General features: G+C 39.2%; 1 pseudogene across 1 annotated transcript; it reads right to left on the bottom strand.

Annotated features, from left to right (window-relative positions):
• Positions 1–41,680: 41,680 nt before the first annotated feature.
• Positions 41,681–68,934, bottom strand: LOC311170345 (proteasome subunit alpha type-2-like; annotated as a pseudogene). Its single transcript has 2 exons — positions 68,866–68,934; positions 41,681–42,476 (listed from the first exon to the last, which is right to left on the bottom strand). The product of its transcript is annotated as a proteasome subunit alpha type-2-like (transcript).
• Between the last annotated feature and the right edge of the window lie 3,155 nt (positions 68,935–72,089).

Genomic DNA, 72,089 nt, shown 5'->3' with positions numbered 1-72,089 from the left:
TTAGAAACATGATATCTTTAAAAAGGTCAAGGCTTACTTTTTAATTACTAGATACAAAATTACCCTGTCAGATTGCTGTAGAAGTTCCTAAAGACTCACTCTCAAGATCAACAGCTATGGCTCATCAGTGATAGTCACATCACACACCAGCACTGGTCCCTAGACCACACTTTATGGCCTCTGGTCCTTACAATTCTGAAGAAGAACTGGAGTCTGAGTGATGAGCCTATGCAAAATTGAGATGAGTTCGACTGGGCTGCCACAAAGAATGATGCAGCCTGTCTATTTACCAATTACTATTTTAATCTCTAGTGCAAGTGTTCTTTGCACTTTTCCCTCTAGAGCACAGGAGAGCTCACTGTCTCGTCTGCACCAAAAGGACCCCTTAAAGACTGTTCTGCATAAAGAAGGAACCCATAAGTCCTGCCAGTATAGTTAGTGGCCATCCTGAATTTCAGACCCTAGGTTATTGGACACATCCCATACATGGATTGGCAGTTGGACAGTCTTCTTGGTTCAAGATTTCTGCCTGCCAAGGGAAAGGTAAGACTCTTTGCTTGCTCATTCTATCCCTCTGCAAGGAAAAAAAAAAAAAAAAATCACACTGCTTGCTGTATTAGTGCTGGAGGGAAAGACCTAATATGCACTTACACAATCCAACTCATACTTGCATAATCTACTGAAGGAAACAGCAGAGTGACATTTGCACCTAATCCTTCCATGAAGCTGTGACTAAGACTGCAAACAGCAAGGGAAAGCACATAGTTGCCTGGTACGTGGGGGAAAATGGGAGTTATTTGAAGGGTAAGGGGCATTTGCAAGAAGAGAAACACTTTTTTTTTAAAGGACCTTTTACCTCTATAATCCTCAAATAAAAACACAATAAAATACCCAATTGGTGACAGAGCTGGGATACAGGGAATAGGGCCAGGGATCTAGGGGAGATTAGGATGATGACAGGAGGAAGTAGTCAGGGAGCAGAAAGTCACAAGGGCTCCAAGGCCATGAGGACCTGGCAGAAAAGGGCTGTGCTTGTTTTACACAAGTGACGCTGAGGCTCCTCCCCTGGCATCCTGTCACATCATATATGTGGTATTTCCTTGTTCCTTATTCCGCTGAGAAAGGAAGAGGGCGGGGACCTGAGTGAAACTGCTCTCAACTCTGAAAAGCAGATGAGAGGCAAGAGCCCAACAACTTACACACGGTGTCCTTGCTCTGCCTTTGGCCATTTTAATTCTGAATTGTTACCTTCTTTTTGCCATTCTCTTGAATGTTGATGTGTTTTGATCATTGAATTGTGGCATTCTGGGGGCAAACATTAAGATTTTAATGTGCCGTCAGCATCTGGTTGTATTCTAGTATTTTTTTAAAATTTTTTAACGATTTATTTATTTATACATACAAGAGCTTGGGTACAGGCCAGAGATGTGGGGGGTGAGAGGATTCACCAGAGACAGAGTGGGGAACAGAACAGGCAGACTGACTGAAATACACTGCTGAGGGGAGCAGCAGGCGAGACAGGAGAGGTCTGCCTCACTATGTGGGTTTCTCCCTGGCCGGCTGGGGATCAAACTCATGCTGCAGAGGCTGTGGATTGCTTCATAGTGCAGTGCTTAACCCCTTGCGCCACCAGGAGGCCCTGCATTCTAGTATTTGAATGTTTTGTGTCTCCATAAATTAATGGTGGCTCACCAAATATTTTGACCAGAAGAAACCTCTGAGACACTCCCCTGGTTTACTTGTCTGCCTGTACTCCTCAGGCACACCTGAATGCATGGTTCACCTCATTTCCTTGATCCTCCCCAGTGGACTCCTCCAAATGCAAATGCTCTCTCACCACTCCTCCCCAAACCTGACCTCACCTGCCTGGTTATCCAGGACAGAAACTTAGGAGACACCAGGGTCTATTTCCTTTTCTTTCTTTATGTCTCTCTACTCATGTTCAGTTGACCACAATGTCTTATCAGTTTTATCCTTTTGTTTTTTTGAATGATACGGCCTGATTTCTTTCCTTCATTGTCTCTTGCCTGGACTATGACACTTCTTGCCTGTCCTTCTCTCCCGCAGACACCTGTCTCACTTGTCTTGTCCTGCTCACACCCCTATCATCTTCACTGTCATTAAGAAATCCAGCTAAAGCATATCTTTGACCACATTGCTCCAGGTCAAAGACTCTTAAAGTGATCCTTGTAATCAGGAAGGTAAAGCCCCAGTTTTCAAAATGATCAATAAGTTCTTTTGACCTATTCTCTGCTTCCCTTCTTGGTTGCTTCTCTCTTGACCCTGTTCTGATGTCAGTGATGCAGGCGGCTTGGAGCTGCCTGCTATTCCCTGCTCCTTCACCTCTCTGAGCTCCGCCCTGCAGGCTGTCTGTCTGCAGGTGTTCTCCTTCACATTCCCACACTAGGTGTGTGAATCCTGACCCATCTATCATATTTATAAAAAGGATTTGTAGGGCCTCGCTGGTGGCATAAGGGTTAAGACACAACCTATGAAGCAATCCCTAGCCACTGCAGCACAAGTTTGATGCCCAGCCAAGAACATACCCACATGGTGCAGCAGACCTCTCCTGTCTCGCCTGCTGCTCCCTTCAGCAGTGTATTTCAGTCAGTCTGTCTGTTCTGTTCCCCGCTTTGTCTCTGGTGGATCCTCTCACCCCCCCCAACTTCTGGTCTGTACCCCAGTTCTTGTATGCATAAATAAATAAATACATCTTTTTTTATTTGTATATAGGGGTCATCTCCTTTGCTAGGCTGTGAAGTCCTTGAGAGCAGAGATTGTGTTTTCTTCAACTCTGTCCTCATAGCATTGTTTAATACTAAACACCTACAAGGTACTCAATTAGTATTCACCAATGTAAGAGGAATATACATTCTCTGTTTTTCCTCATTTCCCACTTTGGGAACTAAGTAAACCAAGGCTTGTTTTCATATACTAAGAACAATTTGCCTGTAAGAAACAATAGTCAAGAGGGGAAACAGTTGCAGTGAGAGTAATGTGTGTGTTGTATGGTATGTGTGTGTGTAAATGCTCACAGTATATGATTCCAGGAAGTCCATGTCCTTAAATATCTCCAGAATCTTTAATTATTTTCTTTTGTTATTTGTTTTTTCAAAAGATTTATTTATTTATTATTTATTTATTTATACAAGCACTGGGTACAGTCAGAAGTCGGGAGGGTGAGAGAATTCACCAGAGCCAGAGCAGGGAACAGAGCAGGCAGACTGATGAAATACACTGCTGAGGGGAGCAGCGGGTGGCAGGAGAGGTCTGCGTGCCATATGAGACCCTCACCTGGTGGCTGGGGATCAAACCGGCGCTGCAGAGGCTGTGGGCAGCTTCGCAGCCCAGCGCTCAACCTCTGTGCCACCAGGGGAGGCCCTTCTTTTGTTATTTGCAACTTATTAATAACAAGTAACAACTACATAGTATTTAAAATGTATTTTCCTTTTCATTATCTCATTTGAGTTCACAATAGCTATGTAATAATGCTCCTCATTTTAGAGATGAACAAAAAGAAAGATGAAATGAATGGCCCAGCATAATTCAGCTATTGGACCAAGCATGCTATCTCAAGATCTAGCACTTTTACTGTTCTGTGATGCTGAAATCTCTTTATGATTAGGAACCCAAATGATGAGACTTTGCCATATGGCATGTAGAAAAGTCACAGGGAATTGCAGTGAATGAATATCTTTGTCTTGCTGTTTGGACTCAATATGAGGAGATCTTTTAAAAATATTTATTTATTTTGTGGAAGAACTGGGGTGTAGGCCAGAGGTATGGGGGTGAGCAGATTCACCAGAGACAGAGGGGAGCAGAACAGAAGGATTTACTGAAATACACTGCTGAGGAGAGAAGTGGGCAAGATAGGAAAGGTCTGCTGCATCATATGTGGGTAGCTCCCTGGCTGGGGATTGAACTCAGGCTTAATGGTGATAGGTGCTGAGACTTAACCCCTAGGTCACCAGAGAGACCCTTAATAGGAGGAGATCTTGATGGCATGCATTTAGAGCCTATTTAGCACACTATGTCATGTGATACTGCTTCATATGCATTTTAGGATCATCTTGTCTATTTATTTTTATTTTTATTTATTTATTTTTTTTTAGTAGAGGCATGTTATTTATTTATTTATTTAATTTGTTTGTTTTTGTTTATGTATGAACTGGGTACAGTCAGAAGCGCGGGAGGGTGAGAGAATTCACCAGAGCCAGAGCGGGGAGCAGAGCAGGCTGAAGGACCAAAGTACACTGCTGAGGGGAGCAGCGGGCGGCAGGAGAGGTCTGTTCACCATGTGGGATCCTCCTCCAGTGGCTGGGGAGCACCCGGGGATTGAACCGGCGCCGCAGAGGCCGCGGGCAGCTTTGCAACCCAGCGCTCAACCGCTGCGCCACTGGGGAGGCCCCCATCTTGTCTATTTAGCTATGTAAAAATTTGTTGGGATTTTGATGGAAATTGTGTTAAGCTTTTATATCAATTTTGGGACAATCAACATCTTTATGATATTAAATAGCTTCAGTCCATGGACATAGTATGCCTCTTCATTTCTTTAGGTTTTCCTTGATTTGTTTCATCAGTGTTTTGCAGTTTTCACTATACATACTTATACATACTTTTATTCAAATATTTCTTTATTTGGAACAATCATAAATGGTATTGTAGTTTTTATTTTGGTATCCATGTATTTGTTGCTAGTATAAAGAAATGCAACTAATTTTCATGATCTTGCCAAACTCACTTATTAGTTTAGGAAGATTAATTGGCTTGTATTTTTGGATTTTCTATGTATCAATAGACTAATCATGTCATCATCAAGTAGTCACAGTTTCACTATTTCCTTTCTGATTGCTATGCATATTATTTACATATCTTGGCTGTTTGCATTGGCTAAAATTTCTAGCACTGTGTAGAATATGAGTGGTGATGGTGGATATCCCTCTCTTATTCCTTATGTTAGAAAAAAAGCATTTAGAACTTCCCCATTATTATGTTATCAGTAGGTTCCTCTTAGATGTTCTTTATCATGTTGAGAAAATTCCCCTCTAATCCTCTTTTTTTAATATTTATTTATTTATTTATTTATTTATTTATTTATTTATACAAGCACTGGGTTCACCAGAGCCAGAACGGGGAGCGTGCCATGTGGGACCCTCCTCTGGTGGCCAGGGAGCAGCCGGGGATGGAACCACTGCAGAGGCTGTGGGTAGCTTTGCAACCCAGCGCTCAACCGCTGCGCCACCGGGGAGGCCCTGTTCTTGCATTCTTGAAGTAGATATCGGAAGGTTTCACTTATAGCAGGAATACAGGAAAACCAAACAGGACAGCAGTGTAAAAAAATAACAGCAGTACAAAGCACAACAAAGCAAAACCAGACAATTATAAATCAGAGACATACTGCAGGGGAGGAGGAGGGAGAGGGGTCAGAGGGAGGGAGGGAAGAGCACAGGGGAGTGAGGTGATGGTGCACGGGTGCATTGGCGAAGGAAACTCTATGGGGACTACACCTGAGGGGGTGGGGGGAAGCAAATATTGTTTAAAAATGAACAATGATGTAAATTTTTTTAAATTATTAAATAAAAAAATTAATAAATTTTAAAAAATAGGTCTACCATGTGATCCATCAATTCCATTCCCAACTATCTACTTCAAGAATGCAAGAACATTCTTCAAGAATGCAAGAATGCAAGAACATTCTTCAAGAATGCAAGAATGCAAGAACATTCTTCAGGAATGCAAGAATGCAAGAACATTCTTCACGAATGCAAGAATGCAAGAACATTCTTCAATAATGCAAGAATGCAAGAACATTCTTGAAGTAGATAGTTGGGAATGGAATTGATGGATCACATGGTAGACCTATTTTTTAAAATTTATTAATTTTTTAATTTAATAATTTAAAAAAAATTACATCATTGTTCATTTTTAAACAATATTTGCTTCCCCCCACCCCCTCAGGTGTAGTCCCCATAGAGTTTCCTTCGCCAATGCACCCGTGCACCATCACCTCACTCCCCTGTGCTCTTCCCTCCCTCCCTCTGACCCCTCTCCCTCCTCCTCCCCTGCAGTATGTCTCTGATTTATAATTGTCTGGTTTTGCTTTGTTGTGCTTTGTACTGCTGTTATTTTTTTTACACTGCTGTCCTATTTGGTTCTCCCATATTCCTGCTATAAGTGAAACCATCCGATATTTTACTTTTTCCTTCTGGCTTATTTCACTGAGCATAATTCCTTCTAGCTCCACTCACATTGCTGCAAATGGCATGAGTTTATCTTTTTTTGATTGCTGAATAATATTCCATTGCCTATATAGACCACATCTTCTTGATCCAATCATCTATTTTTGGTCATTTGGGTTGTTTCCAGGTTTTACCTATTGTAAATAGTGCTGCAATAAACATTGGCGTACAGGTGTTCTTTTGAATCAATGTGTTTGTGTCCTTTGGGTAGATCCCTAGGAGTGGAATGGCTAGACCTTTTTTTTTAAATAATTTGAGAAAACTCTATATTGTTTTCCATAATGCCTGGGCCAGTCTACATTCCCACCAATAGTATATGAGGGTTCTTTTTATTCCATTTCCTTACCAGCATTTGTTGTTTCTGGATGTTTTGATATGGGCCAATCTCATAGGTGTGAGATGGTATCTCATGTTTATATTTGCATTTCCCTGATGATAAGTGTTGTTGAACATTTTTTTCATATGCCTATTGGCCATCTGCATGCCTTCTTTGGAGCAGTGTCATTTAGCCCTTCTGTACATTCTTTAACTGGGTTATATATTTTCTTGTTATTAAATTATATATATTCTTTGTAGATCTTGAATCTTAGCCCCTTGTTGATGTTTGATATGCACATATTATCTCCCTCTTAGAGCTGTTTCTTTTATTGATAGTTTCTTTCTCTGCAAAGATGATTTTTATTTATTTATTTATTTATTTTTTAATAGAGGCATGCTTTCATTTATTTATTTATTTGTTCATTTGTTTGTTTATACATGCACTGGGTACAGTCAGAAGCGCAGGAGGGTGAGAGAATTCACCAGAGTCAGAGGGGGAGGCAGAGCAGGCAGAAGGACCAAAGTACACTGCTGAGGGGAGCAGTGGGCGGCAGGAGAGGTCTGCGCGCCATGTGGAACCCTCCTCCGCTGGCCCGGGATGCAGCTGGGGATCGAACTGGCGCCGCAGTGGCCGTGGGCAGCTTCTCAACCCAGCGCTCAACCGCTGCGCCACCGGGGAGGCCCCAAAGATGATTTTTAATTTGATATAGTCCCATTTGTTTATTTTTTGCTTTTAGTTTCCTTTTTGTTGGAGTCCCCAAAGACATCCCTGAAGTCAATGTCATGGAGAGTTTTGCCTGTTTTCTATATATTTTATGGATTCAAGTCTTACACCCAATTTTTTTGAAAGACTTATTTATTTATACACATAAGAACTGGGGTACAGACCAGAGGTGTGGGGGTGAGAGGATTCACCAGAGTCAGAGTGGAGAACAGAACAGGTGCATTGCCTGAAATACACTGCTGAGGGGAGCAGCAGACAAGTCAGGAGAGGTGTGCTGTGCCATGTGTGTCAGCTCCCTGGCCAGGGATTGAACTTGTGCTGCAGTGACTGCAGATAGCTTCATAGTGCTGCATCTTAACCCCTTGTGCCACCATGGAGTCCCCCTTGCAACCAAATTTTTAATCCATTTTATGCTAATCTTTGTGTATGGTATAATATACTGGTCTTGTTTCATTCTTTCGCATGTGGCTCTGCAGTTTTTCTAACACCGTTTGTTAAATGCACTTCTTTTTTTCCATGTGTGCTCTTGGCTTCTGTCATAAATTAATCATCTGTGTAAGTGTGGATTAATTTCTGTGCTCTCAATTCTATTCCATTGACCTGTGTGTCTATTATTATTCTAATACCATACTGTTTTGATTACTATTACTTTGTAGTACTGTTGGAAGTCTGGCAATATGATACCTCCATTTTTCTACTTTTTTTTTGTTGTTGTTGGAATTGCTTTGGCTTCTGGGCTTTTGTGGTTCCATATAAATTTTGGTAATATTTGCTCTATTTCTTTGATGAAAGTCATTGAACTTTGATAGATATTGCATTGAATCTATACAATGCTGTCTGAAAGATGGTCATTTTAACAATGTTAATTTTTCTAATCCATGAGTCAGGAATATCTTTTCATTTCCTTGTGTTTTGTTCTATTTCTTTTAACAATGTCTTAAAGTTTACATTGTATAGGTCTGTCACCTCTTTTGTTAAGTTTATACTTAGGCATTCAATTATATTTGATGTGATTGAAAATGGTATTATTTTTTGGACTTCTTTCTCTGCTAGTTTATTGTTTACATATGAGAATGCAAGATTTTTGTATAATATTTTGTAGCTTACTGCTTTACTGCACTGATTTCTGATAGTTTTCACTTGAGTTTTGAGGAATTTCTATGTGCATTATAATGTTGTTTTCAAATAATGATAGTTTTACTTATTTTCCTTTTGGTTTCCTTTTTTATCTTTTTCTTGCCTTATAGCTTTAGCTAGGATTTCCGTTACTAAGTCTATCAACTGATTTTTGAAAATTGAAACTGTTTTATGTGACTGTTACAAACTCTACTTGGTCATAGATTTACTTCTTCTTATATATTGCTGAATTTTATTAATAGTTTGTTAAGGAAATTTGTGTCTATATTCATTAGGGATATTAGTCTGCAAGCTTTTTTTTGGGTACTACCTTTGACTAGTTTTGGTATCAGAGTAAAAGTCATCTCATAAAATAAATTGGAAACTTTCACCTACTCTTCTATTTTCTGGAAGAAAGTGTGCTGAATTTGTGCTTATTCTTTAAATGTTTGGTAGAATTCTCTAGTGAAGTTAACTGAGATTGGTAATTTCTTATTGGGGAGTTTTAAATTATGAATTCAATTTCCTTAATAGGACTAGTTAAGTGATCTACAGTCATATGCCTTTCAACAATGGGCCACATATATGATGAGATACATAAATGATTGAGTTCCTAGTGGGCTATCTCATATAACTTGGGTGTGTAATAGGCTATATGATCCAGATTTGTGTAAGTATAGATTATATACAATGTCTAATTTATCTAGTGACACATTTCTCAGAGAGTACCTCTTAGTTAAATGATGCTTTGGGTGAATACTTCATATTATTTGAGAGCTTGATAAATTTAATTTAACTTGTCAAATTTATTTCCCTAAGAAGAAAATAATAAAGCTCAGAGCAGAAATCATTGTTATTAAAAAACAAAAATAGAGGGCCTCCCCGGTTGCGCAGCAGTTGAACGCTGGGTTGCAAAGCTGCCCGCAGCCTCTGCAGCGCTGGTTTGATCCCCGGCTGCTCCTCGGCCACTGGAGGAGGGTCCCGCATGGCGCGCAGACCTCTCCTTCCGCCCGCTGCTCCCCTCAGCAGTGTACCTTGGTCCTTCTACCTGCTCTGCTCCCTGCTCTGGCCCTGGTGAATTCTCTCACCCTCCCGCGCTTCTGACTGTACCCAGTGCTTGTATAAACAAACAAACAAACAAACAAATAAATAAATCTTTAAAAAAAATAGAGAAAAATCAATGAAGCAAACAACTGGTTATTTGAAAAGATCAATAGAATTGAAAAACCTCTAGCAAGACCAACAAAGAAAAAAGAGAGGAGACATAAATTACAAATATGTGAAATTACAGAGGTGCTATCTCTACAGACCCTGGAGACAACAAAAGGATAATAAAGGAACACTACAAACAACTCTGGAGAGTGGCAGAGTAGTTTAAAAATAATACTTTTTTTTTTTCTAGAGTGTTGAGTGACATTTTAGATTGTTAATTTGAGATTTCTTTTTTCTAATCTATGAATTTAAGGTTATAAATTTCCCTTTTAACACTGCTTTACCTGTGTCACATGCATTTTAGTGTATTTTCATTTCATTCATTTCAATATTTAAAAAATTTTCCTTTAGATTTCTTTCTATGATTTCCCTTTTTTGATTCATGGACTATTTAGAAGTATGCCATATAGTTTCTAAGTGTTTATAGATTTCCCTGTTACTGGCTTGTCATTTGATTACATTTAGTTGGAGAACACTTTGTATGATTTCAATTCTTTAAAGTCAGCTTTTTTTTTTTTTTTTTTAAGGTTGAGGGTATGGTCTATTATGTCTGTGGTATTTGACTGGAGTAGAGTCATCATTGTCAAAGAGTTCTGTTTTGCTGGTCTTTCCTTTTCCTGAATCTTTGGCTGGGTTTTTGTTGGGGCTCTTTTGTTTGTCCCCATTGACATATCTGGGTTATCAACTTTTACACCTCCACGTTTGAGATATATAAGGTGAATAGAAAATCTAGGGAATTTACAACTGTTTTTTCCTTTGGTTCCCAATGTCTCTTAGTAGTGTGCCCTCTATTTCCTTTTTTTTTTCCCCAGTCTTCTAATGTTTATTTATATATAATGTTCAGAATTTTAGTTGTACCTATCTGGAGTGCTAAGAAAAGGTACGTCTATTATGTCTTCCTAGAAGTGCAAATAGTACTATTTTTAAAGATTTGATATAGTTGTCTGTTTGCCAATACAAATAATCTACTGTAAAGGGGAAAAATGACTATACCAAAAAGTTATGCAAAAAGTTAGGTCCTTAATATGTAAAGGGAAAATGGAATTCTGAGGACAAGTATAAGGTTAGTTTTCTGATAGGATCAGGGAAATTTCTTTCATTGACAGAAGAGGGAAGGTGGATAAGCATATTACAGACAGGGTTAAGAGTCAGGGTTGAGTAAGTGAGTGAATTCCTCTACACTAGACTCTTGGTATTCAATAGAAATTTCTGAGATGATGGAAATGTTTCATATTAGCACTGTGCTATATGGTAGCTGTAAGACATATGTAGCTACTTAGCACTTACAATATATCTAGGACAGCTGAGGCACTTAAATTTCAATTTAATTTAAATAACCACATGTGGGTAGTGGCTACCATATTGAACAGCACAAATCTAGATGAAGTATGAGATAAATTATTTGGCTGAAGACCTCAGAAGAGATGACAAGATATAAAGGAATCCTCTTGATTTATGGTTGCAACCGGCAGTACAGTTGTGTGATATTCTCCAGCAGCTTCAGCTATAGGAAAATTGTATCATAAAAATAAGGCATAAAAGCTGGAAATCCCCTTAGAGAGCTAAACACCATCTTCCTCTAATTTTCTAGTTGACAAAACAGATGATCATGAAAATTAATAACTGAAGTTATTGGCCCAAGGTTATCATGACAACTACTGGCATAACCAACCTCTTTAGCATTTTGTTCCCTCAAAGTTAGCATTATTTCCCCAAATTGACAATTTCTATTCAAGGTTACCATGAAATACTTTCGTTCTCTCTGAAAACAGACCTTCTTTGGGGCATAGACTGATCTCCGCAAGCAATGTAATTCCCAATATTATTCAGGTATAAAATGTGAACAGATACTTTGCCTTCATTCATATTTATCCCTTTTCCTTTGACTTCTTTTTTATTTATTTATTTTTATTTATTTATTTATTTATAAAGCACTGGGTACAGTCAGAAGCATGGGAGGGTGAGAGAATTCACCAGAGCCAGAGCAGGGAGCAGAACAGGCAGAAGGACCGAAGTATACTGCTGAGGGGAGTAGCTGGTATGGCAGGAGACGTCTGCACGCCATGTGGGACCGTCGCCCAGAGGCCGGGAATCGAACCGGCACTGCAGAGGCTGCAGGCAGCTTCGCAACCCAGCGCTCAACCGCTGCACCACTGGGGAGGCCCTCCTTTGACTTCTTTCATATCTACGCAGTCTTGATACATTAACAGAAGTGGAGGAGTTGCAACCAGATGAATTATACGGGGAAGTGACAAAACTAATTCTTCAACTGCTTCTTCATAATATCTGAAATTTATACAAGATGATAAGTTGTGTTATTTCAATTCCTTGATAATTTTGACAATGAGTCTTCCACTGTATGACCTGGTCTTGAGGGGAGCAAGCTGCAGTATAACCTATTCATATACCTGCCTGTTATTTAAAGAGAATTCTTTTCCTGTACAAGATAGGATCACAAAAGTGTATCTTTCCATTCTTGTTTACAGTGCCAACAAATACTGATTTAAGTCATTTTCTTTCTGCTATGATATAAAAATTACTAGCCCTTAATATAAGAGGAGAAAAGGAAAATGAACATTACTAGCCCTTAATATAAGAGGAGAAAAGGAAAATGAACATTATTGAGATCCTACTATGTGACCGGTGCTATCACAGAAATTATTTATTCAACAAATAGTATATGCATAATCTGATAAAATGAGTGAAGCATTCACAGATGATAAGGAAAAGGTGCACGCTTAAAAGGAATTCATGATCTACTGAGGAGACAGATAAACTCTAAAAAGAAAAAACAGTATGAGTAATACTTTAACCATCCTAGGAGATATTTTTTATTTTCATTTTACAGATTAAGAAACTGAGGCAACCAGACAGTAAATGAATAATGCATAGTCACAGAATCAGAGCCAGGATTTTTTTTTTAAAGATGTATTTATTGATTGATTGATTGATACATACATACAAGCACTGGGTACAGTCAGAAGTGCAGGAGGGCAAGAGAATTCACCAGAGCCACTGAGGGGAGCAGCGGGCGGCAGGAGAGGTCTGCGCGCCATGTGGGACCCTCCTCCGATGGCCAGGGAGCAGCCGGGGATCGAACCGGCGCTGCAGAGGCTGCAGGCAGCTTCGCAACCCAGCGCTCAACCGCTGCGCCGCGGGGGAGGCCCCAGAGCCAGGATTTTAACTCAGATTTATTAACAAAATAAGATGTCCCATTAAGAAAAAATGCCTGCCAGACAAACACATTTTAAATTTTATTTCAAATGTCAGGCTTAGAAAATAAAATATAGTGAACATATGTTGTTAAAAATATTTTTGTCATTATGCCCTAAAATACTAGCAGGAAAAATGATCAAATTTGATTAGTTTTTTAAAGATACAAGATTCGGAAACTTATAAAATGAGTACCAAGACAGAATCAGGCAGAAAGTCACTGAAACTCATTGCTAACTTCTGGACATTCTCAGTATGGACATGGACTTGTCACATGATACCTTTTAAACTTAAGATTCCACACCCTTAAGGTGAGGTAAATAATACCGTCTTCACTGGGCAAGGATTTAGCAAGGTATGTCCAAGTTTGCAATAGATACACATTAAGTATCACAAGATTTTGAATCAAGCTATTTCATTATTCTGATTTTCCCCCAGAATTTCATTTTACTCTATTTGGTTTGCTTACTTGTTAAAATGAAAAGTAAGGGGATGGCCAGAGGGGAAAAGTAGAGGGGTGGCAATGAAGTGCAGTCACTTCATTGGTATGGATTTGTAATCCATAAAGCAACTTTCAGTTTTAGGACTGCAATGTGAGCTGGAGTAGCGGGTGAAAGTCCATGCTGCTTCATGTACTTCTCCAGGATTTATTGACTTAATAAATTAAAATCACCATTATCTCTCTTGTTATTTCTAATCATCAGAGCCTACACAATATGAGACCTTTATGCTTGGAACCACTGGATGAATTACAAATTGACTTAAATTAGTTGACAGAAAGCAATTTTGGTTAAACCAAGTTGACCTAGAAAAATGAAAAATCATCCTAACAGTGAGGCTGCTCATTTTACTTTGGGGGTCTGAATGTAGCAGGAACCCCCCCCTACACTGTTCTAATGACATCTCTGGCTCGATTGCTCCCCAAGTTAGTGCTTCCCTGAATGATACAGCAGCATATGACTGAATGGCCAACCCTAGAAAGCTATTATGCAAATTGCTGCCTCCAGAAAGTGATTGCTTCTCAAGGATGCCAAAGCAAAGTCACTTTTGGGGGCCAGCCCACAGACATTTAGGTAACTTGAGAATTACAAGAGTCTCTACAAAGACCTTACAGGAGGCCATCAATATCCCTTTATCTACAGTCATTTGGACCCAGGGGAAGCATGGTCTTGAGTGGAAAAGCATTTCATTCACACCTTCTTCATCTTGGGACCAGGATGATTTGTGTGCTGGAGAATCTGCATCCATAGCAATGCCCTTCATGGGACCTGACCTCTCCATGGAAGGAAGCCAAGGAAGGGGGAGGGGCTGTAGGTACATTTATTTGCATTTGCCATTTTTATTTGCCTCGGGGACATTAGACTACAGGCCTCCTTAAGCATGAATTATTTGTTAAAGTCTGGTGTTGGCTTTTGTGGACTGGTCTAGCCAAGAGTTGTTTTAGTTCAAATGGGGAGCTGGGGGTGGGACTGGGGTGGGGTAAGACATCTGCAGAGCCCAACAACCGTTACCAAGGCCTATCCTGGCTCTGCCTCTACCTGCCAAACGGTAAACAAAGCCCCTGGGAGAACTCGGGCGCGCTGAACACCTTGGTCAAACACTAAGCAAACCACCACCAGGTGTGCTTGCAGAACAGACTCTCCATCAGCGTCCTGTCATGCAGAAAATGTTTATCCAATTTGTCAAGATAATCTTTCCTCAAATAAGCCTTGGGCCTACTCCTTGGAACAGCCTGAATTTAGTCAGTATAATGTAACTCTATTTTTTTCACCATTTTCCTTTAATCGCTGTGTCAACTTTTCCCTGGCTTTAAGCAAACTGAAAGTAATTATATCATTCTTAAGTGAGTAATCTTTTGACTGGGTTAGCTGATTCATGAGTTACTCTAAAATTCTTCCAAACTGTGCAGTCCTTTCCAAACACATTTTCTTAGATGTTTCACACAGTTTGGCTCATCAGTGACCCACGGACGTGTTTATTCTGCCACATTTTGTGGCTACTCCATGACTATATTGGGATATTTGAAAAGAAGTTGAATGCAGAAATTTGAGAGAGGGAAAAAAGGTAACTTCACCCACTAATGTAGGTATTTCTTGGAAATATTACAGTCATTGTAAATAACTTGCCGCTTTAAGCATGAAGAACTGTTGATTAGTGCTTTGAATCGACGTGTAATATTAAAGGCTGGGCTTGAGGAATTTAAAAGCATTCACTTCTTTCATTTCATTATATAATTTCTTTGCTATTTGACACCCTGTGTGATATCATTTTGTTTAAAAAACAGAGACACTTAAGGTTACCACATTTTTCTTAGTTCTACTCATTGACATACTCCCACAGAACTCATGATAGAGATAAAAATAGAAAGCTCAGCCATCTGGCTATTTGATGGTTTCTATTTTTGTTTCTCTTTTCATTCACAAACTCTGTTGAGTCTGAAATTCCCTATGTTCTGCCCTATTTGTAATTGTGTATGTGTACACACACACTTTCTCATTTAAATTTAGCCATTATCAATCTGAATTTGTTTTACCGAGACCGAGAAGCAGTGAGTAGTACTTTGGTGTGGATACTAACCTTGCTTAATCTATTCAGATTATTCAAATCTGCATTAAATCCTGACTCCGAAGATTGCTGCCCAAATCTAGGGGATGCCAAATCAAAGACATTTCTTATTAATGTGTACCCACCCATGTTTACTCATTATAGAAATATGCTCCTTGATTTGGCTTTGATGAAAAAGACTGAACCGCAGCAGGAAATTTAAAGTTGATCTAATTCATCTTTTTTGTTTTACACCTGAGGAAACTGTGGTCTAGAGATGGGCAGAGATCTGCCCAAGGTCATCTAGCTAATTAGTAGCAGTTATCCCTGTGCAACCCAGGTCTTCTGACTTTTTCTGATGCTCTGTCCATCTTCATAAAATAGACATGAGCTATTAAAGATATTTTTTGTGATGTTCACATATATATATTTAAATAACATTCATTATACATTTGTAACTATTGTTATTTTTAGGATTGTGTTTTCAAGCAAAATTAAAGTGTGTTGTTATACTTTGATGGCTGAAGGAAAGATTTCCTCACCCATCAGCTTCCAGTAACCCTCAAACTTTATTGCATGCATGAATGCATGAATGAACTGGTTAAAAAGGCAGATTCCTCCAGGGAATAAGAAGACAAGTCCCAGACTGGGATTAAATATTTGCAGAAGACACATCTGATAAAGCACTGATATCCTAAGTCTACAAAGAATTCTTAAAATGCAACAATAAGAAAATGAACAATCCACTTAGAAAATGAGCAAAAGTCTTGGGCAGATAGCTACCTCATCAAAGGAAAGAAATAGATGGTGAAAAGATGTTCAACATCATGTAAATGCAACATCATATGTCATAGGGAATTACAAAGATACTCTACATGGGAATGAGAATGGTCAAAACACAAAACCACTAACATGAAATACTGGTAAGGATGTGGAACAACAAAAACTCTCATTCATTGTTGGTGGGAATGCAAAATGTAGACTCACTTTGAAAGAGAGTTTGGCAGTTTCTTACAGACAATATCGGGCTTATTCAAGATAGTATGGCTGTAGACTGGCAGTTTCTTACTAAACAAAACATACTTTCATCATACACACTGGGCAATCACACTCTTTGGCATTTACCTAAAAGAGTGAAAACTTAAGTTCAGGCAAAAGCCAAAACCTCGATGTTTATAATAGCTTTATTTTTTTTTTTTAAAGATTTATTTATTTATACAAGCACTGGGTACAGTCAGAAGCGCGGGAGGGTGAGAGAATTCACCAGAGCCAGAGCGGGGAGCAGAGCAGGCAGAAGGACCGAAGTACACTGCTGCGGGGAGCAGCAGGCGGCAGGAGAGGTCTGCGGCCATGTGGGACCCTCCTCCGGAGGCCGGGGAGCAGCTGGGGATCGAACCGGCACTGCAGAGGCTGCGGGCAGCTTTGCAACCCAGCGCTCAACCACTGCGCCACCGGGGAGGCCCATATAATAGCTTTATTTTATCATTGCTGAAACCTGGAAGCATGCAGAATGTTCTAGTAGATGAGTAGATAAACGAACTGTGGTATACCCTTACAATGGAATATTATTCAGCACTGAAAATAAATGCGTTATCAAGCATGAATAGACATAGAGGAATCTTAAATGCATATTATTAAGTGAGAGAAACTAATTTAAAAAGACTACTGTATTATTCTAATTACATGATATTCTGGAAAAAGCAAAGCCATGGAGACAATAATAAGATCAGTGGCTGCTAGGGGCTAGAAGGCAAGGAGGAATACATAGGTGAAGCACAGAGAATTTTGGGGGTAATGATGCTACAAAGACAGATACATGTCATTATACATTTATTAAATGTATAGAAATGGACAGAATGTATAATACCAAGAGTGAATCCTAGTGTAGATATTGGGTGATAATGTATCAACATAGATTCATCAATTGTAGCCAATGGACCACTGAAGGGGGAAGTCTGTAGTAGGAAATGTTGTGAGTGGCGTGGGGCAAGGAAATATTTGGGGACTTTCTACTCCGATGTGCTGTAAACCTGAAACTTGCCTAAAATATAGAGTTCATGAATTAAAAAAAGGCAGATTTCTTCTCTACTCCAACTTACCACCCACCCCTCTACCTTTCCACCTCCCAACCCTCCTGATGCTCCACAACATGTTTAGTTTTTCTGAAGTCAGGTCCTGGAATCTGCATTTTCAGCAATTCTGATAAGGAGTGAGAAACCCCAATTTTAGAAATCTTGGTCTCCACCCTCATGTCCCCTGAGGCTGTAACTCGCCTATGAAGGAGACACCCTGCTTATTCAGCCTCCAGATAATACGTGCTTCCACTATGGGTTTTCTAACCCACAACCTTCTGAAGTGACCTGCTGGTTGGGAATCCTGACTTTGCAATTAAGGTAGTTAAACCACAAGCCAAACTGTTCTGGGAGGGGGCAGGATGATAGACAGGACTGCAGCGTGATTATTTCTCTTGCTGTTGGGGTGTGGACTGGGGGAGTGGACCGGGGAACTTCTCTGCCAACCAGAGTGTTGAGCTTGCCCTAGTTGGCTGCCTGTGCTTCTGGGCTTTGCTTTCCTGTGCTGTGATAAAAGAACAAAGCCTCCAACAGAAGACTAGTCTGCCAGGAGTCACTAAGAGCAAAGCGTTGCTCAGAGTTCAGTCCTGATCAGGGACTGAGAGATTCTCTTGACCAGTTGAGGCAACATCAAGTCAAAGAGGAAACTATGTCATCTGGCAAATTTGAGGCCCTTTCTGATTTCTTGGTATTTCTGTGTTGTTTCTTGAGCTATTTTTGCATACTATGTGCACAATACTCTTCTAGGTAGTGGGGATATATCAGGGAGTAAAATCCTTACTCTGATAGGGTTTATATTCTATTGATAAGAGCATTCACATTAATATAGGGCTTACTCATGTGCCTGGTACTTTGCATGTACTAATTTATTTAACCTTCATAACACTGTGAGTTAGGTGGTATGATTTCCCCTGCTTAAAGATGCAGAAATTGAAGTACAGAGAGGTTAAGAAGTTTGCCTGAATCCCATATATCTTTTTTATTTTTTATTTTTTTTAATTTTTTTAATTTTCTTTTTATTTTTATTTTTTATTTTTATTTTTTTTATTTTATTTTTTTTAAAAAGTTGTTTTTTTTTTTAATAGAGGCATGTTTTATTTATTTATTTTATTTGTTTTGTTTTTGTTTATACATGCACTGGGTACAGTCAGAAGCGCGGGAGGGAGAGAGAATTCACCAGAGCCAGAGCGGGGAGCAGAGCAGGCAGAAGGACCGAAGTACACTGCTGAGGGGAGCAGCGGGCGGCAGGAGAGGTCTGCGCGCCATGTGGGATCCTCCGCCGGTGGCCGGGGAGCAGCCGGGGATCGAACCAGCGCCGCAGAGGCCGCGGGCAGCTTCGCCACCCAGTGCTCAACCGCTGCGCCACCGGGGAGGCCCTGAATCCCATATATCTTGATCTCCACAAAGACTGTGAGTGTCCCCACAGGGACCTTACTTTCCTTTGAATCCTTGGCATAAATTGTCTGAATTTAGCATGATTCAGAAGCATTAAATGATTCATAAGGAGGGAAAAGGAACTAACATTGGTCAAATACAGGCCATATGCCAAGGACTCTGTTTAGAACATTCTGTTTGTGACCTTATTTAGTGCTCACAGCAACTTAGGTAAAAAGTTGCAGAGTTGGAGTTTTTCTGACTCCAAAATCTGCATCGTGCTGAGAAAACGTATGTGACTAACCTCATGTAAACTCACAGCCCCTCTTTGAGAAAACTGGCAAACACATAATTGGTGTCCTTTTTTTAAAAAAATAATTTTTTATTGAGGTAATGTTGGTTTACAACACTGCATATGATTTAGGGGTGTAGGATCATGCCTCTTCAGATAACTGGTGTTCTCAACTCATAGTGCGTGAAAAACAATCTTTGAAAGACTTCCAGTTGTACCTGAATTTGTAAATTTGATGGGAGCAGGATTTTTGCATGGCCTGAAAGTGTCTTCCCACACCCCATGTTATGTGCAAAGGATAATAAAGCATAGTAAATATACCATGCAGAAACTGGCCACTTTTACTAGGTGATCAAAATGAACCTCACTAATGAAGAATAGGACATAGCCTGGGTAGGACACAACATCTTCTAAGCAGTTTACTAGCCAAGAATGCAAAGCCTCAGTCTAATCATGAAGAAACCTCAAATACACAAGGAACAATGTTTTACTTAATTATAAAAAAAAGAAGATATGAGGATCTCTAGTCTTCAAAAATGCCAATATCACAAAAAAGACAAAGAAAGACTGTAGCAAGTTTCCAGATAAAAGGAGGCTAATAAGACATGACAATTATATGCAATACCTGACCCTAGACTGGACCTTGTAATAGATTAAAGCAATTCTATGATTGATAATATTAGAAAAACTGACAAATTGGAATCAGGATGGTGAATTAGGTGAAAATATACATATTTATGAAGTTGGTAACTATCCTGTGATTACATAAGAGAGCATTCCTATTCTTCAGAAATACTGGCCAATTTAGGGGTAAGAATCTTTGATGTACTCAACTAATTCTCAAGTCATTCAGGAAAAAATTTATATTTATAATTAGAAAAGCTTGTATGTATTTATAGATCTATCAACAAACATATATGTACGTGTGTGTTATATATAAACATGAGAATAAATGATCTATGGGGATCTCTAGGGATCAAATGATAAAAAATATAGTATTAATAGGTGAATTTGAGGAAAGGTGATATAGATGTTTCTTATTTTTATTTTTCAACTTTGGTAAGTTTGAAATTATTACCAAATAAAAATTGTAATAAATAGCTTTTCCTGATGTATACATGTACATTTTTATGAGGAGAGGGTCTATAAGTTTCCTGAATTTCTCATAAGAGTCTGGGACAGAAAAAAGTGGCTCAGACATAGCATTTTGATTTGTGAAGAACAGCTTATCTTTCATTGGAAAGAAGCTTGCCTTTTAAAAAGAAAAGCATGTATTTCCAACTTCTAGATTCCAGTTTCTTTCTTTCTTTTTTTGAAAAAATTATTTATTTATTTATACAAGAACTGGGGTACAGGCCAGAGGTGCAGGAGGGTGAGAGGATTCATCAGAGACAGAGTCGGGAACAGAACAGGCAGACTGATGAAATACACTGCTGAGGGGAGAAGCAGGTGAGTCAAGAGGGCTGCTGCGCCATGTGGGTTAGCTCCCTGGCTGGAGATAGAACTTGTGCTGTGGATAGCTTCGTAGTGCTGCGTTTTAATGCCTTGCACCACCAGGGAGGCCCCTGAATTCCAGTTTCTTGTATTCAAATTGCTTTTTGCCTTAGCAAGCAGAGATGTGTAATTGGTCTGCAGTATCTGGTTGATCTCTATTCTTGATAGCATATATTCTGCCACTGATAAAGATAAAATTGATGCAATTGTTAGTAGTTCATTTTTCCTTGAAAAAATATACCATGATGGGAGATGGGGAGTAATGAGGCAGGAGACCCAATGGATCATGGAAGATTATTGGTGTGTGGGCTCAGTGGGTGTGGTCTGGTAACATATATCTGGAAATGAGTGAACTATACCCCTAACTCACACACAATGTTGTAAATCAAAGGTACCCCAATGAAAAATAGTACAATTTAAAAATATTGTGATTTTAGCTAGACAGTGCTGAATGCCTCCAAACAGAAAGTTAAGAGAAGGGCCTCCCTGGCTGTGCATGGGTTAAAGGAGTTAAAGACAGTGTTATCAAGCCCCCCCACCCCTTCCCGGAGCAGACATCTCCTCTCTCTTGTCTCCTGTCTCGCCTGCTTCTCCCCTCAGCAGTGTATATCAGTAGATCTGCCTGTTCTGTTCCCCACTCTGTCTCTGGCGAATCCTCTCACTTTCTGCACCTCTGGCCTATACTCCAGTTCTTGCATGCATAAATAAATAAATCTTTAAACAAAAAAAGAGAGAGTTCAGAAGACTTTTGTCTAAGAAATACTAGGTAGCCTTCTCAAGAGAAGAGTTGAGTCATTCAAGCTGGACTTTGCAGGATGAGTGAGCTCTGCAAAAACGGAGTTGGGGTAGAGGAGAAAGGGGGCAAAATGTGCCGATGGGTAAGCCTGAACTGTTTAGGGGAGATATTCCATTTGAGTTGGAATGGCTGGCATTGCTAGGGAGAAATTTTGAAAGTAAAATTAGTTAAAGAACACTAAAGTTGGCAAATAAATTTGGATTTCATTTACTAGGAAATAGGGTGACCCTAGAATTTTGAGTCCCATGTGATGCTTTGGGAAGAGTGACCCAGTAATGAGTGAGGTGGGACTAAGTTCAGGGAGGAGGTGGAAAAGGGATGGGGACTCTGTGGTCCCCCCTCCTCACTTTCTGAGGTAGCCAAAATAGGGCAGTGAGCAATGGCAGGAAGACAGAGATCACAAGGAAGGCGCAGGAGGGATGTAGGCTCTCCCCAAAGATAGGCTGTGTAGACATGAGTGCTAAGGAGACATCAAAAAGTCCTATGCAGTCTGGAGATCAAAGCACATTGTCATCTGGCTCCTGAGCCGTGAGGAGGGGTGATGTTTTTCCCCCTGTGCTCCCTCTTTTTCTGCCACAGATCTGTGCCACCCCTGTGAGCACACCTGGCAAAGGACAGATACCTTTGGGTGGGGATAAGTGTAGGCAGTGCCAGGGCTTGTAGCCCGCCCCAGGCTCTGGATGACATCACAGCAGCCCTCTAGTAGGTCTGTGCTTGGAGCATTCTCAAAGCTGCCAAAATCCAGGGCTCACAGAACCAACCCTTTCGGTGTTCAGCTGTCACGGCCTCCTAATTACTCACCAACACTTCCTCATGGCGCAACTGTGAGCTTGTTTCTTTGCCATGGAAATAAAATATAGCTTCAACCATACAGGAGAAAGACAAATGCCAACTTACCTGATGCATCAAGACCTTTTATTTCTAAGTGTGTTTAAAGAGTGTTGAATGCACACTCTCACTTCTCAGTTTTCTGGTAGGTCTGCATGGGAGAACCACATTTCCCATGAAACTTAACCCTGAGATGACACTGATTTACAATACAGTATATGATTTAGGCATATAGGTTCACACCCCTTCGGATGTATGTTAACACACCACACTTGCACCATAGCACCCATAGTCCTCCACCAAAATCACCTCATATTTTGCTCCCTACAGTCTACCCTCTCATGTAGAAGTCTTAATTCTGCAATCAGATTTCTAGGGTTTATTTTGGTGTAGTTTGTCTGTTCCTTTGTCTGTTTGTCTGTTCCTTTATATTCCACATGAATGAAATCATCTTAGCATACTCCTCTCCAGTTCCATCCTCTCCAGTTATTGCAAATGGTAAGATTTCATTTTTTTGTAAGTATTTTATTGTGTGTATATACCACATCTTCTTTATCCACTCGTTTGTCATTGGGCATGTAGATTGTTTCCATAACTTGTCTGGGACATAGAGGAAAAGGAACCCTCATATACTGTTGGTGGGAATAGCAAATGGTCCAGACCCTATGGAAAACAATATGGAGGGTCCTCAAAATTTTAAAAATAGATCTACACATCACCCACCACTTCCACTCCTCAATATTTATCCTAGAAATACAAAAACACTCATTCAAACTGCTATATGCACTCTTATGTTCATTCCAAGGGATATCTTTTGAGTCAAACAATTTTGGAACTGAAACAGATGTTAGAGGTCATGTACTTCAGTTCTGTTCTTTTACAAATGAGGAAATGGATGTCACTAAAAGTTGGGTGACTTATCCAAGTTCTGCACAAGGCAAAGTATAATCACTTCAGATCTCCTGTTTCCCTGACCAGGCTTAACAAGTTGTGGGGTCCCCAAACATTCCTTATGAAGCCTTAGATCTCTTTTTTCCCTCCCTATGGGGTGGGGGGAAGGATTGGGTCTCATGGGCAGCAGACTCCAGGGGATGATTTTCCAAGGTGCTGCCCCAATAGGATTGCAGAAGTAACCCATGCAGGATGTTTCAGCAGGATGATATGGCTTGAATCTCCAAAAAATTTAAAGGACGTGGAAGAATCTAGTATTTTACAAGACCTGAAACAGGTGTCTTGTTTGTTTATGGAAACTTTTCAGAGAAAGCTGTAATGCATTCTGAAAGACAAGAGAAAAATTATAAAGTTTTAAGTAGATTAGATAGTTGAGATTAGTTTTTTGTGATCTTGCAATGTTTTCATTTATTCCCAAATCATATAAAGCTGAGCATGTTGAGCAATCAGGTGAAAATCACATGCAAACAGAGTCTAAGTACTGATAAGAATCCTAAAGGTAAACAATGAATTCCTACTAATGGCTAAGTCACTAAGGTAAGATCCAGTCTAAATACACACCCTTGGTTAAATAGGGTTTCATTAGCTCAGGTTACAGTGGCCCAGGGAAATTTTTCCTTTATGCTTGTCAAGTGAAATTAATTATATATCATCCATCAATCATTCCTGCCATAGAGGTTCTACGGGAATATTAAGGATTCCACAGCAGCTCTCTAACTTGGCCCTCATCCTTACTCCCTTCCCCACCAGGAATTCTCTAGGTATATTTTGGTCCCCATAGCTAAAAATTTGTGGGATTTTCTGGGAAGTTACAACAATGGTTTTTACTGATAACTTGTAAAAGTTTCTTTTTTCAAAATTTGACATTTAGTGTATGTTTCAAGTTACTGACAAATATTTGACTTTGCAGGGTGTATCTCAGATTGAATTGCCAATGCAATTCTTGCAAGTTTCTGATAATTCTGTTTTCATTGAGTAAATAATGCAAGTAATTTAAAAACATTGAAAGATACACAAAAAAGTAAAAAACTATAACCCATATACTCACCACCCCATTATTAGAATTTTAAACTACTTCTTTCCATTTTTTTCTTTTTCCCTTTATTACAAAAATAATGCATTTATAGTGATGAAAATTCAAAAATGTGGCTAAGAAAAGAACATAAAAATCAGCTATTTGCTTTTTCTCACACAGTCAACCCTCCTAGTCTTTCCTACATTCATGCATTTCATTTTACCAGTTCTAATCAAGTTTCAAAGTTGTTTTTTCATTTATCTTGTGAAAAAAAGTGTACGTAATTTAAACATGTATGTTTTATCAAAGAAATACATCTATGTGCTTAAAATGAAACAGTACATAGTCATTTTATTAACGGTTTAACAGTTTCTATCTACTGGATATTTATTCAATAATTATCGTAATGTAGATGAGATAATTTGATTTTATTGTGTTTAATATTTAAGATCTCCTTTTTTCTTTTTTCCCCTCATAGTATTTCACTCATTACATACATATTATATTGTCATAAAATTCCTGATGCATTTTTTTAAAAGATTTATTTATTTATGCATACAAGCTGGGGTACAGGCCAGAGATGTGGGGGTGAGAGGATTCATCAAAGACAGAGTGGGGAACAGAACAGGCAGACTGACTGAAAAATACTGCTGAGGGGAGCAGCGGGGGAGACAAGAGAGGTCTGCTTCATCATATGGGAATCTCCCTGGCCGGCCAGGGATCAAACTCGTGCCTCAGAGGCTGCGGATTGCTTCATAGTGCAGTGCTTAACCCCTTGCGCCACCAGGGAGGCCTCATGATGCATTTTTGCTTGAAAACAGAAAAAATACATCACGACTTTTCCGACAGCCAATAGTATATTCTGGGCCAGGCACTACGTTAGGCACTAAAGGTGAAAATGCACTGTTGGGGAGGGAAGCACAATGGACTATGGTGGTAGACTATGGATGATTTGGTGTTGGGTACACTATGGTGGCAATCCCACAGTCAAAAATAAATAAATAAAAGGAAAAATATGCACTTTTGAAAATTACATAGTGTCTAATATGTGCCAGACAGTGTTCTAGGCAATTGGGAACTAACAATGAACAAGCCAGACAAAAGTCTCTTCTTCCTTGTAGTTTAAAGTTCTGTTGGAGATAAATAAGAGATATTCCACACTGAGATCAAGCTCGCACCTTATTTCCTAAAGACTGTGGCCAAAATTAATGTCCATATTTAATCCTTATAAAAATCTGCTCTAGTATGAATATCTTTTCCAGGTGATTAGAACACAATAGTGAGCAAGACATCCTCTCTTACTCTCAATGGGTGTAGAGTTCATTTGGCGACCTGGGAAATTAGCATCTCCAAATGGATACAGTGATCCTTGTCCTGCTACCCCCCTGGATAAGTGTGAAATCAAATGAAATGAATCTGCAAGTGCTTTGAAAGCTTAGACCTGAGAGGATTGTGGGAGAGTTAGCATCAATATTCTTAGCCCTGGAGAGACTTGCAACACATCTGAAACCAGGAGATGGTAGTATTTGAGCCCGTGTCAAAGGTCAGGTGGCCGAACTGTCTACTGGAGTGGATTTTCCTATTGGGTGGGGCGCAAAGAAAAACATCCTGTACCTGTCTCATTTCCTGTGGACTGGCTGAGTAATCAAAATGGCATCAGACCATGTAGCTAAGGAAGACTCAATTTATGTACATACATATTGAGAATTTATGAAGTTATAAATTCTAAAGAATAAGAGAATGGACCTGGGGTGTTTATTTTGACTTTAGGAACTAGGGCATCAAGGTAAGAAAGAGATTTCATGTGACAGGCACTTTACATTGAGAGTAAAGATGAGGTTCTTAACTAAAGAAGAAATGATCACCGATAAAACTCCAACCAGACAGATGCTCTAAATACACTACTCTAGTTCATAGAAGTGGAAGCAGCTATTGATTCCCTGGTTAGGCAAGGAGCAGCTAGGCCATGCCAACCACTTTTTTGATTATGGAAGAACTCAAGCAAGGACAGAAGCTTTTCCATAGCCCAAGAAGATTTGTTGCTCTTAGCTCAAAACACTGCATGCCAGTGAGGAACATCTTAAGGACATCATTTTTGAGGATTTTGAGGTGATTTGCTTTGGGCAACTTCAATCCTAGCACAGGGGACATATTTTACTTATGGGCAAAGACATGCCATAATTAAGAATTTAGCTTTCCAGAAGTAAAGTCATTGAATAATAAGTCTCTAATAATAATGATGCTATTTTAATAGCACTTAACACTTTAGTGTATCATACCAATAGTTTTCACAACAGACAAATATTTTAAAAAAAACAAAACACAAAAAACTGCTCTGATTTTTGCCCTGAACTTGTGGTTCTCAATCTTGATTAGGATCAGCATCCCAAGGAACTTGATAAACATACCAGTACCAGGTCCCAGCCTCTGTGTTGTTAATTAGCTCTCCACGTCAACCTAATATATACCAACATTTGAGAATCAGTAACTTTTAGCTCACTGAGAATCTGACAGTTTTCAGAGCTGAAATATCCTTCAGAAAGTATTCTGTGGATGCCTTCACTTTATAAGGAAGGGAGTAGGGATTTACTTATGAGAGGCTGGTCAGTGTCTGAGCCTTCACCCAAACACAGGTCTTTTGATAAGATCGACAGTGTAGGGCTCCCTCCTTCCAGCTGTTAGGAGCCTCTGGGTGCAGGAGTTACCATGTGACTGTTGAACGTTGGTGGCATGCAGCCACCAGCTCTTGTGTTAGAGGCAAGTGTGTTTCCCAGAGAAAAGCTGCCCTTCAGAGGTTCTAGCCCTGTCTTACCTAACCACAAAAGTACTTATTTTGTCTGATAACAATGTATTCCATGTAGTGGCCCCCAAGATAAGTTTTTCAAGCACTGTAAAATTTCTAAATGAACACTAGAGAATTTTCAAATTAATCTTTCCAAAGTAGGGTGTTATCATTTCTCATAGAAAAGCATTTCTCCTTTCATCAAGGTCTTTTGCTTCTTTCATTTCCTTCCTACAACTACAGGTCTCATCCATCTTCCTTGGTTCCTTCTGACTTTGATGCTTGGGTTCCAATTAACATCCCCACAATCTCAATCTAAATGTTACAGCTATAAAATGACACTATTAATATGCTGAGTTTTCTGCTTTATTCTGCCCAGGGATTAAATACGTAAATATTGACGTGTTTTCTTGTCTTATGAAAATTTGTGGCTGGGCCTCCCTGGTGGCGCAGTGGGTTTGTTAGGGGGAAAAGTTTGGGATCAAGGTTAAAAAATTGTGTTTTACATAAGTTAAACCATTTTGACATATTTGCTGTCTTGTTTTGGCTAATGCCTCCAGATGTTTTTTTTTTTTTTGGCTTGGACTGATGAACTGTTTTTCCAGGAATGGAGGACTTTTGCTTTCCACAATGGGCAATACCTGGAGGGACTGGTTTTCTTTCACATTGGAACCCGGTAAAATTTTCATCTGAGACTGCATACCAACATCCATATATTCCATCTTCATCACCATGGAAATGGTGTCAAAGAGTGAAAGGGGGGAATTGTTAGGGGGAAAAGGATGTCCTGAGCTAATTCCATACAGGCTTTGTGGATTCCACCCCCACCCCAGGCCAAAGCCAAAGACACTGGGAACTCCAAATCCCATCACCACCAAAGGGAAGGTGGCTGGGACCTGAGGGTGGAGTTAAGCAGCCAGGGTTGGTATAAAACCAGACATGTGGGCTTTGCGGGGGGGGGGGGGGGGGGGGAGAGGGGGTTCCACTTTTTTGGCTCTCCGCCAGCTCGCAGCACTCGGGCAGCACGGCCAGCTCTCGGAGTGCCTTTGGGTTTCCAGGTCAGCGGATCGGGTAGGACGCATTAAAGACTTTATTTCCCTATTTTCTCCCTGAGTTGTACATTCCCTCATTTCCCTTTCCCTTGTAAATAAACTTTTTATTAACCTTTTGTGTGTGCCTGTAGTGGAGTATTAATAAGTCCCTTTTAAGCGTGCGGGTGAGGACCCACAACCAGGCAACCCATTTTTATATCGGGGTTGCTCCATAACAGTTTGAGTGCAGCACTGTGAAGCTGTCCGCAACCTCTGCAGCCGGGGTTCCATTCCCGGCCCGCCAGGGAGATTCCCACATGGCAGACCTCTCCTGTCTCATCCACTGCTCCCCTCAGCAGTGTATTTCGGTCCTTCTGCCTATTCTGCTCCCTGCTCTGTCTCTGGTGAATTCTCTCGCCCTCCTGCGCCTATACCCCAGTGCTTGTATAAATAAATAAATCTTTAAAAAAAAAAGAGTTGAGGGGTCTCAGTTAAAAGTGACTCTGAAGTGAATAGGATGATAATCCCTGAGGTGGTATGGTGATGAAATAAGCCTTTTCATCCACCTAGAATGATTTCTTTTCTTTCTTTCTTTTTAAAGATTTATTTATTTATGCATACAAGAGCTGGGGTGTAGGCCAGAGGTGCTGGGGGAGTGAGTGGTGAGAACATTCTCCAAAGACAGAGTGGGGAGCAGAACAGGCGGATCTACTGCAAAACACTACTGAGGGGAGCAGCGGGTGAGACAGGAGAGGTGGATCAGGTTGAACTAGTGCTGCAGTGGCTGAACTAGTGGTTGAACTAGTGGCCAGGGATCAGGTTGAACTAGTGCTGCAGTGGCTGGTGGAGATAGCTTGATAGTGATGGCTTTAACCCCTGCACTACCAGAGAGGCCCCCACCTAGAATGATTTCAACATTGATTCAAATAGAAATGTGGGTGTCCTTTTTTTTTTTTAAAGATTTATTTATTTATTTATACAAGCACTGGGTATAGTCAGAAGCGTGGGAGGGCGAGAGAATTCACCAGAGCGGAGAGCAGAGAAGAGCAGGCAGAAGGACCAAAGTACACTGCTGAGGGGAGCAGCGGGCGGCAGGAGAGGTCTGCTGTGCCATGTGGGACCCGCACCCAGTGGCCGAGGATCGAACCGGCGCTGCAAGACTGCGGGCAGCTTTGCAACCCAGTGCTCAACTGCTGCGCCACTAGGGAGGCCCAGAAATGTGGGTACTTTAGAGCAATTCTTTTAAGAAATTAGCTCAATGTTGTATACAAGTATGTAAAGAATGTTAAACACTGTATTTTTATAATAGCAATAAATAAGTGAATGTATAAATAAATGAGAGAAAATTATTACAGATGTGGGATTTGATGAGAAAAATAGGGCTCTCTTTCTTGCTCTCTCCTATCTAGCAGTCTAAAAATTAGAAGTTAGAAGTGATACCACATTGCTAACATAGTTTCCTTGGAGGGTGGGTTATGCGGAATTTGCCTTTCTGTAGTACTCTGTTTACATTTGTTCTTTGCATTATAATTTTTGCAATCAGGTGGGAAAAATATGAACTGAAATTTTTTTAAAAGAGCGAATTATTTAAAAATTTTTTTTTTTATTTATGCATACAAGAACTGGGGTACAGGCCAGAGGTGTGGGGGTGAGAGGATCCACCAGAGACGGAGTGGGGAACAGAACAGGCAGACTGACTGAAATACACTGCTGAGGGGAGCACTGGGTGAGACAGGAGAGGTCCGTTGCACAATGTGACTAGCTCAGAGGCTGCGGATAGCTCCACAGTGCTGTGCTTAACCCCTTGTGCCACCAGGGAGGCCCTAACGAGTTATTTCTTGTAGAAAAAAAAAGATGCAAACAACAGCCAATCATTTCTCCTATCCAGGTTTTACACCCAGCAAGGCCATGGTGTGGAGGTGAGGCCAGCTTGAAATAGTTAAGGTTAATTTAAAGCAAAAGTCTAGATTGGTTAGAGGGGAATATTTGCAACCAGTGATTTCTGGTTCCAGGGAGAAGTTAATATGAATAGGAATGCAGATTGCTAGTAAGAAGGTGATAAAAGCTTTCTTTATATTCAATTAGTACTTCCCAGACTGCACAGGCAGAAAGAGCCTTGGGGCTGAGGATTGACCCTCCAGGCCCTCTAAATCCTCCAACTACCTGCCCTTGGGGCGTGAACTCAGCACTTTTCAGCCTGGCTGGTTTGGCTTCTGTGAGGTTTACCTCGCTTTGGGTCTAATGTGTGTGTGTTCTACTTGCCTCATGAGACCATCAACTCACTGAAGGCAGGACTAAACCTGTTGAGATTTATAGACTATTTTAATGGCGATTACCTGGAACAACGCTTTCATAAAATAGGTGCCTGATAAATATTTAAACGGTTGCGTCATTTACTTGCTTAAAACCCCTTTGTTCCTCCGCCTCTTACCAAATAAAGGACACTTTCTTGGGATCACGTTCCAATGAGCTCCTCAAGTTTATCTTGCCTTGTCACCTGAAATGCACCCTGTTTTCCTGAGAAAAGTGTCTGCAACTCAATCTCTGAATACAGTCAGGATCCTGGTTCTAAGCAGGGCTTGATTTATAGTTGCCTTCAGAATCCAAATTTTGGATACAGTGACTTTCATGGGAGCTCTGCGAGTGATTAGAAAGAAAATGACCCGTGGTTATGCAGATGGCCTCCAAGCTCAAGTCCTAGGAACTCTGACCTAGGGAAAAGCAGACACTCTGGGAAATAGGAATAAGAATAATACTGACCTGTAGGTTGTTAATGAGTAATTTGCTTAGCATAGTTCAAGGGCCTGGGTTAAATGCTGGTTATTGTTATTATTATGTATTTAATGCCTCCCCCCCCAACCATCTCACCCAAGGCAGTTTGCCACCTAGGCCTGGGAGGAAGGAAACTATTGGCAGTTAGAAATAAGGGTAGAAATATACCCTGCAGTGAGTGAACCTTGAACTTAGAAGTTAGGGTGGAATTCCTGCCTTTGTTTTGATCCCTTTCCCTTCCCCTCTCCTGTAGAATGTCTCTGATTTATAGTTGTCTGTTTATTATTATTTTGCTTTGTTGTGTTTTTTATTGTTTTTTTTTTTTCTTGATCACTTGTATGTTTCACCTTTATTCCTCCTATAAGTGAGACCATCCAATATATATATTTTTTCCTTTCTGGCTTATTTCACTGAGCATAATCTCTTCTAGCTCCATCTGTTAGGGGGAAAGGATGTCCTGAGCTAATTCCATGCAGGCTTTGTGGACTCCACCCCCACTCCAAACCGAAGCCATCAAGACACTGGGAAACACAGATCCCATCACCAAAGGGAAGGTGGCTGGGACCTGAGGGTGGAGTTAAGCAGCCAGGTTTGGTATAAAACCAGACACGTGGGCTTTGGGGTCTTTCTCTCTCCTGCCTCCTGGCTTCACGGCTGGTGGCTCGCGGCCAGCTCTCAGAGTGCCATTTGGGATTCCAGATCGGTGGATCGGGTAGGACGCATTTGAAACTTTATCTCCCACTTTTCTCCCTGAGTTATATATTTCCTCATTTCCCCTTCCCTTGTAAAAAAACCTTTTATTAACCTTTCGTGTGTGCCTGCAGTAGAGTATTGATAAGTCCTTTTAAGTGTGCAGGTGAGGACCCACAGTTAGGCACCCCGTTTTGTATAGGGGCTGCCCTGTAACACATCCATGTTGCTGCGAATGGCATGTTGGTAACATTTTGAAAAAAAATAGTTAGGGTGGAATTAAAGAATGAAGGACTTTATATACCTTTACTAAAGAATTTAAGTTTGTGGTATAACCAATGAAATTCAAGGAATAATGATATAATATAAACCAAATATTTGAAGTATATGAGTGGTCAGCCTCCCCAAATCATCAGGTATTTCCCTTTTAATTCCTCTAATACATGACGATAATGATTATTGTTAGTAATGACTACCATTGGGGTCTCCCTAGTGGCTCAAGGGGTTAAGACACAGCACTATGAAGCTATCTGCAGCCACTGCAGCACGAGTTCGATCCCTGGCCAGGGAGCTACACACATGGATACACACATGACTTGCCCTCTGCTCCCCTCAGCAGTGTATTTCAATCCGTCTGCCTGTTCTGCTCCCCACTCAGTCTCTGGTGAATCCTCTCACCTCCTGCACCTCTGGCCTGTACTCCAGTTCCTGTATGCATAAATAAATAAATCTTAAAAAAATAGTTTATTCAAAAAATAATAGCTACCATTGACTACCTATTTTGTGTCATTCACTGTATTAAATGCTTTACATTTTTATTTATTTATTCACATATTCACTTACTCATTCACACATTCACTTGCTGAGCACTTACTGTAATCTAGGCACTCAAGTAGGATGTTAGGGATAGAGGTTGTTCTCTTGTGCAACAACCGGACAACAATAGTCCTGAAAGCACTTATCTATTGTGCCAAGCATTAGGAAGACCAAGTTGGTGAACATTTCATTCATTTAGCTGTTGTTATAACTCATATCTGATCCAAATTTTGCATCTTTCTTTCCCATGACAGACTCCCCAGTGCCATGTCTTCCAGCTGTCTTTGTGCCTGTGCCACAAATTCAACCCTGCCATGTGTTTTTGCCTTTTGAAGGTCCTGGACATCCTTTACCACCCATTTCGAATACCACACTTTTTAGCAGCCTTCTTTGATCACCCCAGTTGGGATGATCTTCTCCTTCCTCCATATTGCAGGGTTAGTGTTTGGACTCATTGCTAGCAATTACCTTTCCCTGCTTGAATATTTAATGCGGTTATTTGTATATATTAGTTATCTGATTTCTTTCTCCACCACACCATTGGCTTCTTGCTTTCCCCTTGGTTGGTAGCATCTCTTGCCTGTATTAACACAATTGGTGTAGTGTAGCTAGATTCTTCCAAACCAGGGGTCCTAAATCTTCTTTTCTACCCTTTTCTCTCCTGCTGACCCCATCCACATGTGTGAGCACACAATTGAGACTAGCTGCTGACAGAGCAGACTTTCTGAAAGGCAAATCTGAGGATTTCACGGCCTTACTTAACACTTGTCAATGGTTCTCTCAGTGAGGATAAAATCCAAATCCTATGGCATGGCATACACATGCCCGTTCATAACCTGGACCTGCTTAAATCTTCAAGTTTATCTTGCTCTGACTCTCCCACTGGGTCCCAAGTACACTCAACTAACTGCTGGCTAGCCACCATATGTTAGCCTCTACCTGCCTTTTACACATGCAGCATCCTCTCCCAGAAATCTTCCTAATTTCTTTTAATCTTCCAGGTTTTAATTTATTTATTTATTTATTTATTTTTAATAGAGGCATGTTTTATTTATTTGTTTCTTTGTTTTGGTTGGTTGGTTATACACGCACTGGGTACAGTCAGAAGCGCGGGAGGGTGAAAGAATTCACCAGAGCCAGAGCGGGGAGCAGAGCAGACAGAAGGACCGAAGTACACTGCTGAGGGGAGCAGCGGGCGGCAGGAGAGGTCTGCGCGCCATGTGGGATCCTCCTCTGGTGGCCGGGGAGCAGCCGGGGATCTAACCGGCGTCGCAGAGGCCGCGGGCAGCTTCGCAACCCAGCGCTCAACCGCTGCGCCACCGTGGAGGCCCTTCCAGGTTTTAATTTAAATGGCACCCCCTCCAGGAGGCCATCCTAGGTTTCTCCTAGGACTCCTATATTCCAAGGTGCTGTCCTTCCTTATTATAATCACATTGACTAATGGTGTGTCTTCACTGCTAGTCTATAAACTCTGTTAGGGAAGTTTCCTGCTATTGTTCACTGCTGTAACCCGAACATCTAGTCTGTGCAAGATGAAAAGCAGAATCTGGATGAATATTTGTTGAGTGAGCTCTCTTTGCATCTCCCAAAGTCCTCCCCCAACTTTTAAATATATGTTTGTGTGTGTGTATTTAAATATACACATACAACATGAAGATATGTTAGCAGCCAAGATTACACTATTATAGATGTACTTGTTATAAAAGACATTCAAACAAAACAACATATTTGAATGTAAATATAGTTTATTTTTTATCTCACTCCTAACCTTCACTCCCTACATCTACTCTCATCACCAGGATATTAACAATTTCATGTATATATTTCTATTCTTTTGTACTGCACACATTCATGCACACATCCATAATACAGCCCCCCCCCCAACCCCAATCCCATCTGGAGTGTTTCGTAAACAGAAATGGGATAATATGATAGGTGGTGCTTTACTCCATGCATCTTTTTATTTATTCAATACATTTGAGAGATATTTTTCCCATTCCCTGTGTAGGTTTATAGCTATAATTTCCTCATGCTTTTAATATCTATCTATTCCATGGTAAGTTTATGTCATACTGGATTTATTCATTCACCATTGGTAGATTTTGCTTGTTCATTTTGTGCTCACAAATGCCAGTGTAGTTGTAGGACAGGTTTCTAGAAGTGGAATTGCAGGCTCGTAGAATTTTTTTCATTTCCCAGCTCTTTCTTCACATAGTTCTTAGTGGGAGGAGTCCAAGTTCTCAAAATGTTTAGTTTGTCAACTTGCAAAACTGCAAGAAGGTGGAGATTTATCTTTACATCACTTTTGGCCCCTTTGGAATTACACTCTTCTGGCTGCCTCCTTACTATCCTTCCCATTCAGCTCTGACATACCCTATCCCCCTCCATGTAACTGATACATTCAGCACTATCTAGCAGCTGAATATTCCTTCCTGGTGTCCATACCCTTCTTGTTTCAGTTAACAGGACCACCATCCAAGCAAGGACATTGTTCTCTTGCCACTGAAATCTAGGTTTTCTTAGGCGCCTCCCTCTTCTAAGCAACCCTCGGGCCAGAGCTGAATCTTTTTATTCTCTCTCCAGATCCTACTGAAATCTAGCCTAACTAGTATCATCATCATCTCCAGCCTGAGTTCTATCCACAACCTGGGTTTTATAGGAGCAGGTTGCAACCAGAATAATTTTTTCTTAAATTCTAATCTGCTTGTCATCTGACTTCTACTTACAAAATCTTTTAGCAGTTTCTTCAGCACCCACCCAAGCTCATTAACACTCCGAGGATCTTTTCTCTGGCTCTAAACTACTTTTATGCTCATCCCTAGAAAACAATTCTTATTATGTCCTATCTCTAGCACCACTCATACCTCTGCTGCTGTACATCTGTACTCTTATTTCCTGAAAGGCACCCCAACCTCTCTTTCTATTTTCTGCTCCCCTCTGACCCACCTTTGCCTGCACGACTCTTACCCATTCTCCAGGACTCAGCACTTCCTCCTTGGCTCCCTGGCTTTGTCTTAGGTGTCTGTGCCAGTGTTCCTACCGTGTGCTGAATGCCCTTTCGTGCTGACCATCCCTGGTCACACTTTGGTATAATGGCTTCTTTGGCTGCTAACTCCCCCTAAAATGTAAGTCCTCTGAGGGAGGGCATCATCATGGGCCCTCTGAATACCCTGTGCCTGACACAGTTCTTGTCTCAACACCTGTCTGTGGATCTGAGTGAAGGGACAGATAAGTGAGTGAACATGATGTTTTCTGGCAGTCTATACATTTAAACTCAGACCTAATAATAATCATAATAGCAATTTTCATTTGTACCAGGCTTAGAACTTTGTGTACATTATGTAATTTAATCCTTACCACTGTGAAGTAGGTATTAGCACCATTTAATGGGATGCAGAAAAGTTAAGTAACTTGCCTTCAGACATATGCCAGTAAGAGGCAAATGTTTACCTGTTACAGAAGGAGAGGTACCCTGGGATACCCAAACCTGCCCAATACTATAAATGGGTTCTGCCATCAAGACAAAACATACTCTAGTGAGACCAAAAAAAAAAAAAAAGCAACCAAAAAACAAAACAATAAAACCAACTTTAATACAGTTAGTGTGCAATAGGAGAGAGAATATAGTTAGAATAGTTTCCCCACGAAGTACACAGTTACCCATCCCCTCGAGGGTGGATGTCCAGCCAAACAGTGTTGGCCCAAAGCAGGACTACTGAAACCCCAAATCTTGCCACAAGTCTAAGGCACCTTCTGGTGGGGAGCATAGGAAAGGGGCCAAGGGGTCAGGCAACCCTGGAAGGAAAAGAGCAAAATCAAGATAAAATTCAAGATAAAGGCTGCCATTATCAGCCTCCCACGGGTCTCGCACCCACGTCTTTTTCAAGTGACTCCTTCCATGACTCCCCCAAGTCCCTGGTACAAGTCCAAGGCTGAGAAGCAAGTGCAGCTTTTTCACATGTCTTTCCCTGTTCTACGTGCCTCCTCCAGGTCTTCTTTTCTCCATCCCTTCTTTCCTTCCTTCTCCTGGTCTCCTCTAACTTTTCCTGCCGACCCAGCTCCCTTCTTTCTTGGGTTGGGCAGGGAACCTGGAACTTCCCCTTTCTCTGGGGATTACCCTGTTTCAAGTCCAGGAGCACCAAGTTGTCTGTTCCCACAGGGTGTGCCTTAATCCAACTCAGCTGCCTCCGCACTTTGCCTCTACTCTTTTCAGTGCATCTATGCTTGAATGGGGGGCTCTGCTGTCTACAACCCATCAGCGTTCTGTCTGGTGGCGATTTCTGTGTCTTGCAAGCTGTGTGAAGCAGGAACTTGTCACCTTCTTCTTCAGAGAAGCCTAGTCACGGTGAGGTCCTGGAACTACTTTTTTGCTCAGTGGACCAGAATAAATACCCAGAATATCTAAACTTAATGATATTTTAAACCTTTTTATTTAGAGATAATTTTTCCTTTCAGAAGTTACAAAAATCATATAAAGAGTCCCTGATAGCCTTCACTCAGATTCACCAGTTGTGATTTTGCCAATTTTTTTTCTTTCTCTTAATAATTTTTTTCGTGAACTATTCAAAAACAAGTACTAGTCATCTTTATTTTCCTTTACCCCTAAATATATCAGTGTATCTCTTAAGTAAAAGGACATTTTCTTATATAACCAGAGTATTTATCAAATTCAGGAAATATAACATTACATACTGTGTTAATATGAAAATTGCAAAAATTATCTCGATAATATCCTTTCTAGAATTTGTGTCCAATACAGGATCCTGTCTAGTGCAGTCAGTTGTCATGTTGCCTTTTTCTTAAGGTCCATAGAGTTCTCCCTGGTTCTTCTGAGCTTCAAGTCTAGGGGGTGACATTAGGCTTGTGACCTGGATCACCAGGCCAGGCAGTCTCAACTAGAACCCCACACCTGGCCCTGCTTTTGACTTTGAAAAGTCCCTAGGGCCCCAGTTTCTTCACCAGACAGTGAGGAAAAGGAGGAGTGAATTTAAGTGTATCTAAAATCCTCTCTAACATTTAAGGCTTCAATATAAATAAACAACAATAATTATTTTTTAAAAGCTTTTTTTTCCTCCTTAAAAAAATTCAGGTAGGAAGAACATGACTCTTGAGAATTTGTCAGTTTTGAAGCCTGCTCAATGATTTCATTTTCCGGATGTCTTACTTCTCTGATGTTGTCTTTTCTTTGCCATTATCTTCTACAAATGCTTGCCTGACAGTCTTTTTCATCTGAGAAGTATTTTGAACATAATATGACTGTTTATTTAATGTCTCATGCACTTCAGAAGATAATGACCAGAAGAGACTGTTTGCCTATTTTTTTCAAGCACTAGCTTACTCAGCTCCAGACTTTCCAGAGAGCCTACATTAATTTGTCTTTATTTTGTCAGTTTGGACTTGGATTAGCACTTGTGAACTTTTATTCCATCTCTTCTGAAATTTGATGAGAATTTGTCATGCAGATTCCTTGGTGTTTACATTTCTTTTATATGGGTTTCATTAACCAGATACAAGTACTTTGCTATAAAATCCAGAAGATGGTTGTAAAATTGTAAAATAGTGAGAATTTTAACCTTGAGATTTCAAAGCAATTTTCATTTGCTGCTGTTAGTGGGTGGAATGAGAGGTACCCTGGAACTCCCAGACCTGCATGATCTCAATGGGCTCTGTTGTGTCAAGACAAAACAGACTCTTAGTGCATAAGACCTTCAATAGAAAAGAACTTTAACACAATTAGTGTACAGTAGAGATAGGAGAAAGAATATAGTGGAAATAGTTTCCAGTTGAGCACCCAGAAGTCACCCATTCCCTCATGGGTAAATGCCCAGCCAAACAGTGTTGGCCCAAGGCAGGGCCACTGAGGCCTGAAAGCCTGCCATAAGTCTAAGGGACCTTCTGGTGGGGAGCACAGGAAAAGGGCAGAGGGAGCCAGGCAACTCTGGAAGGAAAAAAGCAAAATCAAAATATAAGTCAAGATAAAAGCTGCCATTGTCAGCATCTCCACGGATCTCTCACCCTCCTCGTCTCCTTCCATGCCTCCCCAAGTCCCTGGTACAATTCCAAGGCCGAGAAGCAAGCGTGGCTTCTTCACATGTCTCTCTATTCTATGTGCTTCTTCCAGGTCTTTTCCTTTCTTCTTTCCCACTCAAGTCCTCCCCCTGGTCATTTCTAGCTTCTCATGGCTCAGCTCCATCCTTTCTTGGGTAAGGAAGGGAACCTGGAACCTCCTCTTTCTATAGGGATTACACTGTTATACTCTCCACTATTCTCAACTATTTCAAAAGAGTTAGTGCCAGATTTTAAGGGGGTAGGTATTTTTTCAAAAGTCCCTATGGCAGTTATGTTTATAATGAAAACATCTGCACCATCGGTGAGCATTTGCTGAGTGCCCACGTGGTTCAGGTATTGCGTTGGTCCTGGGCAGGCTGCAAGGAACAGGGGGGCATTGAGTTTGGTGAGAGAGACAGATGTGCACACAAATAAGTCCAAAGGTAAGATAAGCGACATGATATATACAGTGCAGTATAAAGGAGGGAGAGATCAAGGAGCCAAGGAGAGAGTGGTGTGGCTACTCTTATATATTCATTAGCTTTAAAACTTTAATACTTTGGGGCCTCCCCGGTGGCGCAGCGGTTGAGTGCTGGGTTGCGAAGCTGCCGGCGACCTCTGCGGCGCTGGTTCGATCCCCGGCTGCTCCCCGGCCACCTGAGGAGGGTCCCACATGGCGCGCAGACCTCTCCTGCCGCCCGCTGCTCCCCTCAGCAGTGTGCTTCGGTCTTTCTGCCTGCTCTGCTCCCCGCTCTGGCTCTGGTGAATTCTCTCACCCTCCCGCGCTTCTGACTGTACCCAGTGCATGTATAAACAAAAACAAACAAACAAACAAACAAATAAATAAAACATGCCTCTATAAAAAAAAAAAAGAAAAAAAAACTTTAATACTTTGCTCTGTAGACAATGTGAGAATTACTTTTTGAGGGATGTTCCTACTCCAGCTTGCCATTTGATACAGACCCACTGCACTTTGAGTTCTTTGAAGGAAGCAACATTTTTGTATCTTCAGTGAATCAGGATGTGTAAGGTTGAAGCTGGTCATATAGTAGACCTGCAATAAATATTCTCTGAAATCAGAGTTGCATTGATATTAATAGTTGTCTAATACCCTTCGGTATTGCCAGAAATAGAGCTTGTCCCTCTGATGATGCCACATCAATGAGGCAGCTAGACATGAAACATAGGCTGGGGATCGACCTAGGGAGGTGGCATTTAAGGCATCTACAAAAGGTATTTGTGAACCTTTTGAATTGGGAGAAAGTCAGGAAGTTCTAGAGTCGACAAGGTTGGTCCAGCCCAGAATTCTGTAGTGTATCTTGAAGTGACTCTTACTGTGTGAAGCAGGGGAGGGTGTGGATGTGGGGGAGGGGATATTTCAACATAAGATTCCTTTCATAAAATGGGGATTCCACCAAATTTAAAAACAGCGTGGGGACCTCCCCGGCGGCACAAGGGGATAAGTTGCAGCACTATGAAACTATTGCAGCCATTGTAGCACAAGTTTGATCCCTGGCCAGGGAGTTGACTCACATGGCTCAGCAGACCTCTCCTGTCTTACCTGCTGCTCCCCTTAACAGTGTATTTCAGTCTGCCTGTTCTGTTCCCCACTCTGTCTCTGGTGAATTCTCTCACCCCCTGACACCTCTGGTCTGTACCCCAGTTTTTATACGCATAAATAAATCTTTAAAAAAAAGGCAGCGTCATCTTAATTCTGCAAAGAGGGTTATAGACTTCTCATTGTGTCTTTACATGGTAGAAGGGCTGGGTATCTTTATGGAAACTTTTTTTTTTTTAAGATTTATTTATTTATGCATATAGGAACTGGGGTACAGGCCAGAGGTGTGGGAGGTGAGAAGATTCACCAGAGACAGAGTGGGGAACAGAACAGGCAGATTGATCGAAATACACTGCTAAGGGAAGTGGCTGGCGAGTCAGGAGAGGTCTGCTGCGCCATGTGGGTCTTCTCCCTGGCTGGGGATCGAACTCGGGTGCTTCAATGGCTGCAGATAGATTCATAGGCTGCATCTTAACCCCCTGCGCCACCAGGGAGGCCCCCATTTTATTTTGTTTTAAAAATTAATTACTTTTAAAACTGAAGTCTGATTGATTTATGGTATTATTTTAGTACCAGCTGTGTAATATAACATTTGTATTTACTGTAAAATAATCATCAAAATAAGTCTACTTACTTTCTTAACAGCTTTCAAATTTGCAATACTTTGTTATTGATTATAGTCTTTACGCTGTATATTATATTTCCTTGACATTTATTTTGTAACTGGACGTGTGTGCCTCTTGATCCCTTTCATGAACAATTTCACCATCCCATCCCTGCTGTATTGACTCTCTATCCCTTTACTTATAACCATTCTGTTTTCTATCTTTATATTTTTAGTTTAGTTTGCTTGTTTTGGTTTTTCAGATTCCATATATAAATTAAATAATATAGTATTTACCTCTCTCTGTTTACTTTTTTTATTTAATACTTTTAAAATCCATCCATGTTGTTGCAAATGACAAAATTTCAATCTTTTTCACGACCGACTAATATTCCATCGACTATCGATACTACATCTTCTTTAATCATTGAGTCATTGATTGTCATTTATGTTGTTTCTGTACCTTGGCTATTGTAAATAGTGCTGCAATAAACATAAGGGTGCTTATAGTCTTTGGAATTAGTATTTTTGTTTTCCTTGGGTAAATAGATGTGGAAATTCTGGATCAAATGATAGTTCTATTTTTCACTTTTTGAGGAGCCTCCATGCTGTTTTCCATTTAGGATGCACCAAATTTACATTCCCACCAACAGTGCACAAGGGCTCCACCCTCAACAATATTTATTTATTTTTGAAAGATTTATTTTACTTTTATTTACGCATACAAGAACTGGGGTGTAGGCCAGAGGTGTGGGGAAGAGGGAGTGAGAGGATTCACCAGAGAAAGAGTGGGAAGCAGAACAGGTGGATCTACTGAAATACACTGCTGAGGGGCGCATCAGGCGAGACAGGAGAGGTCTGCTGCGCCACGTGGGTTAGTTCCCTGTGAGGGCTCGGACTTGTAATGCAGATACCTTCATGGGGCTGAGACTTAACCCCTTGAGCCATCAGGGAGGCCCCTGTTTCTTGACTTTTTGATATTACCATTCTCACAGTTGTAAGATCGTATCTCACTGTGATTTTGGTTTACATTTCTCTGATAATGAGTGATGTTGAGTATCTTTTCATGTGATTTGCAGCCATCTGTATGTCTTATTTAGAAAAATTCTATCCAGACCTTTGTCCATTTTTAATTTTAATATTTTGGATTTAACAATTCATTATAACTGTCATTTTAAAGACATCAGTCTGTCAGATCATGTATAAATAAGTTTGCAAAAAGTCTTCAAAAACAAAACATACTTTAAACATGTTCAAGTAGAGAGATTATTAGAAATTTCAAAGTTTTCAGTCACTTCATTATTATAGGAGCCAAGTAACCTTTAACTTCAGTTGGAATAAGTCTCTTAAATCCAGCTTCATTGCAGATTCCAACTTCTATGTTATATTATTTGCCCTTTAAAACGTTCCTTTAGGGTCAAGATGGCTGTATGAATGGCATCTTCAAGTTCTAGATCATCATTACATCCTACAGAAAGTATTCCCATTCACATAATTCTTTCCCATAGCTATGACTTTTCAGGAAAACTAAGCTCCAGATGGATCTGACTGAAATCAATGTTGTTTCCTTCATTCCAACCATAAATAAATAAAAAAGTTCCAAATGGACAAATACCTCCTGACTGGGTGTATTCTTGCATCACAGAAGCTACTCTCCATACCAGCTGAGCTGTGGGGAATGGGTTCTTGGCAAACCAGATAGAATGGCTGAGCTGGTTTTTGGGCTGCATGCACAAGCACTCTGTAATCTGGGCCCATGCCATTATACACCCAGCTTACATGCTTGGTAATTGGTTCCATGTTGTGTACACTTCACTCATCATACAGAATGGATTTCTGTTTCTTCTCAGTTGCTAATACCACACCATTTGCAGCTACAAGGGATTCCTTCAGCTACAGCAGCCAAAGTGTATTCAATCTGGACAAGTTTACCAGACAGGCTAAAGGTAGTCAGCAAAAAGCTGTAACCATGCTCTGCTATCTTTATCTGGAGAGCCCCCAATTTTTAATCAGATTTTAAAAATTGAATTGTATGAGTTCTTTGTATAGTTTGGATATTAACCATTGCAACATGATTTACAAATATCTTTTCTCATTAGTAGGTTGCCTTTTTGGTTTGTTAAAGATTGAGGATCCCTCCCCCACCTGTAGTAATCTAGAGTGTGGGGGAGGGATCCTCAATCTTTAAATCATGTGGAGTTCATTTTGTAGTGTAGTGTGAGATAGTGTTCTAGTTTCACCTTTTTTTTTTTAAGATTTATTTTATTTATACATACAAGAACTAGGGTATAGGCCAGAGGTGTGGGGGTTGAGAGGATTCACCAGAGTGGGAAACAGAGCAAGCAGACTGATTGAAATACACTGCTGAGGCGAGCAGTGGGTGAGGCAGAAGAGGTCTTCTGTGCCATGTGGATAGCTCCCTGGCCTGGGATCGAACTTGTGCTGCATTGCAGCAGAAAGCTTCATAGGGTTGCTCTGAACCCCTTGCGCCACCAGAGGCCTCTAGATTTCACCTTTTTTGCGTGTGGTTCCAGTTCTTCCAAAACCATTTACTTAATAAATTGTCTTTTCCTTATTGTATTTTTTTTTACTTCTTTTGTTATAAATTAATCGATCATAAATGGGTAAATTTACTCCTGGGGTTTCCATTACATTGATCTGTTTGTTTTTGTATTAATAGTGTACTCTTATGATTACTACAGCTTTGTGATATTGTTTGAATTGAGGGTGTGTGATGCCTCCAATTTTGTTCTTTCTTAGGACTGTTTTGACTGTTCAGGGTCAGTTATGTTTCCATCAAACTTTTAAGATTGCCTGTTCTATTTCTGTGAAAATTACCAATGGAATTTTGATAGGGATCATGTTGAATCTATAGATTATTTTGGGTATTATGAACACTTTAACAATATTAATTGTATCAATCCATTAAGATGGACTATCTTTCCATTTCTACGTTTCTTCTTTGATTTCTTTCATCAGTATCTTATAGCTTTCAGTGCTACATCCTTCACTTCCTTGGTTTAAATTATTTGTAGGTATTTTATTTTTCTTTGACTTGCTTATAAATGGGATTGTATTCTTTTTTTTTTTAATTGTTTTTCCTGATAGTTCTTTGTGGTCTGTAGATATGCAACTTTTTTATATATTGATTTTTTTTATCCTGTAACATTACTGAGGTTATTCAATCTAACAATTTCTGGGCAGAGAATTTAGGGTTTTATCTATATGAAGTCAAATAGTGACATTTTTATTTCTTCTTCCCCAATTTCTTTTTATTGCCTAATTGCTCTGGGTGGGACTTCCACTGGTAGTTGTTGAAAAAAGATGGTGAAAAATGGGCATCTTTGTCTTTGTTCCCCTCTTAAAGGTAAGGCATTAAACTTTTCATTGTTGAGTATGTTAGTTGTGGGCTTATCATATACAATTTTTATTATCTTGAGTTATGTTCCCTTTATACCCACTTTATCAAGAATTTTTATCATAAGTATATGCTGGATGCTTTTTCTGCTATTTAAATGATCATATCATTTTTTAAACCTTTATTTTGTTGATGTGGTGTATCATACTGATTCTTTTGTGGATGTTGAACCATCTTTGCTTTTCTGGAATCCCATTTAATCATGGTGTACAGTTCTTTTAATGTATTGTTGAATTGGGTTTGCTTATATTTTGTTGAGAATTTCTATACCTACAGACATTTCAATATGTAATTTTTTCATCATTCACAAAGATATTCTAAAAATAGCTAAGAAATTATTTTTATATTATTAGGTGGAATGTTCTATAAATGTCAATAGGTCTAGTTGATTGTCAATATTGTTCAATTCTACATCCTTTTTGATTTTCTATCTTTTTGTTCTATCAACTAAGTCAGAAATATTGAAATTGCCAATTATATGGACATATTTTTTCCTTTACTTCTTAAGATTTAAAAAAAAAAGATTTATTTATTTATGAATACAAGAGCTAGGGTATAGGCCAGAGATGCAGGAGGGTGAGAGGATTCACCAGAGACAAACCATGCAACAGAACAGGCAGACTGACTGAAACACATTGCTGACGGGAGCAGCAGGTGAGACAGGAGAGGCCTGCTTCGCCATGTGGGTTGCTCCCTGGCCATCCAGGGATCGAACTCATGCTACAGAGGCTGCAGATTGCTTCATAGTGCGGTGCTTAACCCTTTGCACCAGGGAGGTCCCTACTTCTTAAGATTTTGCTTCATGAATTTTGAAACTTTGTTATTTGGTGCATTTTTTTTTTTTTTAAAGATTTATTTATTTTTACACAAGAACTGGGGTACAGGCCAGAGGCAAGGGAGGGTGAGAGGATTCCCCAGAGACAGAGAGGGGAGCAGAACAGGCATTCTTTATTCAGATTGTTTTGCATTCTCAGTGAATTGATTTTAGACTATTATGAAATGCCTCCATCCTTGATAATATTCCTTGCTTTGATAACTTCATTGTACAATATTAATATAGATAACCAGTTTTCTTATGTTTTATATCTTTTTTCCATCCTTTTACTTTTAACCTATGTGTGTCTTTGTATTTAAAGTGAGGTTTTTTTCCAGACATCTTTCTAAGAGAAAATTTGATACTAATCTTAATGAACAACTCTGGAAAAATGAGAAAACAAATTGGGGTATGAGGGGTTAGGGGAGCCAGGCACCACTCCTCCCTCCATAATAGAAAATCTGTGCATAAGTTTCAGCTCCCCAAATCTTAACTACTAATGGCCTGATATTCACCAAAAGTCTTAATGATAAATGATAACATAGTTGGTAAATACATATTTTGTATAAGTATTATATATCAATATATTCTTACAATAAAGCAAACTAGAGAAAATAAAATGCCATTAAGAAAATCATTAGGAAGAGAAAATATATTTGTAGTACTGTACCGTATTTATTGAACACTGTGGAAGTGGACTTGCTCAATTCATATCCATGTTGTTCAAGCATCAATTGTGTATCACAAAATGTTTTATCATTAGAAACAGTTTTCAAGGAACTGAAAAAGTTGTGGGAAAACTATGAAAATATGAAGCAAAGTGGAAAAGAAAGCAAAAAGATTTGGGATACATACACAATAATGTTAAAATGACGTTATTTCTGGGTGAAGGCATTCATTTATTCACTATGCAGCTTTACTGAGGCATGATCAACAAATGAAAATCGTATATGTAAGGTGTACGGCATGATGTATGGGTGAGTGGGATTCTGTGGTGAACTTAATTTTCTTCTTCATTATTGCTCTTTTGTATTTTCCAGAATTAAACCTGGACATTACCATTCTAATCACAAAATAACCAAAATAAACATACAAAAAATTCAGTAAATATTATTTTGACAAAAAGTAGGGCTGCTTATTGTTGGGGAGCCTGACCTCTGGTGAAGCTGGGAAGCCTGAACTTTCTAACCACAACTGCCGTTTTGGACTGGTTTTCTATGCGTATGTTATGTTAATAAGCACACCTCAGCACATGTCTGCCAAGTCTTGAACCCTTTTTAAAATGATTCCACTTCCTTCTTTTTTCAAACAAGAAGGTACTGACTGCCCTGGGAATATGTGTCATTTCAACACTCCGGTTGGCTCTGGATCCTGAATTGTTGCAGTCTGTTTGCCTGGTAATCTCCTTGTCTATGTGAGTTGTTAGGGGTAACCAAAGGCAGCTGATTACTTAATTGTTTAAGTCCGGAAACCAGCCTCTTCCTTTAGTTCCCATCAGGATCTTGAGAGTAGAAGGTATTTGGCCTTGCCAGGTTTTCCATCTTTTTTGGCTTAAAAGGTACACTCTCCCCCCAGATATACTCAGGCTTTAGCCTGATGAGCTGCATATAGAATTGGCTGCTTATTAAAAACAAGTAGCAAATTTTCTATTATCTATAATAATCATTATTATTTTAGATAAATGAAATCATCTTGGTGCTATTGAGACACAAATCAGTTTTTTCCGTAGCTTAAACTGACATGAGAAGGTTTCACGTTCCCTATTTCATTTGTATTAGATCACTGATTGAGGATATTTGAATACATGAAACTTATGAGTACCTAGTATTCATATCAAGCACAGTTGACTTCTAAATGGCTGTTTGCTTTTGTAGTCTAGAGTATTGATTGTTATTGGCAAATACAGTTAAATCTAATGTCCAAATTCAGTTGTTTCTATAGGTAGGAGGGTTTTGAAAAGTTTAATTTGCCTTTAGAAAATAAGGGTCCCCTTCCTTTCTCTCCTACCACCTCTATCTTTGGTTTTCTAATACAGGCTGTGAGAACCTGATGCCAAAGCAACTAGTTGAAAGGGAAACATCTACGTAATTATTGGTTGTTTTGTCTGTACGGTATGAGACAAGAAGTTGGCATGATTTTATTTTTCACCTAGTTGGCAGTTTTGTTTTGTTAGGTTCCTTTGGACTGAAATGATTTGTTGATTTGGTATTGTGTGAACCTATCCTAATGCCACAATAGCTCTGTGACTGTTGGCCAAAAAAACAGAAAAACAAGCCAAGTGAAGAGTAAAAAGGATAATTATACTGAAAGCTAGGAGATTTTGTCATTTTGTCGCCAACCAGTTACGTGACCTTGAGCAGGTCATTTCACTTCCTTGGGCCTCCATTTCCTCAAGTGTAAAACGAAGAGACCAGGCAAGACCAGTCTGCAGGTGCCTGTTAGCTTGAGCTCTTGATTGTTTGAACTGGAAAATGCAGATCAGAGCCTCCAGGGTGATCCTCAGAGATCAGTTGGTGAGTTAACATTTTTTGTTAGCTCAGCAAGAGAATAATAATTTTGCAGTTGATTTTTGAAAAAAAAAATTATTTATTTTATGCGTATAAGAACTGGGGTGCAGGCCAGAGGTATTGGGGCCAGAGAGGATTCACCAGGGACAGAGTGGGGAGCAGAACAGGCTGATCTACTGAAATACACTGCTGAGCAGCGGGCGAGACAGGAGAGGTCTGCTGTACCATGTGGGTTAGTTCCCTGGCCAAGGATAGAAATCATATTATAGTGGCTGGTGATAGCCAGATAGTGCAGTGTCTTCAACTCCTGTGCCACCAGGGAGGCCCCTATAGTTGATTTTGAGAACTAGATCACAATTTTTTTTTTTTCATATTGGTGATTTCCTTCTTTTTAAAATTGAAATAACATTGCATTACTACATTATATTAGTTTCAGATGTGCAACATTAAAAATCAACAAGTGTGATTAGTTAACCACTAAGAGTCCAATTCTCAGATCAAAATTTTCCACTGATTTTAAAACACTTCCCATATTTCTTATTATAAATTGATACGTTGCTCAAAGGTAATGTAGCAAATACAAGTTAGCAGAAAGGAGATTTAATTGACCTATAATCCTACACTGAGATATAACTAATGTCAATATTGTGTACATGTTTCCATATTTATAAAGATCATCTAAATATAGTCAGTTCTGCTATGACATTTGTTTTGAAAACATAAATTTATTCCAATATGATTAGATTAATATTACCTGGGAACAACTCGAGCAGGTTTGCATGTGCACTGTTTCTTTGTATTAAACACTAGATAAACACAGAAAACTGAACACAACTGAATCCAGCCTCTTAGGAATACACATACCGAGTATATAGACATCAACCCTCCTCACAGGACAAGGAAATATGGCCACTGACATCTGGTCTTACAACTTTCTGTACCATTTCAGACAACCCTCCTTGCACCACTTCATGATAGTGGGCAACCTGTGACATTTCCCTCCCCTGGCACCTTGGCACCATGGGCCAAGAAGCAGCCTCTCCATTTAATTTTTTTCCTCTTAGTCTATTTTACATTGTTCCTATTTGTTCTCTGTTCTTTTTACTCTCTTTAGCTTACCTTCCTCTCTTTCTCTATGTCTCTATTATATGTTGCCTCTCTCATCTAGTGTGAAGAGTCTAGGAACCCAGTGGGCAGACATCCATCTGCATAACAAACTGCAGGTCTCTTTCAAGATAAAGTGTCACATTCATAAAATGCTTGCATAAAACTATGCTTTTTTTTTTTTAAAGATTTATTTTATTTATTTACTTATGCATGGCCTGGGCTGTAGGCCAGAGGTGGGGGGTGGGGGAGGGAGAGGGAAGAGGAATGAGAGGATTCACCAGAGACAGAGTGGGGAGCAGAACCTGCAGATTAACTGAAATACACTGCTGAGGGGAGCAAGGGATGAGACAGGAGAGGTCTGCTGTGCCATGTGGGTCAGCTCCTTGGCCGGGGATCTAATGTGATACAGTGGCTGCCTATAGCTTCATAGGTGAGACTTAACACCACCAGGGAGGCCCAAAACGATCCTGTTGTTTTTTTATTGTGATTTAAGTGTTTCTTTTAAGTTCTTATTTGTTGTAACAGGTTCACTGACAAAATTTTTGAGTGTTGTGTCTCCAACCCATTTTTTCATAAGTTTTGTAGTTTTTGTTGTCTAATTATGCATAGTGCTGTGATTACTAAACTTAGCAATTACATAATAATTAATAAGTAATAATTAGATAAAAGAACAGTTAAACCAGTTTTACTTTAAAAATCAGTTAGCTATTTAATTAAATAACAAATTATTAATTTTATTGAATTTCAATCCTTGAGTACAAGTCCTATTAATATTCTTGTGGTGGAATGAGAAGTACTTATGAAATACTTCTGCTACGTACTGAAGCAATGATGAACATCTGGAGGAAAAGCCCTTGAGTGATTGTTTGAGTTTCTAGCTCAATTTCTCAGTTTAAATTTTGAATATAGCAAATATTAGTAGATACAATCCATATAAACAAAAGCTCCATGGAGTAGTTAATTTTTAAGAAAAGTAAAGAGGTCCTGGGACCAAAATATTTGAGAACACTTGCTAAATCGAGTTCCCTGTAGCTTTTCATTCTGTAATTAAAGTAAAAAACTTCCTTAGTATAGTTTCTCAGAAAGGCAACTTCTAAGAATGTGAATATTTGTAGGTTTATATGGTACCAGTATATGTTCTTATCATTATTGTGTGAATACACATATTTAGTTTAGTTTTGGCTAAATTTAGTTAACATTCCAGGCCTCTGAGCATCAGCTAGACAACAAAAGTGGGATCGTGTTAAAGTTAGGTCAACTTTTCAGAAATATTTGGAGCTTATTTAATGTTTAAAATGACTTATTGGTATACTTGCAGCTTTTAAACCATAAATGAAACTTCATGTTTTGACCTCTTTGGAGAGGAAAACTCTAGGAAGGGAACAGCATAAATATCTACATAACTTAACAGTTCAAGGACTGGTAAAAACAAAAGGAATGTCTTTTAAATACTATTGTGGCCAAAAACATTGAGCTACAAATGAAACATTTTTCTTTTATAAAATGAGAGTATGGAGGAAATACTACTTAGGAAACAGTTTAGTCTGGTAGAATGAAACATGAATATTGCTTTCTTGACCCTCCTTGTCTTCCTCTGTCCTTCTGTTTACCCACTGTCTTTTCTTCCCTCCTAATTAAAACAATTGAGTTCATTGTTTCTCAAACAGGCTTTTGCAACCAGACTTGGTATCTCCTAGAAGTAGAGGAGCTTGAAGATTCTGTTTCTCTCTCGTATTTTTACTTTGTTTACTTTAGTTAATCCAGATTTGGATTAAAATTATTTTCTAAATTCTCTCAGATGCTTTCTTACTGTTTAACACGATAGGTTAAATAATTTTGTAATTATATGGAACAGAATACATTTCTTATGCTTTTCCTTCTGAGAATCTCTACAAATTCTGCAGGTGTAACTTCACACTGACCCTCTTGTGTTACTGGGCTTACTTAGCTTTCAGGTATCTGAAGTAAAGACATTTCTCCCACTGTCAGGAAAACAAACACAAAGCTGATAGTATCACTACACTTAGGTGCATCCTATAACGGAATACTATGCAACTATAAATAAGAATGAAGAAGCCCTCATTGTACCAATAGAGAAAGAGTTCTAAGATATGTTTGTTGAAAAAAAAAAATAGTATTAATAACAATAGTAAGCTTAGAGTGTTATCTTTTGTATAAAAAGTAGAAAAATATGAACATATATTTGCATTTGCTTGTTTTTACATAAATTCTGGAAGAATGTACAAAAATCTAAATACAGTGATAATGTTTGGGCAGGAGGAAAGGAACTAAGTAGATGGACTATTAGGGTGAAAGTTCGACTTTTCACCTTGTATCATGTTAGTTTTGAACATGTGGATATATTATCTTAAAACTAATAATAATAATATTAAAAATTATACTTATTTTCAGGAAATAAAACCACGACATATTAATAGCATGTTATAGAGCCCAACCGGTAGGAAGTCAGTCACTTTCTAACTAGTTTATATTTATTCATAATTCTGGTATTCAAATCACCATTAATATGAGTGACGGGCTTGACCTTGGATCTTGGCAGCCCTTCTTAGTTGGAGAGCATCCCTGGAGAGGAGGAGGTGAGTCTTTACTTCCCTCAGGCAGAGACAGGACCCTCCTCCGCCTTCCTCACATTCTTCAGCTGTCGGGATCATGCTAGAACTGGCACTACCTTCTCTGGCAGGCAAGAGAAGGAGGCTGCCCTGGGTTCTGGCACTGTCCCCAAGGTGAGCTTCTCTGATTGCAGGTATCACAGAGAAAGCTTTGAAGAGCTGGCAAAACCACCCCTTTGCTTTTTTTGCAACATGATGAAGATGCTAATATTGGGGCAGTTGAAAGCAAAATCTGAAGGTTTTTATTCAAAGAATGTGCTCAGAGGACAAAGCTATTAACAATCCTCGGCCAGGTCCAAGTTTGTTAATATTCCAAGTACCTTAGAATCATTCAGCAGCACATGCCTAATTTGAAGTAATTTATTCTGTTAATATTTTGTTTTCAGCTGCCAGTAATTCTGGGCATATGGCATTCCCCGAAGACATGAGGAAGGAAACCATTATGGGTGATAATAAGAAATGCTCATTCATTGATATGTTTAACATCTTGGCTTGGAGATGAAATTCTAAGCCATGCATCCCAGTGGCTTCCCAGCTGTGTGCAGGTTAAGGCACATTTCCTCGTGACTAGAGATTTATTCCAATATCGTATTTTATTCCAATAATGTGATGATTCTGGGGGCCACTCTGAGTCTTGGTTTTGTGATGGTGATAAGATCACCTGGGATGCTTGCTAAAAGTACAGATTCCTGGACTCCGCCTAAGTCCTGGAAATCTGCTTCAGATAATTCTTATCTGGTTAGTTTGGGAAACATTGCATTTTAGAATCTTTGGAGGAAAGTGATATTTTACTGAATCATATTATGTTCAGGTTGACCTCTTCCACCTGGAAAGAATCCAGTGTCCTCCAAGGCTGGCTAACAATGTGTATCTAGCCTGTGAGAGGACCTTCATGGCCTTCATTTGGCTTTACTTAGAACATTTGACTTCTTTCCCCCTCTAAATATCTGCTGCTTTTTCACAGAAGTTTTATTTTAAATGCAGAGCTCTGAAATCTATGGAGCTACATGTGATATCTGGGGTTGTAATGGAGAGAGGCATCTGGTAACAGCTACTTAATTAAATTATCCTTAAAAATTCACAACTCACCACACCCTATTTCCTCTCTCAGACACATATGGGCATCTAGAGGGGACAAACCAGTGACAGTACAGAGCCTTTATGTGCTGGCACCCTTAGCAAGCACATTGGAAGGCTCCTTCTGTACAAAACATGTTTTTACTTACTATGGATTAAAAGGCCCTGATTGGACAGTTCTGTTTAATGAAGTTTAGAAGTTCTAGTTGGCCTCTTCTAAGGTAGATGGGGTTAAAAGTTAAATGAATCCTCCTATGGGTTTTTCTCATAGTAACTTTAAAACTCACCCACATGTGAACTTGTGACCGTGCCAGCAAACAGGTTTATTTTGACTTGACTTGACTGATCAGGAGAACAGACAAGTTAATGAAAAAGAAAAACATTGGCCAGATTGTCTGACAATTTTTTGTTTTTGATCTGTCATCATTATATGAAATAAATCAAAATTGCTGTGACTTTTATAAATCAAAAGACAGTCCGAGTTTTAAACTCAGTATGTTTTCAGCAAACTTCAATGCTCTGGCAGCTGAACCCTTCCCACCTCTCATTGTAGGACACTGATCCTTTCACGTAGGATTTGCTCTTTATAGGTTCTTCTTACTATCCTCAGACTTGCTCTGCACATTTCTTTGCATTAAAGAAAAAAAATATGCTTCCCTCTTCCAGTTCCAGAAAAAGAAAGGAAGGAGAGGAGAGGAGTGGATATAGTTTTTATGGGTCCTGAGGCAAAATGCCTTCTTTAAGAATAAAAAATAAAATAACTAATTGCTGCAAATTTTATATGATTAGCTGAGCATGTGAAAGCACTGCTAGGGTCCTCCCAACATCTGGTCATTCCTGCTAGTGGAGGACTCTGAAGTTGAAGTTCATCAACTTTTTTGTAAACAAGCAAACTTTTTGTCTTCTCATTTGAAACACTATCAATTTATTCTTTTTCCTACCCCCAAATTAACAGTTTTAAGTGAGCAAATGAGTCAAAGGATCTCCATATTCAGGTAAAGGCTATTTTGAGAGATGCATAAACAAATTTGCAGGTAAGCCTCCATGGGGTGAAAACATGCTCCACAACAAAGCAGTTTCTACCATTCTCTCCTTTTCCCAGGATTCTGCAGTTGGTGCATTTCTCTAGCAACTTTATTTCTTTTTAGTGGGACAGGGAGGCTGGGGCAGGGGTTTAGGAGATCTGTGTTCAGTCCCAAATCCCACCTATGGGAGAGTAAAAGTGGAAGAAATAGTACTTAAGTTACATTATGCCCCTGAAAGAAAGGCTGAGGCCTGGACAGATGTGGTTGCTGAACTTGGATGGCACAAATGGTTCCTTGTTCAACAAGGACTCCTAATCTAGTGCTCTGTTCATCTTGCACTCTTTCCTTGTGTCTTCCTCTAGCTGTACAGTGTTAGAAAATGACTTAAAACCCTCTCAGTGTTTGATGTCTTCCTCTGTGCAAGAAAGGGTTAGAACTAGATGATCAAGAAATTCCATTCAGTTTTAGTACTTTCTACTATTTTTTGTTTTTGCTGTTATCCTGATGGCCACTGATATCCTAGATGATCTGTGCCTAGCCCTAGTGCCCAGCAGTCTTTGCTGAATGCTTTGAGTGAAATGGAGATTTCCTAACTTAAGACTTTAAGGTGGGGCATTCACCATGATCTATTACTGACTTTTGAACTTTATTAATTTGATAGTTGTCAGTGAAGCACTTCCCTGGAAGGGCCCTGAGGTGGTGCTCATGACTCCATTTCACTACATAAATGAAAAAATAGAAGCCTACAGACTCCCAAGGTTGCTACACAAACATTAATGACAACAATGTGGATGGGACCAATGGTCTAGGGCAAAGGACTGTGGGTGCTTTGGTGGTAAATGCAGTGTGGTAACATACATCTGGAAGTGTGAGCCTATCTCCCTAAGCCATATACAGTGTTGTAAACCAGTGTTAGCTCAATAAAGAAAAAAAAGTAAATCAATAACTGGAACTTGGGATCCCTGCTTCCTAGTTCGATGTTTTTCCTGTTTCAATACATAGTCTCAATATTTGGATTGCTTTTAAGTAGTTACAAATGGCCCATCAGTGCCCAAGATTAGTTGTAGCAAAACAGCTTCTGGGACCCATGTATCTTGTCCACAGGACAGACTAATGTCAGAATTTTTGTTGGGATCCTTGTTGATCTCAACATGGGATACATATCTAAATGAAGTCTCTATTGCTTATATATTCAAATTAAAATGTGACTTTATTTATTAACATATTTTGTTATACTTTTCTCAGGCCTAAAATTGTCTCTGGCCACTATTATAAACATAAGGGACATCAATTATTTTAATTTGCTTTTTAGAATGTTCTGTCACTAGAAGATCATAACTAAGTTCAATATTCCTTCGGTAACTTTATTGATCAAATTATCTTTCTCTTACTTAAAAACAAGCTTCTCTCTGTGAAACGACCTTTGATAAAGTGTGCAACTTCATGCTTTTCAGTTTTGTGCAGTGCTTTCAGGAGACTCATCACTATCATAAACTAAACCTCTTCATTAACTTTGGAGGTGGACACAATTACTTAAAGGGGGGAATGTGACTTTTCCACAATTGCAATTAGTTGGTGGTAAGATCCAGATTCAATGCAGAATTTTTGATATTTTTTTATTATCACAAAATGTGAGGCATGCCATTAAGATCTTTTCAGTAACTATTATCTGAGGGCAGGAATAGCTTAATATAGATATACTTTTGCAGTCTGGGCTGAGAAAGCAACATAAGATGTTATAAGCAAACATGAGGAGTATATGTGCATATCAGGGGAGGGTGAGCCTTGTGTGAGGGTGGGATGTGGACTGGTGCAGACCCTTTTTGTCAGTGAGTCACACAAGCACTGGTTTGATTTGGCACCCACTGAGTTGTATCTGTTGACTCACTCATTTAGCATTGTAAGGACAAAAGGCCTTTGTCATCAGCACTTTTTGTTTTCTTTTTAAAATATTACAGATACATTGTACTTCTGTTCCCCTAAGTATGCCTTTCACCCTTCTCCATTTGCAGAAATCATCTTTTAAAGAGTACATCATATAAAGTATTTTACCATTATAATGTGAAAGGTAAAATTCCACCATTTAACATTAGTCTTAATCTACAGGTTAAGGACTCTTTTAATGGGCAAGAACATTTTCTCCTCATTATCACCTCCTTAAATTGAATAAAACTAACAGGCCTAGACTTGGCCTTGGGGGTTTTTCAAGGTGATAATGAGAGAGAATTTTGTGTGTTTTGTGCCTTATTTTAGTTCTTGATTTATTTGCTTTGTTGTCTCTACTAGATTTTAAGTTGTTTCAGCGGGGACTGTGCCATTTTAGCATTGAATACCTCACTGAGCTAAGCTCCTACCTAGTGTACAGTAGGTGATAAGACAGTCAGAGATTCAAGGTGGAGTTTCTAAAATTTTTCTGATAGATCCAAGGGTAGATTATAGCACAAGTATTCTTCTCTCTGAACAGCAATAAATATTATTCATATAAGATTGATTTCCATATATTTATAATTAAGAGCTTTCTCTCTTAGGCTAGAAATATTTCTGTGCAATCTACCTGGACAGCCTTTTGGGTCTAATTATTAATAAGAAGGTTGTTTGGTAAATATAGGATCTGAACAATAAATGGTTGAGAATCAAGAGGGTTATTTCATCCAGGTTTGCTGAAGCCTGAATAAGTGCACTGCTTTAGGGACAGACACACCATTACATACTACATTTGTTCCCTTCTTATCCCCAAAGTTCTACCTTATTTTCAGAACCCAGCAGACTTTTCATGACAGCTTTCTGTCAACAGTATCAAATATAATCCATTTGCTTAGTAAATTTAAGATAGAGCTACATATTTAAACATTTTTCCTTTAAGTTGTCTTATTTTTTTCCTGGACTATTGACAGTGTCCAATTGTGTGAATGTAAATGAATCTAAGTAGAGATGGCTTTGTGAGCATCATTTTCACTGTATCTCATTTAAGTCTTTTTTGACTACCCTATGAGGTAGACAGAGCTGGGTTCGAACCTGGGTGATTCTGAGGCCTATATTCTTTACCCTACTGTAGGGGCAGGATAGGCAAAATGCAGGTTTTCTGATCCAGCAGATGGCTAAAGGAGAGTCCTGGAGCCCACAGTGGTTTTCTCAGATTTTTATTGAGCTTTACATGCATTGCAGCAACCAGGTACACAGCACGCAGGGGCGCCTGGATTCTTTCTGGGCTTCTCTCTTTCTCCTTTAGCTTTCTTCTGCTTCTTTCTCCTACTTCTTTCCTGCATTTTCTTGGTGACTATCTCCATACTCCTCCCATGGCCCACAAAGGTAAACAAAGAGAGTATGCAACAATGTAACAACTGCAGGTATCCCATCAGGCAGGGCAATCCTAATGGTGGGAGGGCAGTAAAGCCTGAAAACCATTTACCCTACACCTACATTACATTGCTTCCCCATGGATACTTAAGTCCCTTCATGACCACATTACCATCCTTAAACCAGTCTCACTTTTCTCCCTTCATCCCTTCCTCCAGGAATGACAAACTGCTCCTTTGGTGCCATTCTGTGATTAATCCATAGACAGGATGGTCGGATTTCACTACACATGTTTGGCAGAGATTTGAGTACCCAGGACCAAAAAAATAACAGTGTCACAATGGGAGCAAGTAAAAGGGAGTATAAATTTGTATGTGTCATAGTATGCCATACATACTAAGTAATAGACCTTTAATATAGGTTGTTTCATTTAATCTTCACATTAACTCATGCACTGTCAGTGAAATGTAGAGTAAAAGTTAAAAGTTTAGACACTTAAGCCAGTTTTCCTGGGTTTGAATCCTAGTTTTGCTACTTACTAGCTGTATGATTTTGAGCAGGTCACTTGTCTGTGCCTTTGTTTGCATCTTTATAAAATAAGATTGATAATAATTGAACTTGCCTCTTTATATTGTAATGAGGATCAAATCAGCAGTCTCTGGTACATGGTAGGCACTATCTGTGGATGACTATTTGTAGTGCCCCATTTTTATTTATTTATTTAAAAGATTTATATCATTTATTTATGCATATAAAAACTGGAATCTGCGTCAGAGGTGTGGGGTTGAGAGGATTCACCAGAGACAGTGGGGAGCAGAACAGGTGGATCGACTGAAATATGCTGCTGAGGGGCAGCAGGAGAGACAGGAGAGGTCTGCTGAGCCATGTGGATTAGGTCCCTGACCTGAGAGACTGGTGATAGCTTGATAGTACTGAGACTTAACCTCTGCACCACCAGGGAGGCCCATGTAGTACCCTAATATTTGAGAAGAGGAATCTAGACTTCAAGAGTTTATGTACTTATCTGAGGTCACAAATAAGTAAATAATTGTACTAATTTTTAAGCCTAGGATAGTCCACTTTCAAAGACAGTACATATCACTGTGTTCAAGAGGTTAAAGATAACAAACCTTTTAGAAGAAGAAACTATCTCTTAGGTTTGTATATATAAGAACAAGGTAAAATATTGGAGAGGCAAGGAGAGTGGGTTTGAGAAGAATCACAAAAATTTGCCCTCTGTTTATATGCTTTTCACTATCTAATGTTACCTTCTGGGGTCATAGAAATATAACTTGGTCACCTGGGAGCAATTAACAGTTGTAAATATGAAAGACATTTCATAAAGGTTGACCTTAATCATTAGAGTATGACAATTTCACAGGGAGGAACCTGGGCTTAAAGAAGTTAAGTGTAGGTCCCTGAGGGAATGGTATACACTAAAGTCATATAAATGCTTGTGGCATACACATATAAGAAAAAAGAATTTTGGCGGGATTGCTTGAACTAATTAGGATCTTAAGAAGTTAACTTGGGATAAGAAGTCCAATTGCTTGCACTGGAAGAGAGCAAAGAAACTGAGGGCAACCACAGAGAGTATGGGGTAAGGTAAGAGGGGAATATTTTTTGTCATAGTAAAGACAAAAACTTTCATGGTTGAAATAAGTGTCAACATCTACGTTCTTTCTGATTAGTACTATGGAGCCATATATCAAATAGCTCAAAAAAGGTGCCTGTCTTTTTACTTCTAATATTCTCCTGGGACATGACGAAAAATAACCAAAGATCTATATTCATCACATATGATTAGAAATAGAGAACATTTTAAACTGGTCTATTCTAAAATAAATGTATAGATTTGAATAGTATACAGCCTTTAGTAGTAATTTTAGGAATGTTTTTTAAATGCTTTGGAAGCAAGGATTTTTTTTTTATCTTTTTTTTTTTAAGATTATTTATTTATTTATACAAGCAGTGGGTACAGTCAGAAGCGCGGGAGGGTGAGAGAATTCACCAGAGCCAGAGCAGGGAGCAGAGCAGGCAGAAGGACCGAAGTACACTGCTGAGGGGAGCAGCGGGTGGCTGGAGAGGTCTGCGCGCCATGTGGGACCCTCCTCCGGTGGCCAGGGAGCAGAACCGGCGCTGCAGGGGCTGCGGGAAGCTACAGGCAACTTCTCAACCCAGCGCTCAACCGCTGCGCCACCGGGGAGCCCCGGAAGCAAGGATTTTTATAGCTTGTTCAAATTGTATATTCCTTGTTTAAGACAATGTATGACATGTAATAAGAGCTTAATTAGTATTTGTTAGAGAAGTAGATATAAAATTAAGTTTGGAATAAAAATCACCAAAAGACACAAAAGTCTTGTTTTGAAAAGAATTCTGACTATGGAAAAGCCAATATTAAAAATGCTCTGTACTAAATATGAAAGTCTGGATTGGATCCTGGAACAGAAAAAAGGTATTTTTCAAGTCACAAAAAGACATGTAAAAATTTTAAATGCACATAAATATGGAAGAAGACAATCTGAAAAGGCTGCATGCTATATGATTCCAAATATATGATATTTCTGAACAGGCAAAACTAAAGGGATAGTAAGATCAGTGGTTGTCAGGATTTTGGAGGCAATGGATGAGGGATGAATAGATGAGGGACAGAGGAATATTAGAGGCAGTGTACAATACAATACAAACTTTATTCAAACTATGAATATTAGTTGGTAAAAATGCATCAATATTAATTCATTATTTTAACAAATGTACCACACCAATGCAAGATGTTAACTACATGGGCCTCCCTGGTGGCGCAGCGGTTGAGCGCTGGGTTGCGAAGCTGCCTGCAGCCTCTGCGGCGCCGGTTCAATCCCTGGCTGCTCCCCGGCCACCGGAGGAGGGTCCCATATGGTGCACAGACGTCTCCTGCCGCCCGCTGCTCCCCTCAGCAGTGTACATCGGTCCTTCTGCCTGCTCTGCTCCCCGCTCTGGCTCTGGTGAATTCTCTCACCCTCCTGTGCTTCTGACTGTACCCAGTGCTTGTATGTATAAATAAATAAATAAATCTTAAAAAAAAATCTAAAAAAAAAGATGTTAACTACAGAGACAGTGTGCTAGTGATGGAAGGCCAGGGATGATACGGATATATAGGACATGTCTTACTGGCTCAATTTTTCTCTAACGCTGAAATTGTACAAAAAAATGAAGTCTATTAATTACTTTTTAAAAGGACATTATTGGAAAAGTTGGTGAAAATTGAATAAAGTCTAGATCTGAGTTAATAATATTGTGCCAACATAATTTCTTAGTTTTGACAATTGTACCATGGTTACATGAGATGTTAATATTATGAGAATCCAGGTGAAGAATATGTGAGAATTCTCTGTACTATTATTGCTGCTTTTCTGTTAACCTAAAATTACTCCCAAATGAAAAGTTTATTTTAAAAAGTATGGCTCAAGTAGTTTCCCATACTACAAGGAGTTGCTGATTCTATAGCCAACATTATGACTATAACAGGAACTGTACGAAATGGCAGCAGAGGAGGTTCTTTGCTTTTTCCAGAGAAGATTATCTAAGAGTTAACTAGAGGGACACTATACCCAGAGAGTCCCATGGTAAAATTGGAATATCCCTTGGATTTGGAGACCAACACCAAAGTCACCGAGGACACACAGAAGAAAGTCATGCTTCACTGAGCAGGAAGTGGATAGAGAAAAACACATGGAAGTTGTGGTCTGGGGTAGGGGATAAATTGGCAGGCTTACAGTTACGTTGGGGGACTGGGGAAGAAAGTACTAAATGATGTGGAGGCACATATTCTTGACTGAGGGAAAACATGTGCAGAGTTGCTGAGGTATGCCACACAGGCCAAGGTCCTGGTAAAAAGAACAGACTTAATGCTGGATTACCCTCCCATCCCCTACAACTCAGCACTGGTACGGACTTGTGGTTTTCACCGACAGTTCAGAGACTGCAGTCTCTGATCTGGAGGCAGAATATCAGTGGTGCCACAAGCACAAGCCAGCCTGCCCTCCTCCCATTCCTGGCACATCCTCATTAGTAGCTGGACTCCTTCAGGCCCCTCTGCTGCCTTCTGACTCAACAACTGCAAAAACAGGTCTCAGTACATATAGAAGCAAGAAAAAAGTCAAAACAAAACAAAAACTAAAACAAAACCATGGTGCCACCTATGGGAAAAGTAAAAGTAGTTCAACTCTAATCTCTGTTATAGATATTTTAAAAATAAACAGGGAGGGCCTCCCCTGGTGGCCCAGCGATTGAGTGCTGGGCTGCAGAGGCTGCCCGCAGCCTCTGCAGCACCAATTCGTTCCCCAGCTGCCGGAGAGGGTCCATCAAAAAGAAATAAATAAATAGAGTTTAAAGATTAAAAAAAAAGTATAAAAAAAAATAAACAGGAAAATCTAAAACAGTAAAATATACAGGCTAAAAGTACTACGCATGGCAACTCAAGACCTCAAGGAAATATGACATCACAAGGAGAGAACAACTATAGATACTAACCATAAAGACATAGAAGATTATATTTCCCTGTCACAAGAGTTCAAAATTGCTATAATAAAGACAAATCAAAGAGAGACAAAAACACAGAAAGGCAAATCAAGATAACTCAGGAAGGCTAATCAAATAGAAACAAAAAATCAGAAAAACAAACAAATGAACTGAGAAATAAAATTATGAACACAAAAGAGAATGTCAAGCTCTAAATAAGAAAATAAAACAGAGTTAGGATGTAAAGAGCTTAATAGTTGAGATTATAAAAATTGTAGAGTAGGTAATAGAAGCAGAATAGATTAAATGGTGAATCAAATCAGTCACCTCAAAGATACTAATGTGAAAAGGACCCAAATGGAAAATGCAGGAGAATAATGAAGTAAAAAGAAACAAACAAACAACAACAAAAAAATGAAGAAACCACTTTGATAATGAACTGACTCCATTAGAATATGATATATCAGAACAATGGGAATCCCAAAAGAGGAAGAGACAGTGGTGGTGGTGATGGTGGCAGGGGAAGGAGAATAGAGAACTTATTAAAAGAAATAATAGAGGAAAACCTCAAATTTGGAGAAAGAACTAAATATAGATGCCTATGACGCTAAATGAAAATCTATATGCAATGAGATCTACACCAAGACATAGAGTAGTAAAACTATCAAGACTGCAGTATAAATAAAGAATATTGAAGGTGGCTAGGGGAAAAATGCAGGTAAATTATAAAGGTACTCTCATCAGGCTGTCATAAGATTTTTCAGTAAACATGGTTCAAGCCAGCAGAGAATGGAATGATAAAATACTCAAAGATAAAAACTGCCAGCCAAGAATATTTTGTTCTATAACACTATTTTAGATATGACAGAGAAATAAAGACCTTCCCAGACAAACAAAAGCTGAGGGAGCTTGCCAACACTAGATTTTCCCTAGGTTCATTTTTCCCATTGAACCCTTCTATTTAAATCAAAGAAAAGAAAATCCACAAAAAAATTGAACAAGGAAATAACTAGAACCAGAAAACTAAAGACAAAAAGGAAGTAGCAAGCTCACAAATACCAATAATCACCTTAATATAAATGGACTGAACTAATCAATAAAAAATTCAGAGTGGCTGGTTCAGAAAATAAAACCCAATGTTCCTCTGTCTCCAGGAGACCCATCTTAGCTCCAAAGATAAAGAGGCTCAAGTTAAAAGGGTGGAAAACAATCCTACAAGCAAATGGTACCCTAAAAATGGCAGGGACAGCCATACTTATATTTAATAAAATAGATTTCCTGCTAAAAAGACAACAAGAGACAGAGATGGACAATATAAATGATTAAGGGAGCAACCCATTAAGAAGACATAGCAGTCACTAATATTTATGCACCAAATGAAAGAGCATCAAAACATACAGAGCAACTGTTAACAAATCTAAAACAGACATTGGTAGTAACACAATAGTAATAGGAGACTTAACAGCCCAATTTTCTCAATGGATTGAACAAGCAGAGAAAATCAACAAGGAAACAATAATCTTAAAGGAGAATCAGAACATCATAGATAGCATCTCTGAAAAGCTTAGTACATATTCTTCTCAACTGCACATGGAACATTCTCAAGAACAGACTAAATGTTGGGTCACAGAAAAATGTCAATAAATTTATGAAGATTGAAATCATATCAAGTATCTTGTCTGATTATAATATTATCAATTAAAAATCAACACAAAAAGAAAGCAGGAGAACTTCAAATATGTGAACACTAAAGAATATGCTTCTGAATGACTACTGGATTAAAAAAGGAAATTAAATGAAGAATTAAAAAAATATCTGGAGACAACATGAAGACATGACCTATCAGAACCTATGGGATGCAGCAAAAGCAGTTTTAAGAGGGAAGTATATTGCCATACAGGCCTACATTAAGAAACAAGAATGAGATCAAATAATTAAACTTACAACATAAGGAACTAGAAATGGAAGAATAAATGAAATGAAAATCCTCTATAAAAGGAAGGATACAATAAAAATCTTAACAGAAATGAAGGAAATGGAAATTAAAAAAAGTTCAGAAGACAAGTTAAACCAAAAGTTGGTTCTTTGAAAAAATAAAGACAACAGTCAAACCTCTAAGTTCACTAAGAAAAAAAAAAAAAGGCCATAGATCAGAAACCCACAGCTTAATATACTCAATAGTGATAAGCTGAAAACTTTTCCTCAGAGATCGGGTATATGACTAGAATGTCTACTCTCACTACTAGTAGTATATTGGAAGTCCTAGCTAGAACAAGTGAGAGACAGGTATAAAATGAATCAAAATTGGAAATGAAGAATTAAAACTATCACTATTTATATATGACATGATAATATACACAGAAATCCCTAAAGACTCCACTAAAAAACTATCAGTATAGTGAACTGACAGCCTACACAAACAATATGCAAAAATTTGTTGTGTTTTTATATGCAAACCATGAACTAGAAAAGAAAGAAGTAAACAATCCCATTTATACTTGTATCCAACATAATTACATACCTAGAAATAAACATAACAAAGGAGCTGAAAGACTTATACAACACAAACAAAGATACAAAGAAATAGAATACATTCCTCACTCATGATTTGGAAAATTAACATTGTTAAAATGGACATTTTATCCAAAGTAATAGACATATTTAATGCAATCCCTATCAAAGTTTCAATTGCATTCTTCAGACATTACTGAAATTTATTTGCAAACAAACATTACTCTGAATATTCAAAGAAATACTGACAAAAAAGAAGAGATATCACACTCCTGGACAGTGTGCATTACAAAGTTATAGTAATCAAAACATTATGGTATTGGAATAAAAATAGACACACAGACTGATGGAATAGAATGGAAAGTGCAGAACTTAACCTACTCTTATATGGATGGTTAACCTATGACAAAGAGGTCAAGTTTATTCAATGGAGAAAAGAAAGTCTCTTCAACAAATGTTGTTGTGAGAAGTACACAGCTACACACAAAATGAAAATAGATTACCATTCCATACCATATACAAATATTAATTCAAAATGAATTAGAGACTTGAATGTAAGACCTAAAACCATAAGACATATAGAAGAAAACATAGACAAAACAATCCACAGACTGACTTCAGAGATGTCTTTGGGAACTTGACTCTAAATGCTAGGAAAACAAAAGCTAAAATCTCCCTGGTGGTGCACTGGGTTGAGCGCAGTGCTGTGAAGCTGTCCGCAGACTCTGCAGCACAGGTTCGATTCCTGGCTAGCCAGGGAGATACCCACATGGCATGGCAGACCTCTCTTGTCTCGCCTGCTGCTCTCCTCAGCATTGTTTTCCATCCACCTTCCTGTTCTGCTCCCCACTCTGCCTCTGGTGAATTCTGTCACCCTCCCTTGCCTCTGGCCTATACCCAAGTTCTTGTATAAATAAAATAAATCTTTTTAAAAAAAAGCTAAAATAAACAAATAGGACTACATCAAACTCAACTTCTTATGGTGAAAGAAGCTATCATTAACCAAAAAGACACTCAAGTGAATAGGGAAAGTGTGTTTGTACATCATATGTCAAATAAGGTGCTAATAACCAACATCTGCAAAGAGCTTATATATCTCAACAATAAACAAGCAAAAATACAATAATAAAATGGCAAATGGCTAAATAGACACTTCTCTAAAGAAGACATACAGATGACCAACAGGCACATGAAAAAATCCTCCTCATCACGTATGATCAGGGGAATGCAAATCAAACCACAATAAGATACTGCTTCTCACCTTTGTGAACAGCTCACATCAAAAAGTCCAGAAAAAAGTGTCATTGAAGATGTGGAGAAAAAAGAACCCTGGCACACTGCTGCTGATAACATAGACTTGTCTAGGCTTTATAGAAAACAGTATGGAGTTTGCTCAAAAAATTAAAAGTAGAACTACCATGTGATCTGGGAATTTCACTCACACTATTTCAAAGGGATATATGCACTCCTATGTTCATTGCACCAATTTTTACACTGCCCAATATTCATGGAAACAATCTAAGTGCCTGATAGCAGATGAGAGACTAAGGAAATGTGACATATGAAACAATGGAATACTCCTCAACTATAATAAATGATGAAATCTTGCCATTCGGGACAACAGTGATGGTACTGGGGGGCACTGTGCTAAGTGCAGCAAGTCAGAAGGAGAAAGAAAATCCCCGATGATTATATTAATATGTGGACCATAGAGAAACTAAAAAGAACAGATGAAAATAAACTAAACAAACCCAATAAATCTAACCGTAGAACAGAGGTCATAAGAAAAGAGGGTGTGGTATAGGGACCAAACTGGGGAGCAGACCCAAAGATCTGCCAATGGTTGATGATTATGTGTGCTTTGGTGGTGAGTGTGCTACGGTAACGCAGAGCTGAAGAAATGTGACATATACCTATAAATCATATATAGTGTTGTAACCTGATGTTACCTCAGTAAAATATAATTACAAAAAAAAAAACAACCCACAAACCAATAACAAAATGAAACCAAAATGCTGTAACTAAAACAACATCAAAAAGAATGCCTCACAGAAAATGATGGTGAGGACCTCCTGGCTGACAACCACTTCAAACGTGGATTCTGTAATCAGACAGGGCACTACAGGGAACAGTGTCATTGTTCTAGTGAGCACAATGGATAATAAAGGGAAAATCAAATGCCCTCATTTCAATTCTGGACTTTAGGTGAAAGAGACGGTAGGAAAGTTCCCTAATAGATGAAGTTAAAGATGGTATATAATACTTAAACACCACATAAAAATTTTAATAAGCACCATTATTTTTAGAAGAAACAAAAATGACAAAGGAACAAAAAGTTTTTTTCCCCTTGGAACAGCTTCTTTTTGACCTTCTCCAATCATATCCATTCATATTCGATTCTGGAGATTTTTCAAGGAAAAAGGGTGATGCAAATTCTGCCCTGAAGGACACCAAAACTTGACTTTTCCAAAGTCAAATTGTACATGTTTTTCCCTGACATGGTGCACACTTTCATCTTCAATGACCTCAGTGCTGCTCTTAATTATTATTGGCATAAATATGTTCTTCAAGGTCACAAGCAGTTTCCAACACCACCTTTGCTGTTCCACAAGATTTCAAAAACTTTCTTGTCTCTGCTTTGGGGTATTTTATCAATGGCCACATCAGAAATTGTTGTCATAAGGACTTCTTCAAAAATCCATCAATGTCAATCATTATCATTCCTTTGGAGAAGAATGCTTGCTATATAGCAAGATGGCCATAGGGGTGGGAGAAGTCATCTAGCTTGTGACCTTAGAAAGTGTTGAGTTTCCAGCAATCAAAAAAGATAAACTCATGCCTTTTGCAGCAACATGGATGGATCTGGAAGGGGTCATGCTCAGTGAAATAAACCAGAAAGAAAAGGAAAATTATTGGATGGTCTTACTCATAGCAGGAATTCAGAAAACCCAAATAAGGGATCAGGAAAAAGACTAATTATAATAATGTAAAAATCAAAATCAACAGGCAACTGTAAGCCAGAGACACACTGCAGGGTGGAGGTGGGGAAAGGGAGCAGGATCACAACAAGGGTGGTGGGAAATTTATGGGGTCTATAATCAAGATGAAAATGCATACATTGTATAAAAATGAAAAATGATGTAAAAATATATAAAACAAAATTTAAAAAGTGTTGAGTCTTACACTAGGACTCCTTAGATTTGGCTCACACCTAACTGGCCCTGATATTGGCTAAAGAAATTCAAAGAGGAGAATTTGTTCTGGAATACCACTCTCAGCTTTGACTGTTAGACTCAAATGTTGGACTGTTTGTTACTTTACTCCTCACAATTTCTGTATATCTGGTGCTTTTTTTACCTGCCTATGCATTCAATCTATTTCATCAGGGTAGCAAGGACAATAGATCTACTAGGAAGTTTGGGTTTTTTGTTGGCTGGGGAGATAGTGCAGAGCAAGGGCACCGTTTCCCTTGTTCTTACCTTGCACCTCTCATAGGGGTAATGGGATGAGGTTGATGGTGATAGACATGAAGAATGTGATAGAGTCATATTTTAAGGCATTCTTTGCCCACTGGGCATTTCCAGTGCTTTTAGATCTATGAATCTAACTTATCACAAAAATCTGAACAAGGTTCTACTTCCTGTTTGTAGACAGGGAGAGGCTGGTCTTTTGACAGGTTGGAAAAATTTCTCTGAGTGTAGCAACTCAGAGGCTTTAAGGGACAGTGTTCTAATGAGGAACTAGAGCTGGAACATGGGTAATGACTATTAAGTCCCTACTCCAGGGCTGGCTTCCTGGTTACGTTACCTGGGAAGCCCCTCAAGATCCGTACTCAGAAAGGCCCCACGCTAGGTTTAATGTTCTGCTATTACTGTCTTGAAATTATTAATACTTTTTCAAATGAGGAGTTTTAAATTTTGCATAAGCCTCTGTCATAGTCTTTTGGGACGGCTGAAACAAAAAAACCATAGGGTCAGTATTACAAACATTAATTTGTTTCTCCCAGTTCTGAAGGCTGGAAATCTTAAATCAGGGGTCAGCATGGTCAGGTGAGGACCCTCTTTTGGGTCACAGATTCCTTGTTGTAGCTTCACAAGGTGGAAGGCATGAGGGGTCTCTCTAGGGGTCTCTTTATAAGGGTACTAATCCCATTCACCTGTTATTGATCACCTATCAAAGGCCCCACCCAATAATACCATCACTTTTGGGAACTAGGATTTCAACATATCAATTTTGTGGGAAACACATTCAGACCATAGCAACCCCACAGATGATGTAGGTGATCCACCCAAGGTGTGAGAAATATAGAAAGATCAGACAGATTGGAATTAAAATTTGGGATCAATTCCTTGCTGACTATGACATCATGAATAAATCCTCACTTAATTCTCTGAACCTCAGTGTTCTCATCTGTTAAATGGGGATAATTCCTCATTATGAGAAATATTTAAATTGTAAAATATAGCTTAAAAGAACTAGCTTGGAATCAGGCATAGAGTAGATATCTTTCCATCCATCCATCCATCCATGCATCCATCCATCCAGACACCCAACAAACATTTGCTGTTTGCCTATTTGATAAGACACTATGTTAGGCCTGGCCCTTTATAGAATGCAGAATTGAACAAAATGTGTTCTCAAATAGTTTACGATGTAAAAGAAGAGACAAGACTTGTCCCTTCACAAAGGTTCCTACTGACAGAATTCTTCCTATACACAACATCAATTTGGAAACTGGTTTGTTATTTGCTAGGAGGTAGGGAGGAGGTAAGAGAGAAATAAATGTAAAACATTGACATGAGAAGGTAGGTTTGTAACTTGTGATAGTCTGAGTTGTGAAGAAAGTTAACAGCAAGCTTTGACAAGTGTAATCTCATTTTAAGAAATAGTCCAAGGGGAAAGAGGATGATAATTATGGATACAGGGAGTCAGAGGAAGGAGGCTGGGGAGGGAGGTGGTAACTACAGTTCCAGGAGTAAAAAAAGAGGAAAACTGGATAGGATACAAACTTTACCACTCCTATTGTTAAACCACGCAGCAAGTTTTAAGTAATAGCAGATTTCTGGTTTTAACCACAACAGTTTTTATCAGGTTAAGCCTGAAAGCAGACTAGCAACACACATACATGGGAAATTTACCATCTTAGTTTAATAAATGATTTTATGTGCTGTGTTGAAACAGTGCAACTTCCTTAATTCAATATCTGATGAAGGAGACGGATAGAAGAATTAATTTACCACACACTAATTAAAGAGGGGTATGCACTGTATATACGGTGAAAGTCTCTGAAATGAATATTTGATAAACAATATCTGGTAAATTAAAAACCTGAAATGTTAAATTAAATGCAAATTAAAAATCTGGAATGTTAAATTAATTAAATACAGAAAACGGCATCAAATAACATTGTAGGTCTCAGTTAAATCAGGGAGGGAAAAAAAAAGCCAAGTTACTCAGCATCTCATCTGACTGGCATGACTCTTGACTCACCTGTTGGGAATAAACGAGGGTGACAGGCGTTTCAGCTTTATCCACAAATTTGCATGTCACGTGCACCATCATTTCTGGGTACTTTTTACTCGTGAAGCTAAGTGGGGGACAAAATGGAGATTTTTTCAAATCACTGACTCTTCGAGCTTAAGACGGAATGGCCAAATTGCTACATCAACGGACCCCTCTGAGGCCGAGTGAGTCACGTTGCGAGGTGGCTGAGTTGGTTTGATGTGTAACAGAAATGTGGGCTGAGAAAATCAGGCCAGAATGTTCCTCCACGCCTGCCTCCCGTGGCTTTGCTCTGGGGGAAAGAGCAGAAGGTCCCTGTGGTCTTGTCGGTGCATTACTCCATAAGAAAATGTGTGGGATCAGCAGTATTTTTTGTTTCTTGAGAACAGGAAATGCCTCTAAACTGTTAACTACTATTATGTAACTCAATTTGAATACCGGATTAATGCCAGTGGGTCTTTTGGGTCTGAAACTGTGCTCCTGCAATCAACTGAGTTATTCTGGGGGAAGGCACTCATTTTTGTCTTCGGGTTAATTCACCTGTTGAGTGAGGCTCACAATGCCTAAACTTCAGAGAGCTGCCCGCAGGAGTAACTCATCTGAGTGCTTCATAATTCTAGTTCTGACGTCTGCAAATTAACCAGCATTCTAAAGCTGTCATTTGCTGGCAAAGTAGTTTTCTTCGTCTGAGTCTTTGGGTTTCTCTGTTGCGAACCCTGGAGATCTGTCATCTCTATTAAAAAAAAAAAAAAAGGATCAAGGTACGTTTAGTGAATAGGAAACTTTGTATAACAGATTTTCCCCCACCTTCCTATGGGACACAGTACCTTGCTCATATTTCTATTTTATTTTTTTATTTAAAGATTTATTTATGCATACAGTAACTGGGGTAGAGACCAGAGGTGTGGGGGTGAGAGGATTCACCAGACACAGAGTGGGTAACAGAACTGGTGGATTGATTAAAATACGCTGCTGAGGGGAGCAGTGGGCGAGTCAGGAGAGGTCTGCTGGGCCATGTGGGTTAGCTCCCTGGCAGGGATGGAACTGGTTCTGCAGTGGCTGCAAATAGCTTCATACTGCTGAGTTTAACCACTTGTGCCACCAGGGAGGCACCCATATTTCTATTTTTGCACTTATTTTTCTATTACAATTATATTTAAACCTTGGTAAATTTTTGAAGTTCATTGAAATTAACACTAGTAATATATAAAGGAATTCTCTTTAAAGTATCCCAACAGGGCCTCCCCGGTGGCGCAGCGGTTGAGCGCTGGGTTGCGAAGCTGCCCGCGGCCTCTGTGGCGCCGGTTCGATCCCCGGCTGCTCCCCGGCCACCTGAGGAGGGTCCCACATGGCGCGCAGACCTCTCCTGCCGCCCGCTGCTCCCCTCAGCAGTGTACTTCAGTCCTTCTGCCTGCTCTGCTCCCTGCTCTGGATCTGGTGAATTCTCTCACCCTCCCGCGCTTCTGACTGTACCCAGTGCTTGTATAAACAAAAACAAACAAATAAATAAACATGCCTCTATTAAAAAAAAAATAATAAAGTATCCCAACAATATAGATAATGATAAAGGCTCCTGAGCCATAACTTTCAAGACAGATATACCCCCTGTCATTGGTCTGGCAAGACTCTCAGATCTTTTTCTTCACATGCAGTTGCAAAATATTTAAACTTACAGAAATTGATAATTTTAAGCAGAAATTTTTTATATAGTTTGCATTATATCTACTATTGGCAATTTACTAAAAAATTTAATGCCATGAAAATTTTTGTGTTGTTGAATTATATATATATATGTTTTATTCTTTACCACTACATGACAGGCTGTGTTAATATCATAATTTATTTCTATATTGACGACATTTAGGTTATTTTGAATATGCTAAGGTTAAGTCCTTAGTCTAGCCATGTCCTTTGTCCAGTGTTTCAAGATGTAACTGAGAAGTGCAATCTCTGGTACACAGACTAAAAAATGTGATAGCTGTTACTGAATTCCACTTTATATTCTTACTAGTAATAAATGAAAATATTTGCTTTTCTGCAACTTCAAGACTGAGTGTTACCACATATGGTATTTTTTGCTAATCTGATGAGTGAAAAAGGTAACAGGTCCTAATTTGCATTTTCCTGAATACCTATAAGACTAAGAAGCTTTTGTTCTGTCTTTCATGAATTGCCTATTATATCTTTTGCCCAAACTTGTGTTACAAAGACTATCTACCCATTTTAATTGACTTTTATTTCTCTCTGTCTTGTCTTTTTGTAAGCTGTTAAGTCATTATATAATAAACTTTATCTTATAAAGATTGAACTTTGTGTGTTGCAGTTATTTATTTAATGTCTTCCGTGTATCAGCAGAAGATGGATTTCTAGATAACAAATTTCTTTTTTTTAAGATTTATTTATTTATTTATACATGCACTGGGTACAGTCAGAAGCAGGGGAGGGTGAGAGAATTCACCAGAGCCAGAGCGGAGAGCAGAACAGGCAGACTGACAAAATACATTGCTGAGGGGAGCAGCGGGCGGCAGGAGAGGTCTGCGCGCCATGTGGGACCCTCCTCTGGTGGCCGGGGAGCAGCCGGGGATCGAACCGGCGCTGCAGAGGCTGTGGGCAGCTTCGCAACCCAGCGCTCAACCGTTGCACCACTGGGGAGGCCCTCTTGATAACAAATTTCTAATTTATTTTTCAGGTCTTATGCTTAGTATGGTGCATGGCATGTGCAAGTGTTTAAATAATGTTTTTGAATGAATAAATAAATTAAAAAAATCTCAGATTTATGAACATGTCTACCAACATGATATTAACTGATAAAGTGACAGATGAATGATGGCATTGTTAAGTACATTAAGGATTACTGAATCAAAGAATTTTATACTGAAGATTTGTATCTCTGATCTTATTCTACTCAACACTTAATAAAATGAAATGATTTGTGTGAAATTATAGCAGATTTATGTGGGGAAATCTGCAGAATATAAAATGTAAAAGCAAATATAACCATGATTGATTCCAAATAATTTTTTCAATTGGAATGCTGGACTGGGGAAAAATTCTCCTTAAGTAAAGATTTCTGGAGCTCCTAAACAATCATGTAACTAACATGATGTCCTTTCAGGGTATATTAAAAAATTCAGTAGATACATCCCTGCTGTCATGATGCTCATAGAGAAATTCTGAATTTAGATACAAGTCTGTTGCAGAATTTAGGGAGT

This window comes from Talpa europaea (genome assembly GCF_964194135.1).
Source record: "Talpa europaea genome assembly, chromosome: 4".
Classification (NCBI taxonomy): domain Eukaryota; kingdom Metazoa; phylum Chordata; class Mammalia; order Eulipotyphla; family Talpidae; genus Talpa; species Talpa europaea.
The sequence above is the reverse complement of the archived record's forward strand: the minus strand, read 5'-3'. Positions and strand labels throughout refer to the sequence as shown.